General features: G+C 45.8%; 3 protein-coding genes and 1 long non-coding RNA gene across 4 annotated transcripts in view; 1 reads left to right on the forward strand and 3 right to left on the reverse strand.

Annotated features, from left to right (window-relative positions):
- Positions 1–714: 714 nt before the first annotated feature.
- LOC127017644 (lysosomal acid lipase/cholesteryl ester hydrolase-like) lies at positions 715–11908 on the reverse strand. The gene is made up of 9 exons (XM_050898840.1): positions 11765–11908; positions 9640–9754; positions 8392–8590; positions 7663–7772; positions 6187–6323; positions 5490–5630; positions 3910–3981; positions 2513–2581; positions 715–999 (listed from the first exon to the last, which is right to left on the reverse strand). The coding sequence occupies exons 1-9, from the start codon at positions 11894–11896 to the stop codon at positions 766–768; spliced, it is 1209 nt and encodes a 402-aa protein (XP_050754797.1). The 5' UTR covers positions 11897–11908; the 3' UTR covers positions 715–765.
- A 6936-nt stretch (positions 11909–18844) lies between these two features.
- LOC127017628 (lipase member M-like) lies at positions 18845–29283 on the reverse strand. Its single transcript, XM_050898816.1, has 10 exons — positions 29267–29283; positions 27679–27790; positions 26397–26514; positions 25490–25688; positions 24653–24762; positions 23797–23933; positions 23091–23237; positions 21942–22013; positions 20308–20379; positions 18845–19078 (listed from the first exon to the last, which is right to left on the reverse strand). Exons 1-10 carry the CDS (start codon positions 29281–29283, stop codon positions 18845–18847), a joined length of 1218 nt encoding a protein of 405 aa, XP_050754773.1.
- An 18549-nt stretch (positions 29284–47832) lies between these two features.
- On the reverse strand, positions 47833–53983 carry TMEM72 (transmembrane protein 72). Its single transcript, XM_050899432.1, has 5 exons — positions 53914–53983; positions 49856–49922; positions 49357–49428; positions 48484–48623; positions 47833–48293 (listed from the first exon to the last, which is right to left on the reverse strand). The coding sequence occupies exons 1-5, from the start codon at positions 53981–53983 to the stop codon at positions 47833–47835; spliced, it is 810 nt and encodes a 269-aa protein (XP_050755389.1).
- Positions 53984–66268: 12285 nt separating this feature from the next.
- Positions 66269–70073, forward strand: part of LOC127017931 (uncharacterized) — a 9983-nt gene continuing 6178 nt past the window's right edge. The window contains exons 1-2 of the long non-coding RNA XR_007766656.1: positions 66269–66342; positions 66487–66554. This is a non-coding gene — a long non-coding RNA (uncharacterized LOC127017931). The remainder of the gene's footprint in view (positions 66343–66486; positions 66555–70073) is intronic.

Genomic DNA, 70073 nt, shown 5'->3' on the forward strand with positions numbered 1-70073 from the left:
TGGGGTGGGAGCTGTATTGCTTGGAGTGCAGCTGGCCTGACGGGTCTACATCTCCTCATTCCTCAGCTGCCATCCATGGTTTTTTAAGTTGGGGGCTTTAGAGTGCGTGAACAAACCTTTGGGTGATGTGTAGGCATGGAGGGCAGGAGAATACTTCTATGAGTTTTTCTGAGGTTGGATTCCTTGATGTTTGGAAGTCATCTATTGCCTGCTCAGTTTCTTGTGTCTGACGTTCTGTTGGTTGTGTTGACACTGTAGCTAAATGTGAGGAGGGGAAAAAGAAAAAAAAGCCAAGTTCTCTGTCAAGTGGATAAATGATTTAATTTAAACAAAGGTCGGTTGTACTTCAACAGAGAAATGAGCAAATCCCACTTTTGGGTCTTCACGGGAAGACACAAATTGGGTACAGGAATGCCTCTGTGGGGTACATAAGATATACACGAGAACACCAGAGTTTAGGCTTAGGAAAATCAGTCTTGTAGAAATAAAAGCTGTCCAAATTAAGTGATCCCTGCTGTGTGTGCTCAAATATATTCATGTTTTCAGCTTTCATTCCTATACACCTCAAACTTCTCAGGAAGACAGCAGTCACAGTAACACCATGGAAAACCTCAAACTATGAGGAAAGCAAGAAAAAAACAAGTGCAGATAAATACCTATACCGGTATCTATTATGTGTGTCTGTGTGTTTACCTCTTCCCACTTATTTGCCAAATAGAAATTTTGGAGGTTTCTACTGAGTGAATCAACGCTCTGCATGTGGTTTCAAAAGTATTTTGTTATTAGTTCAATGATTTTCTGATACATTTTCTCAGTTGCATCAAGGCCCCAGATGAAATCAAGATGTCCCCAAGCAGGAAAACGCTCATGGTAAATGAGATTAGTAATCCGAGGAAGTAGCTTTGCGATGTCTTTTGGATCTGCAAATTTGTCCTTTCCACCGCTCCAAACAGCAATTGGTGTGCTTATCTTCTCTATCTTGTACACAGGAGGAGTAGACTGTAAGAAAGGGAGGAGACCTGAGTGAATGCTGTTGTATCAGAAGTTGTGTTTAGAGAAAGGATCCTGTGCAAGCATCTCTCTCTGCCTTGTGTGCTCACTACAGTGAAACAGTAAGGATGAAGGTCACCCTCTCAGTGTTTATTGCTGCAACCCCGTTCCCTGTCTACCGTGAAGAGGAATGATCCATCCTATTCCTGTGTCTTTCAGTAATGCGTGGCTAAGAGTTGTCCTGCAGATCGACACGTGCTTGTGCCCTTCAGAGGTGGGGATAAGGAAGGAGCCGTGCCTGTGTTTATCAGGCAAGGCCTGCAGAGTTGTTGTTCATGTGTGTCCCATTTTTGGCTTATGTAGGGTCCTCTTCATGCTTTTGTGGGGCGTGGAGTGAAAGACTTCTAGTTGTATTGTTCCAGACTTCACTTGACACTCTCCCTAGGTCACGGGGTTGCTACTGATGGAGTAATATGAGCATACTTGTCTTGCCTATCATCACAGAGGAAATCAAAGAAACACGGAAGAGTGGAATGGAGATCTTCTGAGACCCAAGCCAAATGACTTAATGCAGGATGGTTATTTGTCTACGGGGTGGCGAGGGACCATGCGCAAGACGCTTTTAAATTGACCCCTATTATCTGAGGGTGGTTCTGTTATTTTTCTCGTTGCCTGCTTTTTTGGGCAGTGTCCTAACCGTCCAAAGTATTGGGAATAGAACATTGCCCATTCCAAAGTTTAAACTTCAGTATTTAAAGACCGTATGTGTGGATGGAAATCTTTGGAGTCTTTCTCCACCTGTAAAATAATGTGCCACCCATAAAATAACCTGCCCTGACTCAGAAAAGCTCATGACAAGTCAACTGATCTGATCAAATCTCAAAAAATTGCCAGGCAAGTGATCAGTGTTGCAGGAGGAGCGCAGCATTTCTGCGTGTGGACTAGGCAGTAACCAAAGCTCTTAGTGACCAAGTTTTGTCTGTTGCCTTTTTTCCGCACAGGATACATTAGTTCGCCACAGCAGTAGTCTCCACTGTGCTGTACTGAATCATCTCTTCTGTTTTATTTTTGTGGTAAGTAGCTTCCCAAAACCAAGGTATGCATTTCCACTTTCCCCGCCCTGCCTCCCTCCCCCCACCCCCCGCCCCGGTCTCGTGTTTAACTGAAAGGCAGACCTTGAGGATTTTTGGGAAGTGAAGAGCTCCATACTCATCCAGTCCTAGGACTTGGCTGTGGCTCTTAGCCTTTTGGGAATGGCAGGTTAATTGACATGTCATTGGACACATCCCTGCATCAGTAGGGGAGGCAAAACGAACTTCTCTTAGCTGTCTGCAAGGATCTGTCTATGCCTTGTCTGCGAATAGACACACTTTTACCCTTCTGAGTATTAGATTCAGGTGAACCATTACCTCAGACCACTCTCCCCCTCTTTAGCACTCACAGGTGCTAAAACCTGAGTTTTTCTGTTGTTAGTTTTGCCAGGACCCAAGGATGAGTTCTCAGGAAAACCATATTGCCTTACCTGGTTGTATTTCTTCATGTTTTCCTTCGAGCCGTAGTCATAAGCTTGAAATTGGTCTGCACGTGTTATCTATTGATATTGTAGCAAGGACAGATAAAATGAAAGTGTTAAGAGACACAGCAGAGTGCAGGAGGTGTTTTCTTGCCTGTGATTGAAGCCAAGGCCCAGGCAGTGGACGGGCTTCCAGGGATACTGAGGGTGGATCGTAGGGTGAGTGGCTTCATCGCCTTTCCCCTTGCTGACATTCTCTCCCGATCCTCAGCCACCGGTCTGGGCATGTTTTGTTATTAAAATTTTGCTTGACTATCTTAGTTAGCTAAAGTTGGGGTCCCTGTTTGTGACGCGGAGGTGCATCAGGGCTATTACTAGTCCAGTGGAACATATGATACCTCCTCACACACCTCGACTTTTGTGTGTCAGTTTTGTCTGGTCTGCTCACAGTAGTGGCGACATTTCCAGAGGCTCTGTACTTCTTACGAGAGTTTGGCTATTGGGAGCAGGGTGTGATTAGCTTAACACTAAACTGCTGTCTTCTTGAATGTGCCTTGTCTAAAAGGGAAAAAAAAAAGATAATAAAAGGTGAATCTGTCTCACTGAAAACATGTGTGCATTTTTTTAATGCAAACCTTTGAGTAACTGAGGATATGCTAGAAATCTGCTAGCTTGTCTCTGTTTTCTGGCTCTGGGTGCTGGTGGTCTGGATCCTGGGAATTTTCGTCAGGGGTGTGTGCAGGAGCATTGCATATATTTCAGTGTTGGCAGAAGCGGCCACAATTCTGTGCACACAGAGTGATCTGTTCTGAGCCGACGCTCTCTTGCCCTGGTCTGATTTGGAGCACAGGCAGATGAAGCGTAGGTCTGAGAGTGGCGTAAGATGGCAGCAGAAGAGGCAGTTCCCCACTTGGCGCTTGTGCCAGCAGAAGCGTTTGTGTGGTTAAGTGGCTTTGGGAGGTGATCCAGGCTGCAGCTAACCCTCTGGGAGAAGAGCTTTAACCTGGATCACTTCTTTGTCTGGCTCATCCCCTGGCTGCTCAAGTTTCCACTCTCCTCCGACTGCCTGCCAAGGGCCTAGACCATGCTTGCGTTCACTTCTGCAGGGTTCAAGGCAAATGCCTTCATAAATAAAGATGAAGGCTGGAAGCCATTAGAGCCCATCATGCAGGGAGGCCTGATGTGCCCTGGGGAAATCTCAGTGCCTGATACCAAAGGGGCAATTCAGGTAATGGTCTGGTGAGCCATGGGAACAGTGCTCCCTCTGTGGCAGGTGCTCACGGCAGCAAGTGAGAAGATGTGATGGGCAGTTTCCCAGATCCACCCCCTCTGGACTTCCCTGTAGGCTGTCGGTTGCATAAAAAGCAGTACTAAGAGTCTGTTTATATGTCAGTATGCAGTTATACCTGATGCCAGTGAATAATGTTCTGTACTGATGTTCCAGCAGGGGAATGTCCTACGTATACATCCGTTTGACTCTGGAGAGAAAGCAGCAGTGTTACAAAGGCAGTGATTCAGTGCTGTGACAGAATAAAGCTGTGAAGGACCTGAGCAACATAGTGCTGCTGTGTTAAAACTCCATTTTAATAGGAGATTCTTCAAATATCAAAAAGAAAACTGAGAAACAGACTTAGGAATAGCTGGTTAATAGTATGCATCTGCATGCTTTCTCCATGAAAGCGAGACTGTTCCATGAAGATACTACTACTGTGGGATCCTGTGGTTCAGCAACAGTAGGGAAAACAGTCCTTTCAAAGTAGATTACTTACCTCACACCAAACCCCCATAAATTTTGTTTGATGAGATGTTTTCTCTCATTTGAGACACCCAAGCCTTTTGAAGATTTGTTTTTCTCTTCACTTTACTCCTAATGCTAAAGAAGCCAGCTTACAAAACAGATTGCTTTTTCTTCTATTTGCATTTTTATAGTTCTGTTAAGGAGATGTTCCAATTCCATCTCCCTGGATTCCTCCTCAGACTTGTTATCTTGCCCTGAGAACCACATTAGTGACTTAACCCAAGTCAGAAAAGATCCTTAATGGTTTAGCTCTGCAATTCAAAAGGGCTGCAATGCCTTTAATTGCTTTTGCATTGAACCTTTTATTCTCACTGCTTTCCCGTATGTGCTTTTACAAGTGGTTATAGATGGAGAAAAATGGGCCCCAGTCTTTACAGATATTGCAGTAATAAAGATTACACAGGCCAGCTTCCGCATACTTTGGCCACTGTAAAGGGGATTTAAGACGCACTACAGCGCCCATATGTTGGCAAGCATAGGACAGCTCTCTGGTCTCTCCTGTCCCCTCTGACTGATGCACTAGTCTTTGTGAATCCCACCGTAGGTGCGTCGCACTCCTCAGGCACAGTGGAAGGACTTTCTGTAGCTCTACATGTTGTGGATTGAGCTGTTGGGCCCAGTTCTAAGGACAACAAAAATGGGAAAATGCCCCTCACAGTAGTTCTTTGGGACCAAGTTCTGGTGCAAGTAGTCTCAAAAGTGGGAAGAGAAAAGGAGCTTTTTCCTGTCTTTTAATGTTAATGTTAATGTCTTTAAGTGTTCAGAGGACCCTGGTGTCCGCATGCTAAGGAAGGAAACTGAGAACTGTATTACCAAGAAGAAATCTGACTTCATCATCCATTGACTCTTTTTAAAGAGCATCTGTGTATGACCAAAATCTGGTCAGCTTAGCCCCAAAAGAGGGCACATCTATTGACATGTGCAATATAGCCCCAGACTGAATCCAGTCCTTTCTTTCTGGGACTGGAATATGCCTAGTTGTTGGTCCCATCCAGCCTTAGATCTAGTCCTGTTTGGCACTATTCACCCCGCACAAAGTCCTGGCATTCCCTTGGTCTGCTGAGAGCTATTTTGTGGTTTATGTACGTTTACACGCATGACAGTTACTAGATAAGGATAGAGTGCACAAATGTAACTTCCAAAGTCACTTTAGTTTTACTTTGAGTAGGTGTTCTTGCATATACTTACCGTGTTCAGATTTTTTATGTTGCCTCCAGCTATGTAACAGAGTACATGGCCACAAAACTTATCCAGGCTTGTACATAACTGTGTCACAGGTCCTTTCAGAAATCCAAGCTGGTGCATGGCTCCTTTGCAGCCCAGTACTAACTGAGGGAAGGGAAAAGCGCAACAGTTTTTTTTTCTTGTTACAGGAGCATTTTATGCAGGAAACTGTTGCTGATAGCCTAGCCTCCTAACTCAGTATTCAAAGATTGCTGAAACAGCTTGCCCTCCCAGTACCCCTTAAAACACCTTCTTCCCTATAGTGCATCACATATCCTTCCTTCTTCATATTACTGGCATCAATCCTGGAGGAGGTCATCCTTCCATTTCTAGTGTAGTGACCTCAATGCTCACTCATTTCTGAAGTCCCAGAGATTGTCATGGCTGTTATTGCAGCTCTGGTTTAGTTCCTCCTGCATGAGGCCAGCAAAATATTAGTTAACAGCAAGAGTCCTATACCAAGGACGAGACAGAGTTTCACAAGTCTCCTACTTCACTGGGACCTGCTGCTACAAGCCCTGTATCTCCGGTGTTTTCCCCACAGAGTTTTGGAATAGATTTTTCAAGAGCGCTCGATTCATCCCAAGCTCAGTATCAGCATGTCACCCGTTTGGGAACACTTCCTCTCAGGTTGAGTGAACCCTGTGAAGGCAAGTCATACCCTGAGCAGTGGTTCAGGAAAATTGGCTATCTTAATCAGAGGGCTTGTAGCATGTGAGCATGTGGTTACTGGTCCCAGAGCACAGAACATTTTCACCCGTTTAGCCAGCTCAGGGTATGTAGAAAATGCTATGAAGCCTGCAAACACAGAAGAGACAGCCTGAGTTAGTGAAGACATATTTCACAGACAAAATAAATAAATAAGCAGTAGGTAGCAAAGAAGAAGTGAAACTAGATTTGCGCCCATTGTCTGTTGTCCATGTTTGTGCTGCATGTTTTATCTAAGGCAAGTGTTGAAGCTAAGTAAGTCCTGAAATGAATTTTATTTGGGAGGCAAAGTTCATTCTGAGGTTTAGAGCATGTCTGGACATTGCCTTTATCAGAACAGTTTTTGTAGGCACCATGTCGATAAGGTTTTTGTGATAAAATCAATTCCCTCTAAAGTTCAAAAAACTCTGATAAAAAATGAGTTTTTCAGATTATAGTCTCTAAAGGTCTACGTATGTTTATCCTTTCATGAAACTGTAGAATAATTAGCTGAATACTGTGAACTTTGAGTGTTTTCAACTGATTGTTTGCATTAAAGGCAGCTGAAGAAAGCCTAGATGGTTAGTTTGTTTTGCCGTGAGGGTCTTTAAATACTCTTATGAGAGGAAAAGAAAGAAGAGGTCTGGACCTGTGACAATATAAGATTTTCGCACATTTCCATCTCTTTTTTCTGGGTCATTTACACTAATGAACTGGCAGTTGCTCATTTCTAATCAATGTCCATTCATGGATCTTACACATAAACCATAAACATCAGAACTTTCAGCTGATGCTAAAAGAAAGTGAGTTACATTCAGAGGCCGTGAAGTGAGTTAATGCTAAAGGCTGGCACTAAGATAAAATAAGTTTTTAATGTTTTTTCTTTCCTAATTTTCAGTCTCTGGCAATATGTTTTTAAACAGTAACGTGGCCAGTTATAGCCACTCATGAACTATGCTTTAAATTGTAAAATTGCCATTAAGTCACAGGACTTAGTAATGTTGAGGTTCTTTTTCCTTGTCTTCTGTTATTTGAAATGACTTATTATATGTGCTGTTTTATGTTTTTAGTTTTTCCTCCCTGTTCACAAGGAAAATAATTGTATGTCTTAATACAAAAGATTAACTTATTGAAAATTCCTGTTGCTGAGAATTTAAGAAAAATACCCAGTGCCAGTACCTGAAGTACCCAGTAGATAACCACTTTTATGTCTCTAATTATTTTAAAAGTTGAGCTATATTTGGATCTGCTATGAGGTTTCTTTGCTTATTAAGAGTAACCAAAGCTGGTTTTGAAAAGTTTTGCATATTTTCCAAATCTCAACTCAGAAGGCACTTCTACATTTGCTAGCTGTCCACAAACGAGAAAAACAACTGAATCAATGGGGAGACCCACCTGCTGATCAGGTAGGAACACAAATGGTTGTGAACCGTGAGTGTCCTGACATTACCTGTTGTCGTGCCTTCAGAGTGACCAACATAATATACATCCTTCTGTCCAGTTTTATTCATGATGAAGTACAGCTCTGCTGGAATATCATATTTACCCATTTCATCAAAGCTACAGGGAAGAAACACAAAAAGCTAGCGGATAATTCAGCTATCACAGTGTGAGTTACTGAATGTCAATTCTGTTCATTGCATGAAGCAGGACCCATTGCAAGACGAGGTTGCACACATGGTCTGCATTCTTGCTCGAGTTGGGGAAGGGGTTAGAGGGACGCAGCTGTACTGCCAGGCTGCCTGATGCCTTGCGCTCTCTGCAGAGGAGGTGCCAGTTTCTCCTGTCAGCTGTAGTGGGGAACTGAATTTAAATCAGTGCTTGCACTAGCGTGGGTTACAAAACACATTTCTCTCTGGGTTGAATTCACCTGTGAGAGATCGGAGATTTCTAGACAAGGCTGCTCAGCCTGTTCCAGCTGAGGTTCTTGCTCTCCCTCTCACAGTACTGCCTCCCTTTTCCTCAGCATCCCATTTCATTTCCTAGTGTCTGAAATCTCTTCCCCAGTCAACGTTCCCAACTCTGAGTAGTAGTGAGCATCCTTCTTCGCCTGGTTCTTTACTTTCCTTGGTTGGTGTAGACCCTGTTCTGATGCTGGTTTAGGTAAAAACCATCAGGCTGAAGCTTATCTAGTCCCCTTGGAGTTTCTGTCTTGAGTAATTCTCCCTCTACAGAGTACCTGAACTGCCAGAATGCTTTCTGGCTGGGATTAAGGGTCTTGTGTTTTAAAGACCAAGTGTTCCCTCGGCTGTTTCCCATCCAGACATCATAGCCAGCATCTGCGAGCAGGAAGCCCAAGCTGTTGTTGGGCGGGTTGGAAATCCAGTGGGTAGCGTCTCCTAGAAAAGCATGCTGTAGGAAGACTACAGGCTTTTGCCCTGGAAAAGATGAGAGTATTCTTATATTGGAGCAGTAGTTAATGTGTAGTTAAGATTGGGGTGCAGAGTTTAGTTTGTGAGAGTTTTTAAATCTTTACTTCTTCAAGAAGCTCCCAGGAGAACTATGCATATATATTGGCCTGAGAAACCTGAAGGATTTGTTGCATGCAAGCAGGAACCGTTTAATGACATTTCATAACTGGCAAATAAAGAATTTAATGAGGAGGCCTGTCCCCACCTCCTCTTGCACCGCCAAGCCAGCTTACAGGTCCCTATATTGAAACCATCTACCCACAGCTGAAAACTGCTGAAGGCATAACAGCGTATGGAAGACAAAGAATAATTCATCCAAAGGAGCATATCTACCCTTAGGTCTATTCAGTAACCAACTGAGCAGGGCTGAGAGTCCCCTGGTCTAACTTTGGTTAACCTTACTTTGAGAGCGTGGCTGGTCCAGATGATCTCCAAAGGAGGAGATCCAAATAGGAGGAGGCATCAAAAAAAAATTATTCTATAATTCTAACAAGGAGTAATAAACAAAGTAGCAGTATCCAGGGTACCTCGAATTCCATGCAGAAATTTTTATTCCATTCAGAAATTGTGATGAAACAGATGATATGCATTTGCTTTTCATTGATGACCTGATTTCTTATCACCTTCCTTAAGAATATCTCTGTTCTTCAGAAGGCTGGGAATTAATATTCATATGCCCAACCTGAGAGGCTTTGTTGTCAGGCTTCTATTTTAAATGTATACTACTTAGGGTGTTAATGCAAAACCTCCCCAAATCCAGTCTACCAAACCCTCCCCCAGCCCATTTGAGGGAAAAAAAATGGGATATGACAAAATTATTAGGAAAGTCTGAAATAAGGACAGAGACACTGAATGTGTGAACTTCAGATGGATTCAGAATTCAGGCCACATTCCTGGCTAGGTGCTGTTGCTGAGATGGGAAGGTGTGGAACATGCCATTGCACGTGCAAAGGGGAAAGTTGGGGGACCCATGTAAGAGTTGGCTCTCAGACTTTCTTTATGTAACTGTGTCACACCTGTATTTTGGCTGTTCCTCCCAGCAGGAATTCTGAAAACACCAAGAATGTATCCGTCCTCTGTGGTAACTTGATATTCCTCGCTGGGGTATCCATGATATCTGATAATTTCACTCTGTGGGAAGCCAAAGGAGAGCTTGTTAACATGTATTTACAGTGTAGAGATGGGTGGAGAAGGTGTCTAGAGGCTGCTTCTGTCCAGGAATGTGAAGCTGACCAAGAACGTGGCAGGAAGATGAAAGTGATAACATATTGCTGGCTTTTTCTCTACTGCTTTGTGTTGTACTGGTAGGAAGGGACCCAAAAGAGATTCCTGCAGGACAGCACAACCCATGCCTCTCTTTTTCAGGGATGATCAGACATATGCTATAACATAACCATGGAGGCGGGCGGATGCAAACAGCGGTGAGAGCAGTTGAGCTGTGTTTGTGTGATGTGGTTTGTGTATGCTCTTTAATGCTTCATCTCTCAAATTGAAATACCAAGAGCTGCGTTTGCTCAGGCAGAAGCACCTAGTTATACTTGCAGCTTTCCTGACATACCCCATATTGCTTAGGTTTTGGCTAGGTAGTAATTGGTGTAGCACTGGCACCCAAGCACTACACAGCCTTATATGAGTGGCAGGAAGACAGAGTTCACCTGTGCAGTAAATGAGACTGTTCCTGGGCCCTGGAGCTTGGTTATATGTGCTGTCATGTGTTAGGACTGTCCTGGGAGTAGCTTTTCCCCGAGCATCCCAGTGCTCTCCACCACTTTTCCTGGATGCATCTTTGTTTTAGACTTTGGGGATGATGCTATTAAACAGCTCGGATATAGCCATCCTGCTTCAGAGGGTAACCAAGCTGAGCAGTGTGGATGTGGGCTGTTCTGTGATGGTAGTGCAAGGCCCCGGGCCACAGGGACCATGGCTGAGAATAAATATTACAGGTCTTGCAAAAAGATGCATCAAAGTCTTCTTCAGACCTGCTTAGGTGGTAGTTGTCTGGTATTTGACCCCATATTATGGGACAAAGCAGAACTGTATTGAGTGACTAAGCTTTTGGGAGATAGTTTGTCATGTTTTGCAAGGCTGACACAGATCGTACCTTTCTACAGATTAACTATGTAGCAGTATCTGTATAAGACAATGCCAAAAGCTGTGGGTTTTGGGCCATCGTGAATCCTTTCTTGCAAAGTGTGATTAGGCAAGCCATGCAGGCAAGGCAAACAAGGGTGGAGCTCCTGTCACTAAGGAACTCATGAGACCACCTACACCTAATTTTGCATGTACTGTGAGGAAATCGGTGGTGATTCAGAGCAAGGTGTCTTGGATTACTTTTTGTTGTGAGAATCTGCTGTTTGAAGAAGGGGTTCAACCTCCCTTGCCACTGTACTGAGCAAACAGGTTGTTACAGAAGGGGAAGACTTTACTTCCCTTGAGACTAGAAACCAGCCTTTGCCTCCACTGCAAAGGAATTCTCTCTCTGGCAGCTTGGACTGTTTGGATAGGAGCATCAAGGTTTCTTCCAGGCCGGTGCTCCCTGTCGTAGTGCTGGAGGGATCTTTGTCCTCTTGCCAGGTTCGCACTCTTCCCTTCTTTGTGCGGTAGCCCAAAATACCAACATATGTTGAGAAAGGTGGCTGCAAACAAGTGTCATGAGGCATGGCCCAGCCTCGTGTTCATCATATATCTGTTGGGGCTCACCCTAAATGCAGGCAGCGAAAGTCTGTTGTTCAGTTTGGCATGGACTGGAGCGTGTAGTCTGTGCTCTGGCCACAGTCCAGGGCTGAGTCCTGTTGCCGGGGTCAAAATTCAGTAGCCTGGATCTCCAGTGCCCCTCAGGAGGTTCTGGGGAGTTGCCTGGCCTTGGAGCCAAAAGTAGCAGCCGGCACTCTCCATTGCAGTGCTACGTGTCTGTCCTCATGCGGTGTGCAAGAGTCACATCTGTCCCTGGCACATTCAGAGCCGGCCCTCGTTGCAGCGGTGACGCTAACGCAGTGGTTTTGGAAAAGGCAGGTTGGGAAAATGGGAAATGTGGAAGGGGCCCTTCTTAGCCTCCTGACAGGGACTGTTAGTGATGGGCAGTGGTAGTGGTACGTGGAGAGACGCTTTAGAAAGAAAGGGAGAGAAAGTGACCCAACTTACAACGTTCATAAAGCATTCGGGGTTGCGAGTCTTCCTGTACTGGCTTGTGTCTGAATTCAGGGTGGAGGGTGTTGTGAATCCTGCTGAAAAGGCGATTCCTTGGGAGCAGAGCAGCACGAGGAGGCACCACATCTTGGGGCTGCGTGAAAGAGCACATGCAGGGGGGTTTGTGTTAGGAAGAGAGTGCTGTGGAATTCCACAGGAAGACCCAAGTGGGGAGTGTCCTGAAGGTTGCCCAAGGTCTGTTCCCCAAGGTGGTGCCAGCGTAAGTACCTGTGTGAGGAGGGACTGCCTACAGCTTATGCTGTGTAAGTGTGAGTTGCAAAACAGGTGAGGAAAACGCTTGGGCATACCGTGCGAAAATATGCTGGAGCGCCCTGCAGATGACAAGGGAGCAGTGGTTGGTAGACAGAGCCAGCTCTTGGCATGAATCTGGCAGAAGCTTGACAAAGAAACATGAGTACCTGAGATGACCATCACCCAGCTTGTCTGCCTTTATCTGCCTCCACTTCTCTGCCAGCAGGAGAGGTGAAAGGAGAGGAAAGCACTGTTTGTTTCCTGTCTCCTCAGGAATGAGGTGAGAGAGGTTTGGGATGGGCTCTCTTTCCACCTACCCTCTCCTCCTTCGGGATCAAATGCCATTCTTGGTGTTGGTCAGTGGTGTGCTGGAGTGAGGAATCAGTCAATGAGGCTCATGAAGGGTTGTGCAGGGGCCAGGAGAGATTCAGGGACTCTGGGAGGAGATGTAATGGGCTTAGGGGAACATGCTTGCATCAGATCAGTGCCAGCTTGTGCTTTCACCATGGGGTGATGTGCCCCAGACCAGCTTCAAGTTCTGTTTGGAATTAGTTCCTCTGAGAATATGAAGTGAACAAGGTGACCATGTGTGGCTCCCCAGGAGACCCATGAGTCAGTTCCCAGTCAACCTTGCCTTTCAGACTGAAACTGAGTCATCTAGGTCTCCATTTACCATCCCCTCAGGCTGCTTCACCAGCGCCTTGCTACCCACTTCTTCCAAGAACATGCTCTGCTATCCCCAGGTAATTGCATTTTTTCCTACTGCTACTTCTGAGCCCAAAGTTTCTGTCTCTCAAAATCGATGGCTGCCACCAGCTAAGAAACCATGGAATGATTTGGTTTTAGAGCAGTGAACAAAGGATCCTGAGACTGTCTTCATGTTGGCAAGGGCCTGTCTCCTTTATCTCTTAGAAATGACTGTCCATATTGCAAATCTTGTCTTGGTCATAGGGAGGTGAGACCTTGCCCTTTCCTGGGTTGACTGATGGTACCAGATTAGCTTTTCTGAATAGAAATTGCAGAGTGCAGTCTATCTAGCACCAGTTTATGCTGACTCCACCTATGGTAGATACGCTTCCAGATTTTAGTCTTTCTTTTCCAGAACCCACTCAACGAGTGCAGGAACACTGCTGTCTGTGAGCTTCCCAGACCTTTTTTTCAACATTCAAATTGTGACTCAAATGCTCCCTAGAAATGGGAAGAGCAGGTTCTCTGTCTCAGAAAGTTACTGGGTGTGGGACTATGAGTTAAAACTGTTTGGAGAGCAAGAGAAGTGCTGCCATGTTCAGTGCTCCTTGCCTACAAGAGAGCTGCAACTACGTAGGATAGGATTTTCCTTTCCAATCTGAAGAACTGTACAAAAAGGATTCATCCATGAAGCTCAGGACTGTGCTTACTCATTCTGGAAAAGCCCTTATACATCTAATTGTTGTTGTATGCTGTGCCTGCATGTGCGAGGAGAGAATGAGCGCTGTGAAGAGAAAAGTAGCAGCCATTCTGCATGTGGATAAAGACGATAAAGAGCAGGCAGGCTACCTAAATTTTGAACAATAGAATCCATGGGACAAAAGGGACACATAATGCAATGTAAGGCTTCAGCTCATCAAGGCGTCTTGTAAGATTGCCTCAGCAGTAATGACTGGGGACATTACTGCTCTTGTAGGCTTGATTTCCTCAGAAGAAGAGGATATGCTTGTATGACCTCAGTGTGTTTATGTTAGTTCACCTTTCTGTCCATCCTGTAATTAACTTTTGATGTCATTGGTAAATATCTGCCAAGTTCAGCACTGAGATGCAAGCCTGTAAGGTAATGGGGTTCGCAGGAGCTCCTGAGGACTGTTTGCTGGGGGAAGACTGTTCAGTGGGATTAGTGCCTTGCTGGGGGGAAGGCAGGCCGAAGGCAGCTGTTATGTGTTCTGCAACCAGCTGAGCAGTCAGAAAGAGTGAACTAGACAAACTGGGCAGTGTCCATGTAGCTTCAAAGTAGCCACAGCATGCATGGCTGGGCATCAGGGTTTGTGAGAGAATTTCATAGGAGACCTGCCTGTAATGTAGTTTGCATTAGGAAGTTAAGCAGACTCAGGCAACAAGTCTTTCTGAAACCAGGCATTGCTAGGTCCACTAGACATGGAGAATCCAATTTTTAATGAAGAACAAAGGTTCTCATGCAGCCACATGTTTCTGGAGTCTGCTTCTAGCATAAGACATCTGCTATGATGAGACATGCTGCTCTATGAAGTTTATTTGGACTTGGAAATGGAGCTACGGATCAAGAGAAAATAAGAGAGTATTCCCTGGTAAGTAATGGGGAAGATGAGCAGGATTTGTGGGACTGAGGGAGGGGTAACCAAGAGATTTTTGCACTCTCTAAATCTCCTTATAGGAGAAGGAGTTTTGACTTTTTCTGATCTTCATTTTAACCTTCAAATTTGACTGAACAAATTTAAAGAAGTCAAATCTCATGAGTCATCAGACAGTTGGAATGAAGCAGCATTTGGAAACACCCAAAACTTTAAACTTGGCATCAAAACACACTGCATTCAATTCCCTTTGTATATCAAATACTTCTTAATTTTTGTTGTCAAAACAGGAAGCCTCACAACTACATACTCAGTCAGCACAACACTCTTTTTTGCTTTCTGCTGTTTTACTCTGATCTAATGGGAGTAAAATACGCCTCCTTCTCCCTGCACGGGGAACCTCATTTGGGAAGAAAAAGTTCTGCTAATGTCTCAGCTTGTTTTCAAATCGCTACCAAGACTAGTTGAGGCAATGCAGAGGCTAAATTATTCCTCTTGTTAGGGCAAACTTTTCTCAATGCACTCTATGATCACCTGGCTTAGCTGGCATGGCTCATGGACTTCCAGGTATTCACCTTTTAAATCAGATACAGCAGGCTAAGTAATATCAATCTTGGCAGGCCACTGCTCCCTTAAGCTTCAGGAATAAAGACAGTTAGGAGACGTGAACAGCTGTGGTTTTTTCTAGTGAGATGAAGTCATAAGGAAATATTTGGCATGGTAAACTCTCATAAAAGAACATACTTAGAAGGAAAAAGGGTCAGAGAGAGAAATGCCCTTGAAAGTTCTTTAGGTACTTCTAAGATTTAGTGAAACTGAGTTACAAGCCCTTCAAAAATTCATCCATCTATCCTTGTGCTTTAAGCAGTCTAAAATTTATTTCATATAAGCTGCAAGACATACACACACCAACCAGAGAAGCAACGGTGACTAAATGCATATAAGAATCTGCTGCCTTACTCACTAATGAAACACGCATATGCATTACACTGCAAGAGCAAGAGGTCCAGTTTACACACACTGTTGCAATACTGGGACTTTCATTCCCTTGTTCTCAGACTGAAGAGAACAAGTAGAGGCAAATGAAATAGTTGCTCTTTCTCTTCCTTTTGTGCAGGTCAAACTTCTTTGTCTTCTAACTTGAGCAAACAAGCACTTCCGTGCATAGCAATAGGCTTACAGATCAGAGAGGCAAAAAGCTGTCTGTTCTTACAAGGAACTGCAGAAAACCAAGACTGCACATCTTTATGGAGGCAGGCAACAGAGAAAAAGACCATGAACACATATGTACAAGCAACTTACCTCTGCTTTGACTGCCTTGCTTGTGCTGCAGTTCCTGGTCTGTCTCCACTAGCAGACTGATTCACTGGCAGAAACCTGTGCGGATAAAAGGAAGTCAAAACACAATGAGCACTTCAGGGTAGCAGCCGTGAGTGTCATGAGTTGGCAGCATGTATTGCAGAGCGTGTTTAAGTGCTGATCTGGCAGTGCTTCAGAAGTAGGGAAATCTTTGTGATGAAAAAGATCTTCTGGTTAAATTCACCAACCCAAAATGCACCATGGAGCAGGAGAGTTTAAGAAGTACCTACAAATCAGTGGTTAGGAGGTTTAGCTGGGACCTGGGTGTTCCAGTTCCCTGAGGCTGTGGCAGACCTTGACCTGTACTGTTGCCCAACTGAGAGGCTGCTCCGAAGGTAATCTTTTAGGATGAAGAAGAGGAAGTGTCCAGCTTCTCTCAACATACTCTCTTAAGAACACTGTCTCTGCTATTGCTTTTCATTTGGTTTATGTTAACTTTAAGTTTAATGTTACAGACTGTCCTAAGTTTGTTTTTCAGTGAGCGGCACAACTCATGAAACCCATCTTATTCTACATTAGTCACTCAGAGTTGACATGGATTCTATACGGACCCTCTGGTGCCAAAGAAGGCTTGAACATGTCATATAACCTTTCTCCCAGTGAGGGAACAAACAAGGGCTCTTGTTTCTCCCAAGCCATTTTCATCAACTCTGAAAACATACTATCTTTGGAGATCTTTGCCTAACTGCTGAATTAGTTGTAGTCAGCCTGGTGGCTCAGTCCTCACTGAAATTGGCTTGATGACCATGGGCAGAAGGACATGTTCTGTGTCCTTAGGCAGCTGGGCTACAAACAAAGTAGAATCCTCCTACATGAGGACCAGCCTTTTCAGTCAATTAACTCATAAGTGTCTTCAGAAGAGCTTGTGTTTCATGATGGACTGATGAGCATTTAGAAGAATACCAGATGAAAAGGACGTGTTCTTGGGAACATCGTTGCAAATAATGTGATGCCTTTGGGTGGTGGGGGAAAGAAAGGAGTGAAATAAGAATGGGATGTCAGTGAAGCTACAGTAACGGTTCTGCTTTACATACAAAGTAGAGAACATTTTTTGGGATGGTGAAAAAGGTAATTTGGTAATATCTCAGTGAAAAGCATTATAACTCAGCTGCTCTGATGTCTCTAAGTGACAGTAACTTTCATCAAACTATAAACTAATCACTCAGAAGGGCTTCTTCAACGTGATGTCTAGTCACTCCTCATGTCCTAAGGCGGGATCAACAGTCCCCATGATGTTTCCAACGCTGCTTGCCCAACCTGTTTTTACTGATTTTCCAGAAAATTCAACACCCTGCCTCATCTGTGGTCTCCCAGGTTGCAAGATAGCTGCACAGCTGCAATCTCTTTCCTAGGTGAATTTAGGGGATACTCTGCCTTCTTTCAGGTATATTGCTATTGCATTTCCTGTTGTAAGTATTGAAAACTTATAAAGCAGGTCTCAAGTCCTCATGTGTGTCCCCCACAAGCAGTGAGTTAGTTGAAGGGCTGACTCTCTGTAGGGTATTTGTCCCCAGGAATTTGTATTGGGTGTAAGGAATGTCCTTGTCTGGAGGGGCGGTGTTTTGTTTGGATCAAGCTCTACTTACATTCGTGGAACACAAGGAAACAGGACAGGCTTCAGCAGTGGGCTCAGGAGATGAATTAGGCCTGCTGTTTGTCTTGGAAGGGAAAGGGACAGAAGTGGCACCAGCCATGGTTAATTTGTTCAGCCAATGAACCATTTCGCAGAATGAGACGTTGACCCTTTGGCCATACAGTGTCACCAGTGAACTGTCTTAGTGTAACAGCTGTACCTGCCCTGGTTAGCATCCCAGACTTGGCCCGTGTTAACATTTGATTCAAATGGAGAATGAGGGTGTCACACTGAAAGGAAACCCCTAAATGCAGTGTGTTTCTTTTCACAGCGAAGCTAATGGCATTTCATTGTGGAGGGACAGTGACCCATAATGCTGTAACCTAATAACCATTGAGGCTACCCTTCAAGTGAGTGTCTTTGTGCAATAACTACCTATTTGAGACAAGACTGCTAGAGCCAGAGTTCCTCCAGGAAATTAAATAGGTTGACAGTTTCTTCAGCACTGTTTTCAAAGTAGCCCTTCCCAGTAATGGGCAAAGTGCTCTAAATACCCATGGGATGGAGATAATGGGTTCTTTCTAGCAATGTTTGGGTACTTTTCATTTTAGTGTTTAAATGCCAAAGAGGCTTCTCAGAGCCATGATAAAGGTTAGAACAGCTCAGCTGCGCGTTAGCCAGTAGCTTCCATGTTAAATAGCAGATGTGAGGTTTCTGCTGGGTTGAGAGTGTAGCTTTGAACCAAAGTGTCCCATTGAAGTGCTGTCATTGCCAAGATACAATCAGCTCCTTTCTCCCACCCTGGAGAGTTCATGTACACAGATCCTGAAAGTGTTGTCAGCAGAGATTGAGTCCGCCAAGATTTCTCTATCTCAGGGGAGGCCCTGAACCCATTTCCCATCTTCCAGGCACATGCTTGAACCACAAGACTGGCTACTGTTTTCTGCTGGGTCTACCCTGCCTGTGTCCCTTGCTCTTCCTCATGAAAAAAGTGAGCAGCCCTGTTTCAAATGAAGACAAACCATCTTCTTTTCAGGAGTGAGTTTTTTGTGAGACCAGTTTTTACTTTCTGGTCATCGTCTCATCTAATAATAAAATTAATCAATACCATAACTGCTAGACATAGTCTTGGCTTACACTATGCCTTTCAATAACTGCCAGCCCAGTAAACAGAGAAATAATATGAAGAATGGAAAACGTCTTGAGATCAATGACTGTATCCAGAGAAAGTCAGTGCTTTCTTTACTGTTAGGGTCTAAAGAAGAGAGCAGGCTGCAAGAAAACCCTGTCTTCTGTTAGCAAAGTACAGTTATTGCAGAATCTAGGCTGTATCAATTAAAAAGTGATTACTGACCCACCAGGTTGCCATAAAATACGAAGTGCACAATCAGGATGCAAAAGGCATTGCAGGGACATGTGGTGTGAAAATAGCGTCAGGAGGAACCCTTTCTCTGACTGCAGCAGAAACCATCTGATGCAAAAGAAGGTTTTGTTCGTACCCAGTGAAAGCAAGCGTCTTTGAATGAGTCAGGTATGGCTGCTCGTTGTAGGTTAAGGATACTTCTGTATCAGATCAACAATTTCATTGTACATGTGCAAAGGTGCATCCAATCCCCAGATGAAATCCAGGTGTGCCCATTCAGGAATCCTCTTATGATAGATGAGCCTCTTAATTTGAGACAGTAAAATGGCCACATCCTTGGGATCTGCGAGCAAGTCTTGTCCCCCAGTCCATACCACAGTTGGTACAGTCATCCCTTCTACATTGTAGAGAGGAGGAGTAGCCTGGAAAACATGAAGCAGTACAGGAATGAATGTCCAGGAAAGCACAACAAACTTTAAACATGCATTTGAGGCTTTCTTCTGTCACTGTTCAAAGTAGAGGTGCCTGAACCAAACAGGAAGGAAGTGCCCTTGCTTGCCTTTTCTGTCTGTGCTTGCAGGGATGACCCAGCTGATAGCACAGCCAAAGAAAAAATGCCTCCTGCGTTGACAAAGAGTTACTGTTGGGTCTTTGCCCTGTCAGATAGGAATTCATAGGGCAGGAACCTGGAACAAGACAGAAAATGTCAGGATGCCTCTGGATAAATCCCCATCTTGGTCCTTTTGGAGTACTGGTCAGGTGCAGAAGACATACATGGTTTAGTTAGAAAACACAACATGTGACAAGGATGAAAAGGAGCATGGAGTGGCTTCCGTAGGAGGAGAGAGGAAGTAGCTTAGGACTCCTGAGCTTGGAAAAGAGAGGCCAGAGCAGGGACAGGACACAGGCTTATACAATCACAAATGGTATGAAGAAAGAGCACAGGAAGTAATTATCCCATTACTTCTCGTAACACAAAATCTAGAAGGCATCCAGTGACCTTCCAGGGGCAAGCAAATTCAAGCAAACCAAAGGTTTGTATGTAAAGTTGCGTTTCATGCAAGCCATCATTAAAACATGTAACTCGTAATGATAGGCTGATGTGGAGACCCAAAGGGTAGGAGAGTCAAGAATGGGGTTAGAGTCTTGAAGGGAGGAGAGGTTCCTCATGGACTGCTTGAGGACAAAGTCCTTTTGTCTCTGGCTGCCAGAACCCAGGGGTAGCTATTAGGTCTCCAGTTGCCCTCTTCCTCATACTGTTTCCCTGAGCTCTCATACATTGACAACTGTTTCAATCATGCTGGTAGGCAAGATGCCTCTTTGGTCTTATCCACTAGATGTACTCTTCTTTTTCAAAATTCATTTTCTATCTTTCCTGCCCTTACTTCCTCTTATTCCTATTGATCATTTAATTGAAAAGTTTTGGTCTTCCTCGCTCTCTCTCTGCTCCCCCCCCCCCCCCCCCGCCTCTTGTAAAAAACTATTATTGCCATTAGTGCTTGCATGCTTTCTCTGTTGACTTCCAAACTGGAAAGTAGTAATATATTCATCTACTTGTATTCTGAAAATGTGTCTCCTACTACATCCTTGCTCTCTTCTTGTGTGCTTCTGTGTTGTCCAAGGGTGATAATATTGTTTCACCAAAATATACCTGTTGGTATTTTTCCATGTTCTTCTTTGAACTGCCCCAGTCATAAGCCTGGAACTTCCCTGAATGGGCCTCCTAAGAAGATGAACAAAAGAAGGGTAGTTACAAAGCCATCATTCAGGAAGTATGTGGGTTCTTTCCCTGCTGAGCCTCTGACTCCAATCTAAACCCTCAGTGGAAGTTCTTCTATGAGCTACGAAAGAGCCAACAGTAAATTAATTAAAAGTCTGAATCAGTGAAAAGGAGTCAAGTGTTTTTGTCAGAACCAAAAAAATCACAGCTCCTGCAGAAAGACCCAGGGATGCTCTCACAGGCAATTTGTTCTAGTTTGTAAAATTGCTATTAACAACTGCCTCCAGCAAGTTCCTCTCACTGCTGCTACCATGTCCTCTTCTGACAGTCATGCTGCCATCACTCAGCTCTGTGAGTGGCTCCTTCTTATGTTTTCTCTTCCCTCTCTGGTTTGAATCCAGAAGTCACCATTTCTAGTTCTTCCCTTGTGCTCCTTGGTTTTCTCTACAGCATGGGTTGTTACTACTGTCAGACACACCATCAATGGGATCTTAATATTGAAGGTAAGGTGTCTGTTAACTCCTTTAATAGTAATAACAGCAATGACAACGAAGGCTTAGGAGTATTACTCCTGCATGTTTGTACTTGCCAGTCTGTGGCTAGATGCTGAATTAAACCTGAGTCAATTTGCAGAGCTCCCCCCACTGTGCCTTTGTAACCCTTTTTCTTTACAGGTCTAGGCCATGGTTACAAAAGCAACTTAATCTAATATTTTATGTAAATTCACAGCTAAAAGTATTGTTTGATTTTGACTAAATGCCTGTGCAGGTGTCACTTAAACATATCCATGTGTTTGCTGTGTTGAAAAGTGTATTAACACTCTTGCAAGCTCACTGTCCTCGCAGCTGCTTCCTGCTCTGCTCCAGAGCCTGCAGTGCTGCCAGGAAACCGGCCTTGCATGCAGCAGCTTCTGTGACTGAGCCCAGACTTTAGGAATCCTGAAAGTGTGAGCCCCAAGACAGAAAGGCAGCTTCCATCAGCACTGCTGCTGAGGATGTACTGTGACAGTACCTTGTAAGTAAGGGATATAACGAGTTTACTAAATAAAGAGTTTATTATTTATAGTTCTATTGCTGTCCAGAGACTGAGAGCTTTGAAAGCAAGAGATGGAAATACAAGGGCTTTTACTAGTAAAATTTGATATTTTACAAAGCAGCTTATGTCTTGCTCATTTCTTGACTCCACATTGGAAACATAACTGATTTCTTAAGGTAAGCTCTGTACAGAACTGTGGGCATCATTTATAAAAGGTACTGGATACACAATAAGAAGAATGATATATACATCTGCATACACAGCTTCCAGCATATATGTTTTTGCACAACTACAGCGTTTCATTGTTGGCTTCAAATGTACCTGTGTCACATAGGGTATTTCTATCCTGCTGGCAAAAGAAGGATCAATGAAAAATAGTGTTTTGAATTGAGATTTCAATTGTAAACCACAAGTTCCATGTGTTTCCAAGAAGTTAGCAATGGCTTCACAGCAGGATATCAGGTATACCCACTCTATACCATTCAGCCGGAGGTGAGTACCTATTTTGTAGCCCAGTAGTTTGCTAGTACCTGACTCCAGTGGAGTATGTTCTGCACAGAAGTTCCAGCAGGGGTTTGTGCAATATACACATTGATTCGGTTCTGAAAGAAAATATTCAGTGAGTATCCTCTTCCTCCCTTCTATTCAGATGTACATCAAAATATCTGCCACAGCAGTGTCATGTATCAATAAAACCAACAGAAATTGGAGTGGCATGATCAGAGACACTCCCTCAGAGTTACTCCAGATGTGGCCATGTGTCAGGTTTGGAGTAGCACTGAAAGACCAACGCCCAACCAGAATATTTTCCAGGATGACTGAGAATCTAAAAGAATCTATAGGTGGAAAGGACAGAATAGAAAGTCAGCAATTTAGACCCCAAACTAGGTGGTTTTTTTCAGGAGTCTGTAACAGATCCTGTGTGAGAGAGGATTGCTGTTGAACAGAACAGCAAAAGGAACTGCAACTGCCTGAGGAATGCACGACTATTTGAAATAAAACACATCCTAGTCCATCAGGGGTTTCTTAACAAGTTGCTGTGTGATCCTTCCTCAGAGAACATGCTCTAAGGCATTTTTTGGAAAACGCTGGAGCAAAATTTTCACGCCCAGGTGGTCTGACCTATAGCTGTGCATAGCATGAGGTGCCCAACTATGTCTTAACCCCAAGTGTCTGCCAACTCTCGCTCAGGTACCCCCTAGGTATCCTGTGCCTCTCAACACATCCTTGATGGTCCAAGGCTTGGAGGTGGAGGACAAGGGGGAATATGTGTGTTCCTTCCTCCATTGCAAAGAGCTGGAAACATGAAGCAGGTATGGGTTTTATTTCTTCTGCGGTGTGCCAGCACACTGAAGATCTCTGACGAGACCCCTAGTCACAGTATGAACCAGGAGATGGTGCTCTAGGTGAGGTCTGGCAGAAGGCAGACTGCAGAGTTTTGGGGGGCTTTGAGCAGCTGTTGATTGTAGGGATGGTGCCAAGTGCTCTTCTGGTGAGTGAGGCAGTGGTGCCCTGCCAGTGATGGGGAAACCAGCAGATATTGCTGTCCAGTAGTAGGGACTGTTCCCTGCAATGTGATGCTGACTAATAGAAATTCAGGATTCACACTACAGGACAGGAGGTAAGTTTGGGGAGCAGAAGCTTAAACTCTCAGTAGAGCTGGTAAGAGTTATACATACCATGTCAATGTTTTTCAGGTTACAGCCACCCAGACTGAAGAAGACACTTCTACAAAGCCTGGCAAAAGCTCGGTGGCTGCAGACAGGGACTATTAGCCTTCTTAGACATTCAGCCTGGGGAAGGAATTCTCTTTTGCCAAGCAAACCCTGTGAAATACAAAGGTAACATTCATTTAAGAATGTACACTTGTACATTGTGCTGTTGTTTTTAAAGGGTGTTTGTGTCCTGTTCCTCTTCTCCAGCACTTTCAGTGGTTCTCACTTGCTTTTTCTTCATTTGCCAGATGATGTTCCCACAAACAAGAAAGAAATTAGGTGTTTTTTCATTGCATCAGCCTGCTCAGGCATTACTCAATTTGTGTTACATCACTTTTAATGAAGAGATATGTTAAATGTTAACTCCAATTCGTGCTTTAGCTCTAAGCTTGCACATCGGTTGTGGCTTTGTCTACAGGAATCTTGGAAACCTTTGAGGATCTGCATCTCTGTACCTCCCTGTGTGACCTGTCCTAGTGCTGCACTATTGCCCTAGATAAAAAGTTTCTCGTAATGTCCAGTCTGAACTTCCAAAGGCTTCAGTCATAAGGTAAACCTACCCACATGCAAATGAGTAGACTTCTTAAAGCCCTATATTTTCTGTTTATCCATTTTAAGAGCTGAACAAACAAGTATATTGTTAAACAGTTGAAACCAAGTTATCACATACCCTGAGCAATTTTTCGGGTAAGTAGAGGAGTTTCATTGCTGGGCTTCTAGCATACTTAATAGCAGTGACAGGTGCCAACGCAAAATAGAGTTTGATTTTTTGAGCCAGCTCTGGCATTGTTGAAAATGCAATGAAAGCTGAGAAAACAAAAAAGAGGAGTTCAGAAAATCATCATTTGTACATTAGACTGTTTTCAGTATTTATAAATGCTATTCTGCAATTTCAAACGTACAAGCAACCTTGTTAGTTGTTCAGAGACTATGGTTCAGCCTAGATTTGTGTGAAATCCCTCTTCTCCATGTGTTACCAGCTTGTAGTTTTATTTTCCTCTTCAGAGAGAAATTTCTTTCTATATTTTGCCTTTGCAGCTTTCTTCCAAACCCATTTAAACATAAATGCACACTTCTGATGTACATTTATGCATTTCATATACTATTGGGAGAAGCAGTTGTTTTTTTTCCTGTCAATCCAATTTCGTATTTTCTGTTTTTGTGTGTGTGTCCTGTCCAAACTGGCCAACTTCTCCTTCTGTACTCTCATCTTCCTATTTTGTTTATTTTGGCCAACTGACCATCTGCTGTTGGGCACACCCGTGCATCTTGGAAAGAAACAATTTGTATGGCCCACAATAATTTCCAGTATAATTCTAAGTCGACAGACTTAGAGCAGCAGTGCATTTGGCCCATTACGTATTATTGTCTTTATAATAAATTAAAAATACCTACATGCTGAAAACAGCTTATCCTGTGTTTTTCACACCTGCGAAGAGTTAATGAAAATTCCAGGTAGATTCAGTATCTCAAATCACACTTTACTGCTGTTTTCCTCAAAGATTGGTCTGTTGTGTGTAACTTACCGATGGTAGTACCTTGTGAATAGCCAACATAGTACAACTTTTCCTGTCTTGTTTTCTCCACAATGAAATTTATTGTTGCTGGAAGATCAAACTTTGCCATCTCATCAAAACTGCAGGCAGGAGATTGAAAGAGAGGCATGTATAAATTAAAATTCCATTTGAATTCACATTTTTATTACGGGCTTGTCAGCAAAGAAACAACATGAACCATTTAGTGAATCATTCAGCTATCTTAGGTTCTGTGTTTTTCTGGCACTGGATATGGAAGATAGTACTCAAGGTTTCCTGGGGTGTTTTCTCCCTTGACATCAACAGAAGGACTATAACTTCAAGAAGTATCATCAGGTTGAATTGTAACGGTCTACACAGAAGGAACAGGTGGTGATATAGTAACAGAACTCCGCCCATGGAATCACACATTTTGTACAATTTGGCGTTATAGAAAAGGTCTATTTTTAAATGTTCATTAAAATAAGTGCAAAAATTATTTACATTTTCTCCTTCTGTGTTTTTAGTGTTATTGTAATATACAGACTAGTGTTTCTAAATAGCCTCCAAAACTGCCTCCAGAACTGAAGAGTGGCTTGGACCTGACCTGTGCAGGTCCTCTGAGTTGCTTTGCTGCTATATCTCTCGTTTGAACAACCTTTTCTAGCAGTAATTAGAGGAAAGTAGTCTCCACCACTATTAAAGTTCACGTGTGTTTAGGGGCACCTCAGCAAAAGTGAATGTAAAGAATATTTTTTAAAAGGTAGCATATGTAAATCCCTGATTTAGCCAGCTTAAATAAATATGTAAGAGTGGGCAATGGAGATGCCCTTCAATGGTTCAGTCTACCTGAAAGCCCAGAATTCATCTTGATCAATGGAATAATTTTGATGTTTTCTGGACCAGCGATTCCCTCTGCTATTTCCCATCCAAACATCAAAGCCAGCATCAGCTAGTATGAAGCCCAAGCTGTTGTTGGGCAGGTTTGTGACCCAGTTACTAGCATCTCCCAATAATCCATGTTGGAGAAACACAGCAGGTTTCAAAGCTGAAAAGCAAATCAGAAACAAAACAACAATTTACAAAATTTCTTAATTTTCGTAGTTCAGGGACTTTACAGTCCCGTATTCAACATTGGGATTTGTTCCTGCACCAACTTAAAGGGAGACAACTAATCATAAGAACAAAGCATCCCTTTCTGTAAAGAGAGAACTTCTTCTAAGCTTCTGTAAGGATTTATGGGAAGATCTGCCTGACACCAGCAAAAACTAGCTTGGCACCCTCTGGGCATTGTTTGTATAGCTCTGTTGCATTAGCTTGAGATTATGAACACCGATACATAGAATGAAGGTGTGGGATTGTTTGCAGAGGTTTCCTTTACCCAAAATATGAATCAGTCACTGATATTAACCAGGTGTAAGCAAAGGCAAAGCCAGATTAGAAGCTGGAACAGCTTTCTCAAAACAGGCTGATTAGGCAGATTACAGCATTTACCCAATTTTTCTTTTTTTTTAACTTTTACTCATCAAGTTTTATTATGAGGGTATATGCTTCATATTATAGTGGATTTTTATTATAAATAGGTGTGCATGACATAAATCATGTTGATCTTGCAGGCTGTTCAGGGCAGCCAGAATTCGCTACTAAAATTTCACTCGTGTATACAAGATTTGATGGACATTTTACAAATATAAGGTATCTCTTTCCAGAATGTGTCCTACCTAGGCTGGTTTTGTCTCATACTAAAGAACTGTACCTGGGTTTCCCTGATTCTGTGTACCATAAGGGATTCTGTTAATGGTAATGATATAACCATCTTCTGTTGTCACTTCATACTCCTCACTGGGGTACCCTTTGTAAGCAATGAGCTCATTCTAGAAAAGAAAGTACAAATACATTTGCTTGCAGAAGTCCATTTCATACATTATATGCATAAGATATTCGCAATGCAGAAATGTTAGAAAGCAGATACAACTGGGGATTTAGTCTACGTATATTAAGCATCTGAATAAACAATATCAGATTGGATATTGTAACCCTAAAACTACAACAGATTTCCTTCATTCTTTGTGTTATATCCAGGATTTGACTATTCATTTAAAATCTGTTGCAAAAAAACTGTGTTATACTACTGCCATACAATCATAAGCGCTTGCATTCTGGTGATATAAGAATCATTATAACCTCATAGCAGGAGCTTATGATTCCCATAGCTGAGATGAGGAGCTGCCTGGGTTGCGTGCTCCCAATCTGCTGCAATGCAAAGTGAAACCAGTTTATCTAAACTACCTGCAGAGAAATCCAGAGAGCTTCACAACTGTGCTTTTGTGAATGGCACATATGCAATGAATACCACTGAAAAATTGACTACATTATGGAAAAAACAGGATCAGCCACTTGCAAACTCACAAGGGAAATCACTAGCACAGCCAATTTTAAGCTCTGAAATAAATATTACTTTTGACCTGTAACATTCAACCTGTTTTGTTACAAAAGAGGATTGTTTTTTATAGCCTGTACTCAGAGAAATACTCAATATGTAATTTGTCACGCAGGACAGAAAACCCAAGATTTTAACAAGTGACTAAAGATCTAAACAAGCTTGCTTGGCAAGAGGTGCTCTTCTGAAAAGATGGCCATCTCTGATCTATGCTGGTCATTCAAAAAAGGAGAAAACATAAGCCACTAGTTATTTAGAGTCTTCTCTGATGATGAAATGCTGACATTCCAGATGGTCGTTCTTTCAGATAGGGCGATAGTGCCAGCAATAGCAAACTGGTAACTGATATTTAAAAGGACATTAACTCTGGAGATTTACTAAGGAAAGGTGTTTGCCTTCATTTCTATCAAACACAAGATGTGCTGTTACACATGCAGAAAGAAGAGAATAGAAGAGAAAGAAGTAGTAATAGAGTGATTAGAGAGGATGGGTTAAATAAAGGCAGCTTATCTATCTTGTTATTTCTCACACCCAGAAACCCCTCTGCTGTGAGACATGCATTCCTTCCACCCCCAAGTTACTCGACTGAGCAACTTACAATATTCATAAATGCTTCGGGATCTACAGCTCTCTTCATTGTTCTGAGTTCTTCTGAATAAGTAATTCCCTGAAACAAATATGTCACAGCAACAAACAGCCATATCTTCTCTCTGGATAAAACAGTATATTCATCTGTCAGTAGTCCTGCTCTGCACTTGTAATCCAGACAGGTTCTGTACTTTTCTGATGAGGGAAGTGCTGCCTAATACTGAATGGAGCTAGTCTGGTACTCCCTACTTGTTCATTAAAAGGAACAAAGCTGACTTTAAACACCTATCTGAGGGAGTCTGGCAGCAATCTGGATTCTCTGCTAAGGTTTGGACCAGGATGTTGCTCTCAATCAGGGCAAAAGTATCAGTGAATCCAAGGAAAGGAGCAAAGGTTTCGGAGAAATGGATTTCACTCGTTCTTCTGAGAAGCAAGTCACTTGCATTACCATGCCACGTATTTGTTCTGTAGATTAATTAGGAAACATTTCTGGCTAACTCTGGGGAACACTGGAGTTGTTGGGCAACTCATAACTAAATCAGTCATTGTCACAGTGAAGTTTTCAAAGTGAAGACAACCAAGTTGTTGGATAGTTAACTGAAAAAACAAAGAAGACAATTGAAAATAAACAAATTAAAATATTTATCATTTAATTAAGAACTTAGGAACCTAAATAAAGCACTTACTTATAGTTGCCTAGCATAATTTATACAAAACTGCTCAATGGCAAAATTTATCCACTCCATAGGATGAGGATAGAGAAAGGAAAAGAAAGCTTTGCTAAATGTAATGCTAAATAGAGACTTAGTGCAGGGATGTCCAGTTTTGTTCAGGAAATAAGGAACAAAAAAATCTGAGAGGAAACTAGCCTGCTTAGATGCACACATAGCAGCTCCGCAGTCTGTGAACACCTGCATACTCTTAGCTCAAAGAAAATGCAGAGTGTTTGAATTAGCATTCTCTCTACACATACATACTCATACAAACCCCTAGAGGCCACGTCTAAACCTCTGTTGTCCCAGTGATAGATCTCTAAGCTAGACTGGATCAGCCAAAAAATCCATTGCATTTATTGTTTTCCCAGTCAAGAAGACTTCGTAATTTTTTTCCCAAATAATATGAATAGTTTATTTTTTTCTTATCAATCACAGAACAGCAATTTATATTCTAACTTCCTAACACTACATTCTGATATAATCTGTATCTTGAAAACAGTTGGCTCCTTTTGTAGACATTTTAAAACAAGAACAGACATTTTAAAAACTTTTTTTTACTGAGCTAGCCTCCTTTCATTTGGGTGAAAGCCACTGCTATCTTATTCACACACTTGCCTTTTTCCCATGCCTCTCCAGTTATCCCAAAGTTACCTAAATTCAGGCTAGGTGAGTCATGCTACTCCTCTTTAGCCGAAAGGAACCTTTCAAGAAATAGCCATCCTTTCACCTATGTGAGTTAGTTACAAACAAAACAACACAACAAAATATATTTGTTCTCAAATAATAAAGCAACTCCTCAAGCCCAGGCTTGATACCCTCTTTTGCAGGTCCCACAAAGCCTTCAGCAGTTTTGGGTCAGAGATAAATTAAAGTGTTACCGACCTTGTGCCAGAAATCATGTGTTCGGCTGAGCGACTGAGATGACAGAAGAAGGGAAACTCAATTCCTGGCTGTTTGGAAGCAGTGCTGGGTAAAGACAGCAGCGAAAGGATGGTCATGCACTGTTTTTTCCCCAATCATGCAGCACCTTGACAATAAGCATCTAATTCTTTCCCACTCCTCATTCCTTCTGCTGTCACTTCAGCTTTTCCCTAGGGTAACACCAGGGAAAGGCGACTCCTTTTATTCTCAAATCTCATGCTTTTCATCTCCTCAGCCACCACAGATATAACAAGGCTCTTTTTCCTATCACAGAATGCTGGATTGTTAAGGAGAATACCAGCCTCTGTGGAGTGGCAGAGCAGGATCAGGAATTTTGAAAACAAATTTGTTCACAGATACACCTTATCATACCTAATGAAATTGTCAATAAACCTGCAACAATTTTCTCTGTTACTAACAACCTGCCAATTCCAGCTTCTCATGTTACGCGGAAAGGATGGAAGGAACTCTGACTCTTTGATACCTCTGTAGATGTTATTGCACATATTTTTCTTTTATTCTTTTAATGCTCATGTTGCTGTTCCGTAATTCTACATTGCTGCAGGAGTGGTTTCAGGAGATTTTCCTTTGTTCATATTTCACCTCTAAAATGGCCATAGAATAAAATGGATATTCCCTAAATGAATAGTTACAAAGCTAGAATGCTTTTGCATAATCTGTATGAACTCAGGAAACATTACCATAATGACCACTTGTCTCAGTGGTCTCAAGCATACTGGGAGTGGGTCAATATTGCCCAGCAGCAGAAATTAGGTAGGTCTGAGTAGATTGTTAAGTCTTCAAGATAGTGACCTTTGTGAGGCTCTGCTTTTTGTGGAGTACAAGCATAATGCAGCCATGTTCGCTAACTGGTGTCCTAGCGATTACTATGATACAAATTTTGCAGAAGTATGACTGAGGCTTCCCCCCCTGCATATTCTGATATAAAGCTGGTGGACATTGTGTTCTGCCTGTTCCAGCTTGGTATTTTTAACCCTTGAAACTAATTATTCTTTCTTGTTCAGTTGCCCATACTTGTTCCTCCAAATATTCACTCTGTCTCACAGATACCATTCATCCACACAGAACAGGTCAGCTTATACACTGAGATGAACATCTACCAAGGTTTTGAACAAAGCTTTGATATTTCTATTTATATTATAGCTTCCATACTTTCTCCTTGCAATACTGGCTCTGGTTAGGACCAGAATTATTTAATATATCCTCAGAAGTTATTTTCTTTAATACTTACAGACCAGAAAGTAATATGAAAGAAAATCTCAAGAGAAGACCTGTTCCTACAAGATTTGCTAGCAGGCCTTCAAAGACAAATATAAAGGTCTGAGTTCAGGTTCTGGCAGGGAATTAGGAAAGGAAACGATTTTCAAAGAGCTAGTTTAGAACACAGAGTGTTCCCAAATATTGACTCTACACATGGGGTGGGTTTTTTTTGGAATCTTCTCTTTATTTCCTTTCACATACTTTAAGATCTTTCATCTTCCCTCTAAGATAACCAGGTTTTCTTCTTTTCTCCTTTTTAAAGTCTCAGTGTCTTTCGAAGCTTGACATGAATTCCACGAGTGAACTGTTTAAATGTGTACTTGCCTTCGAGTACGTCATGCTATTCTAACTCCTTAAGATGTGCTATTAACCCACTGTGAACAAAGCCAGCTTGCTTCTTTAGTGCAAAGCAATGATTCATTGACAAAAAGAACTCAATAAAACAATATTGAGTAAAAGGACAATATAAAAATGGCATAATACCATAAATAGCAAACTAGTGGATAAAGACATCATTGCAGGTTGTTGGCAGCACATGTTTGAAGCGAGTGTTTGAGATGGGGAAAGAAGATGAACACGGGTGAGTGTTAGGCTGAATTTTTTTAAACACAGACATGCACACTCTGTTGTAAGTTGACAGGTTTCGGGGGAAGTTACGCTATAAACAGGTGTAGAACTCAGCGGAAATCCTTAAAGGTTGAAATGTTGCTGTCAGAGGTGGGGCTGCAGCTTCCCAAACATGGTCATACACAAATGAACTTTAAACTGGTCAGTCTAGGTGCCCTTATAAAAATAAGTGCCTTTGTATAAATTGTTAACCACATGCTCGGTTTATGAAACCTGACCTCCTTCCAGTGCTCTTTCTGGATAAAAAACCCCAGCAATGCACAGGATACAATCCCTAGCATTTTGGTGTTTCCTGCAAACTCTTTGCTCCTCCCGTTCCCTCCTGCTTCAGGAATTAGACCTGGCTCTGAAAGTGACTTAAGAATGGAAGATATTTGCAAGCAGCTGAATATAGCAGTTCTTCATGGATCAAATATGTGCTTTTGGCTTCTTCATCCAGCTAGTGTACGTAGTTATCAGAAACGTTTGGCTATTCTGAGTATGTTAAGGAGGGCCTTTAAAGGAAGATATGCTTTACTGAGAGACAGACTTGTTTTTGTGCAAGTTGCCAGCCAGTAGTCTCCAAGGGAACACACAGCAGCAAAACCAGAAAGAACCCCTCCATGCACTCATATGGCTTTAAAAATATTTCATGCCATAACGGTGTAAGCAGTTGTTTCTTGAGAGTGAGCAAAACACTGAGAACTAAGAACAGGGTCTACCAGTGCATTCTCCACAGTGTTCCTGGAACAATACCTGGTTTCTGGCAGCGTGGGTGCAATGCCTGCCCTCAGCCACCCCACGTCGTGCTATTGCCTTGGCTGGAGCACTGTTGGCTCCCAGCACAGGCATGTCTAGAGGGTGAAGGCAGAGCCCCCCTGTCCAGCAATGGCCCCTACACCTCCAAACAGTGAAGGGAGTCCTTCCAATGGAGTCCACACACAAAGAAACACAAGTGCAAAAGCATAAAGCACTAGCGAGAAAAGGTGCTGCTTGGGTGAGAGATTCTTCTTAGCTCTGTCAGGCCTGCAAAAATATTCCTGGTGCTCATCATCAAAGAAAATGGCATGGGCTTGCCTAGAGGATTTCCAGCAACTAGGCTGAGCAGCACAGTACTCCTAAGTGATGAGTGAGGTAGCTCTGAGTTGGCACTTACATAATTATGAATCTTTCATGTGACAAAGGTAAAGTAAGAAGTGTCAAAAGGAAGGGCTCAGAGGGACAGAGAGGGCTGCATGCCTGTCTTTTTTGCTCACACTGCTGACACCTTGTCTGGGAATGTCCCAGGCAGTGCTGCCCTCCTGCCCAAGCCTCAGTCACCCATAGAAGGGGCAGCTTGCAAACAAAAAGCTCAGCACCAGCCCCTCTGTTGACCTACCCAAAGGAAACACAACTTCTGAAAACAGAAATAACTCCCACAGTACTTTTTAGCTGATGCTGAAGTTTGTGAACTGTATGCAAGCCAGGATTTCTTCACCTCTGAGGGTGGATAAAAATGAAGTCTCTGTTGCAATTCATGAGCTTTGCATAACTGTTTGAATTGTTTTGTCCCACAATCCACAGGTAATTCTTTTTATCCTTCTGCTAATTTTGTAGTAATGTATACACCAATATCTCTTCACCCCCACATGTATCAACTGTAATTAGAAAAAAAAGAAACTCACACATCTACATACACATGTGTGGAAAGCTGCATTAAGTATGGTTTATTTCTCTTGCACTTGTTGCTAAATGAAAGTCTTGGAGTGTGTACTCAAACCCTCTGGCAGAAGAATTGGAACGAGTACGAGCACTAAGCAGGAGTTACACTCAGTGTGCACCAGCCAGCGCTAGTCAATGTGCCCCAGTCAGTCCTGGTGAGCGTGTGCCATTAAGCACTGGTAAGCATGGACTAATGAATGAGGCTGGGGTTGGGTCAGGCAATTTGTTCTGGTTGGTTTTGTGTTGGCATCAGCAGGAGCTACTCAGCTATTTTTAAGGATGGGTCAGAGGGTCTGTGGGCAGAGTGGCTAGGGTTTTCCTTAGAGCTAAGAATTAAAGTAACGGGTTTGCTCTGAGACAGAAGGAGGCTGCTCAGGGGTTAGAGATGGCATCGCAAAACCTCCGTCCTCTGTTCAGACTGGGATTTTTGCATACCTATACGTGGGTTCGGCTGGTGTTGAGTGGGCGGCAGCCCAGAGTGGGCAGTGAGCTGAGGTCAGGGCTGGGCCCCGAGGTGGCTGGCAGCTGGGACCACCGACTCTCTTTCTTCACCTTTCTTCTTGCCTGCTTTCTCCTGAAAAATTATCTTCCAATATTAATTCCATTACTAATTATCTCAGTCTTGGCTTATTGAATTTTTTCATGCATAAAAAAACCCTCCTCACTCACTTTTGCTAGGTCAACAGCTTGGATAATGATAGCTCTATCTTTCCAAGTTGTAAAGCACTTGTTTTTTCCTTTTACCTTTATACACAGTAGGAATTTCTTTTGAAACAGCGAAGTTATAGCTAACTCATAGATCTGGTCCTTTTTCTTTAAAAAGCGAAGATACAGTTACCAATACAAATTGCTGGTCTACTCTGGGCATCAACATTAATTTTCCCACATTAAACAGTCCACTATAAAATAATAAAAAATGAAATAAAAAATAATTACAAAATTAAGATTATTACTTTGCATTTAGGGCTTAGAATATAATTTTGATCTTTTGTAAGGAAAATGAAACACGATAAAAGTGTTTTAACGTTAGCTATAGAAATGTACTTTAAATAGCAAAGCTGCATATCAAATATAGCCCGTGTTTTCAATAAAAGCTTTCCCTTATAAAGACAAAATTTGTCTGCTGACCCCAAAGTGATACTTTTCAAAACCAAATGAAGAGTCTACACATTCTATTTTACTTATGTCAACAATATTTCATTCTCTTGCTATGTGAAGGAAGTTTACGTCTAAAATGTTAGTGCCAACACATAGTTTCACAACACTGTGCAGAAACAGGACAAATGAAACTTATGGACCACTTTCAAGATCTGCTCCATTTGATGTTGCACTAGATATTCAAAGTTTCCATGAAACAAGGGAATATTCTTTCATTAAGCCAAGTAATATCAGACAAGGGCATAATTCTTACCATCACAAAGGAAGTCCATGTCTTTTTCATGGTGAGGGTGATCTCTTTGCTTTGGAAGCATTTTGTGAAGTGCCTTGAGGCAGGAAGCTCCCTTTGCAGAGTGGTCTCCCGGCTGTTTTGCTCCCCTGGAGCAGGTAGCAGCAGCCATCTGAAAAATGGTGAATTCCCAAGGTCTGTGTAGGAACATGACATGTCCCTCAGCACAGATGTCTCATGGCTCCATGCTCTCTGCTAGTGGGGCTATCAATCTGTAGCAGAGGAGCTCCAACGTTAGAGGAGAAACAAGTCTGAAAAACCCGTAATTTGTATTTTCCTTTTGAAAGCCAACAGGAAAACCGGTCACATCTTCACTGCCCAACGGTTTGTGGCACAGTGATCCCCAGGCTGATTCTGAGCTGAGCTGGCGGCATCCCTACAGAGCAGCATATAGAGGTACCAGCTCAGACCTGGCTCCAGCAGCACCGCTTTTAGGGTCCATACCCCTTGCACTGCTTCCTGCCCCTCTGCTGGCAAAGCCAGGCTGGCATCTGTCTGCTGCATTCCCTGGCACCACTGTGGCACTGCTCAGCCAAATCACTCTGCACTTGTATCCACAGTCTCACTCAGGTCATCCTGACATCTTGAAATAACTGGTGTCCAGGTCGAACAAGTAGGACATTGAACTGCTCATCACTGTTGTGTGATTCTGCCCAAGTCATTTTGACCTCCAGGGCTTTTGTTTCCTTCCTGTTGTCCAGCTGGCACCTCCAGCTATGAGGATTTTGTGCATGAACTGTCCCTAATACTTGTCTGAACAGTGTCTAAGGGATATTTCAGTTCAAGCTGCATTTTTGTTAATCTGAATGAATATTCAGATAAGTAAATGAAAATCGTGGCTGAAATCCTTACTTTTGTGCCCTAAGGGATGTCAGATTTTATTCACATAAGCCATAAAGACAGACATGTCCTTATTACAAGTTGTATTGACAGAGACTTAAGAGAATGGACTACTGGAGATAAAGAATTCACTGATGAGTTTTTGCTTTGAAAAAAAGAAAGTAATATCTGAAAAAAATGATTTAAACAGATTTTTAACAGGCAGGTAGATTCTTGGAGCTAGCAATGCTGTCAAAATGTTAATTCAATCCTATTAGAATTTTGTGTTTAAAAAATCATTCCCTGAGCGCTAGATGTAGCAACACTGTTTTCCTGTCAGTTTGTACCTTACAGTTGATTGCAAGCTAAATATTAATCGTTAAATATTTCCAATGATTAGGGTATCTCTCTTGCTCTTCTTCTTCCTCTTCTAATCATGCTGCAGTCTTTACTGGTCAGGGCACTTGTAGTCTTTCTCTTCTACTTGGTCATCTTTTTTTCATGAAACACTCGAAGCCTTAATTATTTTGCAGAGGACTATGCTGCTATCAGTGAAAACTGGCCACAGGGCTCAAAATTTACCAGGGAACATACAGACAGACACACAGACAGCATAATTTCCTGAGCATTGTCCCCTTAGGAAGGCAGCTAAACCATCCTCCTTTAAGCCTTTGAGTAAAATCACTGTATGGTTCTATACTGTTGCTGGATTACGCTTGTCTTCATGTTTTGAAAAGGGATTGTGCCACTGCAGAACAAAATTATTCTTAGGTTACTATAATTTTCAAATTGTAAAGACAAGTAAAAATATTTTGCATAAATGAATTATCCTGATATTATAGACCCTCTGATGTTACAGACTCATCCTTAGCCTTATGGGCAATGTGCAGCGTAAAACTTGTATGTGGTGCATATACTGGGTACCCGCTTTCTTAATTTCATAAGAAAGCATCTGGTTTCCACAGAAGGCATCAGGTTAGGAAGCACCCTATTGTTAGTGCCATTGCTTTCTGCACGGCTCTGCATGGTTCAATTTCAACAAGGGAGGAACTGAAATTAGACCTGTTCAGAGAGAACCTCATAAGACTCACCTAAATATGGACAGGAGGTCTCAGTCTCCGAGGGTTTTGGCATGTACACGGAAAGATACATTACCATTTTGTGTAGTGTGAATTCTCACCTGGCATGTTCAACACCCTGGAGGTTGTTCCAGATTGTACAGAAGTGAACCATGTCACCATGTCATGTCCTTGTCATACCTTATGTCCTAGCGAGGGACACTGAGGAGGGACATTGGGATGGTCTGTGGAAGAAGCCAGCCTTCCCTTCCCCACTGCAGGATTGCCTAGCTCAGCAGATCTCCCACATGATGCCTTCCCCATGCGCGATGACTTTCCCACGTGCGATGTCTTCCCCACGCTGGTTGCTGCCACCGGCGCCAGGGAGAGGGAGCAGCATCAGGGGCAGGTCAGCTCTGAGGTGGCTTCTGTGACCACTAGTCTGTAATTTTCATTTGGGACTGCAGAGAATTACAGCCTTGGAGTTTATTTATTAGAAATTAAAATCAAAGCCAGAGCTAGATAATTGCTTGTGGCAAACCAACTTCTTTACGTGGCACACCAGCTGTCAACTACTAGTGGGTGAAATCATAAATACAGGGTGTATATGCATACAGGGTGTATATGCACACAAGGTTTGCACATGCAACCCTCTACTCACAATGGCTATTTTTTCCCTTAGGTGACAACTCACCTCAGAGGGAATTTGGGGGAAAATTTTTTTGCAGAATCACAGAATTTCAGCCACTAATCTATCTGCTTTTTTTTTTAATCTTTGGCCACTGCTACCTATGGGACATCAGACAAAGCAAAGGATTGTAGCAAAATAAGGGGCTACTCAACGCACCAGTAAACGGTCCCTGGATCCATCAACAAGAAGTAACCAAACATGGGGTTTAGTGCCATTTGAGGTGTCCTTGGGCATCCTGCCTGCCCCTGGGATTTGTCCTAGGCTTTGTGTATATTTATTTTGGCTGAACCAGTTTCTTACTGGATCATGTCTGGAGGGTGTGAGCTGTTTTATCCCTATCTGTTAAAGATCGCTTTATTTACAAAAATATTAGTAAATAATGAAGACTGGATTTGCAGGTATCCTTCACTTGGTTTATGCAAAGCAGCAGCCAGATTTTCAGATGTAGAAGAAGCTTTCCATCTGTGACGACTAATGGGCACAAGTTGGTTAAGCTTGTGAACATCTGTTGTCTGCAAAATGTTCACTATTGGTAGATGAACATTATAGGAAAAAAAAGGATGAATGAAAAGTGGGAGGTCGTTTACGAGAGGAATTCTAAACAGTTTTGCCTTTCACAGGTGATGCAGACTAGCCAGTTCTCTGCATTCAAAGCCATGAACAAGCTCTCCAGGATCACCAGGAGCTCCCAGTTTTCAAGATTTTTCTCTATGACTGAGGCATCTCTTTGAAAAGGAGCTGAGTGTCTGATAGCCTCACATGACTCCAGGAGCAGCAATTTTAATGGAAATGCTAACCAAGATTTTGATAAAATCTTAGTAAATCTATTAATTTAAAACACCATTATAATTTGAATTATGGCTTTTCATAACTACTCCAAACATGGCAAGCATTAGTACGAGCATATAGGGTTTGATATTATCCCTGGACTTCAGAATACTTGATAGGTAATTTTGTAGTTTTTTATCTAGTTCTTTGATGTTGTGCAGGTTAGAGGTTTGGTTCCCCCCCCCCCGCGCCATTACTGATATATTTGATTTTGGTATTAACTCTGGTGGTGAGGCTACTTTATGCCCAGACTTTTCTATGCATGGTATGTTTCCTTACATGCAACAAGCTGTTGTGCTTGCACAGATCTGTACAACACATAGAGTGAGTGTGTAACTGAAAAGCATGTGCTGCAGAAGTTAGCTCTGTTAGCGTGCTAATCCCAGAAGGTTTGCTGCCTTTGAAACAGCAAATGCACTATGCGTCAGCTACTCAGCATGCACACATGCATTTCTGTCTGGGAAATCACTGTCAGAAATAGTGTAACTGCACCTAATTGGAGATGATTATCCTGATATTTCCTGTCAAAGCAATGTGGATTTACCGGAGTGACACAAAATGAAATAGCAGGCTTTTACTATGCAATGCATGTTTGTCTTGTTTATTAGTAATAGATAGGGGAGGTCATTTAGGATGAACCTGGTTTGCTAAATACAATCATAGCATGAAAAGGTGTGGTATCTCCCATATGAGCTGAGGAAAAGCTGGTTAGCTGCAATCACGGTGCTATAAGAACATACCATTTCCATGCACACCCTGGTGCACCATGTCTCTGAGTCCCATCCAGTCATCTCCACCTGCACTGTGAGGTGGTGCACATCATTGTCCTGCTGTTCCTCCCACGAAACCACACAGCTATGCTACAAGAAGCAGAGTATTGCACAATGTGTTCAAATCATCTCAGAATCAAAAAGCTGATGGAAAAGTTATACAGGGTAATTAATTATCACATATCCACATGTTTGCTTATGTTTGCTATATGTTTGCTTTTTTCAGTCTGCCTTCTGGTCTTTGAAGGGGAAGGAGCCACTCCTAGTATAGGTGACAATTTCAGTTCCAAATTCAACTATATGTTGCCATACTTCTACTCAGGATAAATGACACAAATCTTCATTTACCCTGTGCTTGTTCATGAGGTGAGGCCAGCTCCTAACCTAGCCACTGTCCTGTCCCTTGTCTACTTTTCTGTACTTCGGTCTTCTTTGCAGTCCTGTCAATGTCCTCTACTCCCACTGTTTTCTTGCATGTCTCTTGTTTGCTTTTCATTTCAGTGCCATGTTTTCTTAACTACCTGTCCTTTTGCAGCTCTTCAGCCTTTCATAAATTCCTCCTGTTTCTCAGCTTTCCCATGCACCCTTTTCTATTCTGCCTTCATCATCCTCACATGTATTTTCTTGCCTCACAGCCATTTCTTTTCTGTCCACCATGTGCCTTTACATCCCATCAAGTGCTCAGGCATATCAATACCCCAAGTGAAATCCCAGTGCTTCTAGTCATGGAATTTCTTCTATTAAATCAGATTACTGCTCTGAAGAAGTAACATTTCAATGTCATAGCATTGGTCTCTTTCTCCAGACTATACAGCAGTTGGCACGGCCTTTTTTAGTTTACAGAGGGGACAAGCAGATGTGGGAAAAATGTACATTTGTGAAATTATCATGATTTTAAAACAGAATCACTAACTTACTTACCTTTGGACTTCAGCCCTAGTCCATCAATGAACAGCCCTCAGCAATTCCACTTTTCTAGTAGTGGCAACTTGAAATTACACCTGCATTGGAGTTACATTTATATTAGCTGAAGCTATTCCTTTCCTTTCCTTTCCATTTCAGTCTAGTCTAGTCTAGTCTAGTCCATTCCATCTACTCTATTCCCTGACCCATGTATCCTCCTGAAACTCAATATATTCTTTCTTATAGAAGAGACGATAATGCAACCTGTTGTCTCAGGTCTTTTTCTGAATATCAGGCATGTATAGCAGATGTGATTTCTGAGATGTTGCCCATAAAACCATTCCTTGACTGCTTTTCGTACACGTCCATTTGTGAGTGATTCATCCAAAGCAGAGTAAATTCATAACTTGTGAACTCAGAGGTCTGTTAAAGTTTCTCATGACTATTTTGAATAAATCAGATTTTAAACATCATTAGATAGATCAAATGAAATATAAACCACAGTATAGTAAAACAGAAATTCTACTTGGCTTCAGTGCAACTTCTTCTTAGCAGCTATCCTGTGTAGGTACTAAGCCATATAGACACCTACTCAGCTTCACAAGAAAACTTTTCAAAGATGTCAGACTTTTCTCTAAAAGGATAGAACAAAGGCAAAATGCTATTAATAAAAATATCTTTCATCTAAGTAACTACAGCATTAAAAAACATTGAGGCTGCCAAAAGAAATGAATGTTTTCAGAAATATGATTTATCTTGTAATTTCTGATTACTGTTACATGAAAGCTCTGCAAAACTTGATTACAAATTATCATTAATGATTTTCGACTTGAGACTAGCTTTGATTGCATCCCATTCAACTTGTAATTTTCACTGTGCTTGCCTGAGACGTACAATCTTTTTTAGCAAGAGAAAAAACCCGTCTGAATGGCTCATCTGAATGCCAGTAACATGGGAGTTACAGTCTTATAAACAAGGTATAAGACATTGCCTAAGCTGATTTTTCTTACACTTTTTTTTTTATTGTTTTACTGACTTAGCTGCTTGGGGGGCGATAACTCAAATAATTATTTTTTTCAATAAAATTATTGAGTAACAAAACAGAGCTTTTGCATGGTAGCTCCATGCGGTCCTGGGTGGCTGTGTGAGCGTTTCACAGGTGTCAGCCCCACGGGAGTGGGAAGCACAGAAACTGCTGGGGCAGGCGGGCAGCTGGAGCTGAACTCTGGGTATCTCTCTGCTGTCATTTACAGCTCCAAGCAAGGAACAGGAAAGGACAGAGTCTGTCCACGATGGCATGCAGGACGCTGTTTCAGGGCAGAACCAGCACAGTGGCTGCAATAACATTTCCATGGCAATACAAATTCTGTATGGTATGTTTTCCTTTGCCTTGTCTGGTAGTTTGTATCGCATGATCTGTCATGATACCTTTTTTAAAAATGCAGCGCTCGCTATTGATGGAGTAATTCATACATGTGGTGCTGTTTCAGGAAAGAGCAATGCTGTAATTAATGGGTTTGGAGTGTTCTTAATTGTAGCTGCAGGACACAAAGCAAAAAATATTTTGCCATTTTGTGCCAGCTTTTCCGTGGTTGAAAGTGCTATATAAGTGGAAAACAAAGTCATACAGTAACAGCAACCTTATGAATAATATCCGGGCACGAAAACTAAAGATAATTTGTATTTATAACTATCTGTTAAATACATTAGCAGAGGCACTCTGTTGTGCTTTCATTTGGAATTTTGATTTAGAAGGAATCAGCTTGAATGAGGGAATGTTTGTGCCTATGAGTACTAGTTGGAAGTGAAGAAATCATAAACCAAGTTAGCATGAGGTTGATAAAATAATTATAGCATAAATGCAATAGTTTAGTACTGGATAAGAGCCAGGAGAAGTAATGACAACAGCAGAGCCTTCTCCATTTCCAAACCAGTCAGCAGGAATTTGTTTGCAATTTCCTTCTTATGGCACTTCCACATGAGAGATGTTGACAGTAAGATTGTCATATTTTTACACTGTGACCACATGCACTCCCAATGTGAAACACGTAACATATCTATTGCTGGAGAAGACACTCTGATTTCCATTTATGCAGCTGATGATTTCTTCTGAGCTTGCAGATGCTTGCATGAGAAACAGATGCTGAGAGGGAATAATAATTAATTTAAGAGGAATAACATGGAGTTCACTTTCATGCCTGGGCCTGGGTTTTTGAGGGGAAGGTGCGGCTAAAAGGTGTAATTCCCTTCCCAAGCCCTTCCCCTCAAGAACCTCCCAGATCAAGCTTTGCTGCCATGCTGCTACAAATGTATATGCCCAGGGAAGAGCTTCAGGTTGCCTGGCCTATCAGACTTCGCCCACCAGGTCTGGGAGCATCGAGAGGATCCAAGTGTTGTAATACACCTGCACCTTCATTGGCAGCCTCAGTCTTCCTGAGCACATGATACGGGGACATAGCTCTGCAGTGTGACATAAAATGGGATGTGGTCCCTTCATCTGACTGGGCTGGGAGGCAGGCTTGCTGCCATGCCGGGGATTGTCTCCTCATTAGGCACAAGAGTGAAAGAGGTAATAAAGAACCCAGACAAAGCCTTCCCACCTTGAAAAGGAGAAATGTAGTGCTACTATATTAAATTCAAAAGTACTGTCACTGTACCAAATTCCCCCAGAGAATTCTTCTTGAGTGTGGCTGAGAGAGTAGCCAATGTAGAAGAGCTTCTTCAGCTCAGTTTTGTGCACAGTAAAACTCTTTTTGTGTACTTCTGTTTTCTCATGCTATTGAAGGAAGTAATACAGACTAGCACAAAACATTACTGAAAGAACAAACTTGCTTTTTTATGGTGCAAAATTTGTAGCACATCAGCAGGCATCAAGAGTTCGAAGGTGAGGTTTGCCCAAAAACAACAGAAAAACTTAACAAGTTAGTTAGGGCTGCCGTATAGTCTCCTTTCGCTGGGCATGTCCCCTGTGGCTGCCGCCTTCTTTCCTTCTAGGCATGATTTGGTAGGTGTTACCTCCCTCTGCAGTGTTGAAAGCCTCACCCAAAACTGCAGCTGCGAGTGGGGCTCTCCAGGGAGAGCAAGCACAGGCGCAGTGGGCGATGCACTAGCCAGGGAGCAGGGCAGCAGCAGGGAGCTGAGGGCTGATAAGCAAGGTTGGGCATCTGGGTGAGTACCAAACCCAGCCCCTCTTACAGGGGAGTTTTGGAGAGGGAGGCAGTGGACGGAGAGTTGGGGCAGGGAGGAACTGTGCAATCAATCGTGTCACAGTATGTATAATTTTGTTTAGCAAGGATTGATCAAGATGCTCTTTCTTTCTAAACAGCTCTTCTGAATGAGGCCAGCTCTGGGGTGGAAAATGTTGGGGTGAAGGAGAGGCTGAGCAGAAGGAGAGATGAGAGTGCGATGGGGATTAGTGTTAAGATGCTGTTCACAACTTCCTCCTGTGCCGTATGACGTTCCCTTTAGGTACAGGCTGGGATGAGGAGGAGCTGCCAGGAAACATTACTCTTCTGGGTTTTTTTTCTTTTTATCTTTTTTTTTTTTTCCCCTGTCTGAAATATGGATTCCCTCTTTAGTCTGTGATCCAAAGACCTGGGTTGGAAAATCAGGTTCCTAGTGTTTTGCATAGAGCCTCAAAACAAGATTCAGTAAAGTCACAGGCTGAGTGAATAGCTGCCTAGAATTAGTTTGCTAAAGGTACCATAATCATTCACTAGGATATAACCTAAGTGCAGTCATTTCACCAGTGGTATGCAAGCTGATATATGGCAGCTGGAAGCCAGATTCCTGCTTTTGCCCACACCATGCCAAGCAGATGAGGGAGCTGACAGCTCCAAGGATTCCCAGGCAGGTTTGGGACCTGGTTTCTGGTTCCTGTAACTTCCTGCACAGCACAAAATGCAGGAGTCCAGCCAAAACAGAACCTGCATTTCTGGCCCAGCACATGGGAGAATCTCCTGGATGGGATGGGAGAAGTTGCAGGGCTGAGGAGGGGTAGGGTTTCAGGTATGTGAGCAAGCAGCATTTGGAATCAAGTGGAGACAGGTCCTCTCCCTCCATGTGGATATGACTCAACGTTGAATTAGGAGCAGCCCCTGCCACTGATGCCAATACTGGTGTTTGCTGCTGCAAGCGTTGGACGTGCAGATACGAGCAGGGCATTTCTGATTTCAAGTACTGACACTGCAGAAACTGAACACTTTTCTCTCCAAATGCACCTTATTTTCCTAACACTGCTGTTGTATGGGTACAACATTCATATCCATGTTTCAAATAGGGAGCAGTGCTCAGAGAAACTGGGGCCCAGAGTCCCCGGGGGAAGCTAGGGAGTTTGGAGAGCGAGCGCCTAAGCACCTGGTGTGAGGTGGGAGCACTGTGGTGGGGCAGGTAGCATACCTGCCTTCGGGGCTGTGCAACAACTACTCATACGAGTGTGCACTGGAGGCAGAGAGGAATTGTAACCGAAGCATGCACTGAAATCTATTTTTGCCTTCATATAAAACTTAAAAAGGAGTAATTGTTTGCAACATATTAGTTCACTAAGTTGTGATGGAGGCTGTCAAGTAGCATTGTAGAGTGTTTCCACTGCACATGTACATGCAAAGCAGGCAAATTTTTCCTCATGCAGGGAAATCTTTGGAGGAAATTCTGAAGGAAACAATCTCTGCCAGGATTACCCCACAGAGTTTTACCTTACGCATGTATTTATTTTGGATGATTCATCTTGTTTCCTTTCAGTATGTGAATCCATAGGAGTTTATAGTTTTATGCACTCTAACTCAGTGGATTAATCTCAATGGATTAGCTGTATCACGAATTAAGTGTAATGCAGGCAAAAATTATATAGCAGTGTTCATGTAGTGCTGTGTGGACTTACAGTTCAGGCAGCTCAAATTCAGATATCACTGCACTGCACAGTTAATAGTGTCAAGTTCTTCCTCTTTTTCTTTCCCTGCAATTACCCTGCATATATGAGAGTTTTTCATATACAGACACCCCAACAGCTCTCTACAGCATCTCTGGTGCTTTCAGCAGCCCCTGGGATGCCCCTCACAGGTAGATGTAGGGAGAGGGGCCGACAGAGAAGTGCACACTTGAGTGAATAATCTCTGAGCCCTCTGCAAAGTCATCTGACACCCCCTGAGGCTGAACATTTCCTCTGCACTGGGATTTTAAAGAAAGCCTGAGGCTGCCTTTCTTTAAGCAGTTGAGCCACTTTAACAGCCTGCTGCCTCTGAAAGGGGTGCTTTTATCCCCCATCCCCTTCATTTTGTGGCTGGCCCTTCCTTCCATGAATTTATTTGGCTCATTACCCAAGAAGATAGCCACCCGCTTTCTTTTTCCTAATTATTTTTCCGCTGGGCTAACAAGCTCTGTATGCTGATGGAGGTGGAAGACAGCACCAGAGGTGGGATGGGTGGCAGGGAGCAGAGCGGGGGCTGTACAAATGGATTCCTTGGCAGGGGCAACCCGGGGAGCACCTCAGCCCCTGTGGTGGGATTGCACCCATCTGGTGCTGTTTGGGGCACAGCTCAGTTGCCTCTGGAGGAGCATCTACTTCCCTGGCACTGGTGCAGGCTCTTGGCAGACTCCAGGGTGAGCCAGCCATGGACCTTAACTGAACAGGCAGTTTAATACCACAAAAAAGACGAGCAACTTTTTTCCAGCCTTCATCTCGTGAGCCAGCTAGCTGTGGGGCTGGAGAAGAGCCAAGCCAACACATGGGAGCAGGCAAGAAAAGCAACCAGGTCCAGCGCTGTCTCCAGGAAGGCTGAACAACCACCTCACCTGTAGCTTCCCCCAGTCTTGCTTCCTAAGGGAAACCTACAACAAACTTTCAAAAGATGAGGCTAAAAACTGAAATACCTAATTCTGCAGACTCCAATGATTGCAAACTCATTTTATGCATTTCACAGAGCGATGAAATTTGCTCCCCACACACTTCAGTGTGCCACAGGTGCTCTCACTGCATTGCTTCTCCCCTTGTCAGCTGGCCCTGCTGCCCCACCGGTATGAAGGATAGGGCTGATTGAGTAAGGGCTGAAGGATGAAATTTGTCACAGAGCAGCTGTCCCCACCCAGGCTGCCCTGGAGCTTTGCTCAGGGCTAGAGAGGAGGCTGCAGAAATGTGGCCTGTCTCTCATCAGCAGATTGCTTGATATATTGGGAGCAGTGCCTTTTTGACAAACCTTATCTCTGTGTAATTTGTGTGTGTAATTAATTACTTATGCAATGTTCAAAGAAGAGCCTTGGATGACGCAGAAAGCTGAGTTTGCTAATGAGAGTGGGTCTAATTGCAGAGCAGATGTGTGATCGAGCTGGGGAGCCAGCTCTGAGCACAGCCTTTTGGGGCAGAGTTGGCAAGGGTGGGTACCCTGTTAGCATGGCTGGGTCAGGACCTTTGTTGGTGCAGGTATGCTGTTTGGTCGCCAACTTTAGAGGAAAATAGCTTTATTTTTATTTCTTAATGTGATGAATATACTAGCTTGAGGGTGGAGCTGTGGTTGGATCCTGGGCTTGCTGCTATCAGTTGTGCAGCGTTAGGCTGTAAACACGCACAATTTTCTGAAGACGTTTTTGCACGTGCAAAACCTCCTTAAAGGCAGATGTGTACGTGACTCTTCCCCAGCACGCAATTACGGGGTGGAGGGCTAATTTGTGCAGCCAGAAGGAGGAGGTCTCTAATCCATGTATCGTGTTTAAAACAGGTTGATACCAGCTATCATTTTAAATGTTGGTGGTGCAACAAAAAGCTTTTTTTTAATGCCTGATTGTAGGAACGACAAGTGCGTGCAACCATTCATAAGCTGCTTTTGTGGACAGAGTTTCATTATCAAACACAGGCAGTCAAATATTGTGAGTCCATATCTTCCACCTTCTTCCTCCTTCATCTCCCAAATTAGGAGTCACGTAAAAGTTTATTAAAAAGTAGCACTGGGTTCTTATCTCAATTGCCTTCTGATTTTTGAGCTCTTACACTTTACATTTTCACACTGCATTCAAACTACACTGCTTTCCTAAATGAACATCGTGATTGTGACTCAGAAAGCTGAGATTTTAAAAAGAAGAAATAAAGTATTCCGAAGAAAAACAGCCAGCCCCACTGGCTTCTACCTTATAAATAGTCTAGCAGGTCTCAGGGATCTTCTCTCCTTACCACCACCCCACCCCAATGCTGCATGTCTGGGCTTAGAGCAGTTACAACTCTTCATCCCAGCAGTGGTGACAGTGTGGCTTCATGTCCCATGTCCAAGAAAACCCAGCCACCTGAGTTCTTTCCCATGTGCAGCCAAAAGAGTTGCCTGACGCTGATGAGAGGGTCTTGGTGATGGTATCTGCAGGCACAGATAGCATTTGCCATCTGGAAGCAGAAAGTCTTAGTCCTCAGGTGGGAGACAGCCAAGGGGATGAGTTGAACAGGAGAGAAATGCCTGATTATAGGTGAACGGTCCTCAAAGGGCAGAAAATATGGTAGGATTAAGCCAGAGGTGAAGGGTTCAGGGAAGGACTGGCATAGAGGGGACTGGTGGGACAGCGTTGTAACTTTATTATCGCCTTTGTCCTCTGGGGCCCGCAATTAACACACATCAGGAGTTACACACAGTCTGCTGTGTCAGCGCGGTGCTGAATCTCATGACCTGAGCTGCCACATCGTCCCAAAGCTCTTCTAACACAAGAGGGCTGTCCGGGCAGGGGACACCAGGAAGCCCCATGGTCTTCCCTGCTCCTGAGTAGATGTCCCCAAGGCCAGAGGTGATTTCCCTGCTGGGCTCAGAGTGTGTCTCAGGGGAGGGCACTTAGCAGGTGCTAGCCCCAGGGGTGTGCTTGGTCTCAGCCCACCTCTGAAACGACGTTTGGGATGCCCTGGGCCTGCTGCAGCTGGTGCAGGTGCTGTGAGGGAACCTGCAGGCTGCGGTGCCCTGTGCTGAATGTGTCCCAGCCCTGAGCTCTTCAACGCGCAGCGAGGGCAGGAGGGAGACAACTGCCCCCAGCAGAGCTGCTCTGGCGGCATCACGGTCTCCCCTCCTCCTGCCTGCTGCTGCCTCATGGGAGGCACACACCATGGCTGTGATGTTAGGCAGAAGCAGCCACTGTAATGTGTAGTGCCGTAACAGAGGGGTGACCCACGTGTGAGGCCATGGGACCAGAAACCTTCCTGTCCTGGCACTACCCTGGCTGAACCACCGCCTGTCCCCTGGGCACGGCACTGCAGGGGCTGGGGACCGCCACCGCTCTGTTACAAGGTGTGGGACCATGTAGGGTGGGCAGCCCCTTGAAGAGGGGGTGACACAGTTGTCACCCTGGAGGCAGGGAGAGCAAGGAGGGCCACCTCTCGGGGCCCTTTGGCTGATGGAGCAGCAGGGAGAGTTGCCAGTGCCAGGGGGTAGCAGGTCTGTCCCGTCCTCGTTCCTGCTGAGGGCTCAGAAGAGGCCAGTGGAGCTGAGGGGAGCAAGGATGACGGGGGCATCGGGTGGGGTGAGGATGGGTGTTGTGTCCGATGTGGTCTCTTCAGCCTCGCTCTCCACATCCTCCAAGCTCTCGCTGACAGAGGGGATGATCTGGACCACCTTCTCCTGGAAGTGCACTTGCTTGCGTGGGGCTGGTGGGGCTGCTGGTTGGGCAGGAGCTACTGGGGCTGGGCTCCAGTCCTTGCTGCCCTTCAGGATGCTCTTCATGTGGCCCAGCAGCGAGCAGTGCCGCTCCCTCTGGGCCCCGTGGAAGGTGTAGGTCTGCTCAGTGTCACCAGCGATGGTTGGGGCTGCCATGGTGGCTGAAGGGTCCACGTACTGACCCGCCTGGGAATGCGTCTCTTTGTGCCCTGGGCTCTTCCTCCTCTTGCTCAGCAGGAAGTAGGCCAGGGCGGTGAGCACCAGCATGGACCCTGGGGAGAAGGCCATGTTGGCTGAGGGCTGGGACAAGGCGAAGAGCTCACCAAGCAGTGCTTGGTCTAGCTAGCTCAGCACCGTCTGCAACCGGTCCAGCACCCCGCACATCCCCACCCTCTCTGGCCCTCGACAGACCATGCTCCTCTTCCATCTGCACTACTCCCCACCCCAGCATGGGCTCCTCACCAGGGATGGTGACGTGCCAGACAAGGACGGGATGCAGGAAGCAAGCCACTGAGAGCAGCGTGTACCCCAGGAATTTCTGGAAGCTCCCCGGGCGTCTAGCTTGCTTCCAGCAGGCCTGTGCCACCGAGTCAGGCTCATATCTGGGGAGAGAAACAGAGGTCCTTGTGGGATGGGGCACCAAGCACATGGCAAGAAGATTTGGACCTAACCGTCACCCATCTAGATGTGCAGATCCTCACTCTGGTTTTCCAGGACACTGGTGTGTTGGTCAGGAAAGGTAAGCAAAGCCTGAGCCTCTCCCATGGGGAGAAGAGGCCAGGGGCTACATCTGCCAGAGGTCAGCATCTCAGGCCATCTCTCCTTGGTGTGTTTGCCCACTTGTCCACTAGTTGAGTGCCTATTAGCTGGAGTAAGGTGTTGCCTCTCAGCTATCAGGGCTTTTGAGTTTATGCTAAAAGACAGCAGAAGTGCTCAGCCTCTGAGAAGTACACAGGGATTTTCTACATTTTAACTTAGTCTTCTGCAGTGTCTCTGGGAGGGAGCTGCAGCTCACCCTGGCGATCTGGCTCCTCCCTCAACCCTGGTCCCTTGTAGGGCTTCATACTCTGTGTTAAGCAGATGCTGCAGACCAGAGTTTGTCGTGCTGATGCTCAGCAAATTATGGCACAAGCTTGGGTTAAAACACAGGTTTAATTGGCTGTGGACATGGCCCCACTTACCTCCCCCCTGCCTGAGTGCACTTGCCATGGCATTAGGGGCAGGACGTTTGGTCTGGCACTTGCAGCTCAGCTAGGTCTGGTGGTGTCTGTAGGGAGCAAGTTGCCTTAGGGAGGTCCCACCAAGGCTGGAGAAGACTGGACAGGGTCTACTCACGTGAAGCACATCTCCAGGAACAAACTGATAAAGAAGAAGCCTTCACAGACAGTAACTGCAACCCCTGAAAAACTGAAAGGTGGAGCTGTCAGGGTGGCAGGGCTGGGCTTGAGTATGCTCTCCAGGTGGCAGAAGGGGCATAGAGGGCCAGGATTTACTATCCAGTTCACCACAGAGTCTGTGTGCTGGGGTCTGAAGACCCTCTGCTCGGCTGCTTTGTGGAGGAGAGCTCAAAGCCCTTCTGTCCCCAGTGGGTCAACTTGCAGCCAGTGTCGCCTCTGGCCTGCCTGAGTCTGCAGTAGCATGGGTGATGCAGTAGCATCACTTTCTCTAACAGAAATATCTTACTCTTCTGAAACCTAAATACGCAGATCTGAATTCCCCAAAGCCTTGGACACTGCTCCCTGCTGCCATTGCAGTCTAGTCTGGTGCTACCTATGGTGGAGGGGTCAAATGTGTCACCCCCGCCAGCTCTGACTTCAAGGGCAAAAATACTCACAGCAGATAGAAAGCCAGGCTTTTGAACTGTCCTCGCTGCAGAGTTTCTACGCCCACACCGATCAGCACTAGAAAGAGAAGGAAATATGCTGACTGCAGGGTTGGTTCCCGACTCTCTGGTGCCCTACCAGCTCCCAGGATCGATGACCTGGTTTTCCCAGGGGCTGGCGAGGCTGCTCCTCCTGCGCTGTGCGGCACGTTAGGACTGCCAGCACCAGTGATTCATGCTGACACACCAACCCCGGGGGGTCAGAGCTGAATGCTGGCCTTGACATACAGCCCAGAAACGCATCCCAGCTGCTTCCCTGTCATGGCAGCCTTGCCACTGCATGGGCTGGTGAGAGGTGACCTGGGGACACCAGCCAGCCTTAGACAGCTGGGGGAGGTGAGCAGCAGTGTCCTGTGTCCCCTCCACCCCCTGCCACACTGCTCCATCACGGCTGCCACAGGGACTTCCCTCCCACTGCCCCATCCACCTCTGCCCACTCCCGGTCTGGGGACCTCTCTGCCCAGGTCCCCGCAGTGCCTGCCAGCCTCACTCTGCTGCCCTCCCTGCTTGCCCAGGCCTGCTGCACCCAACACGTGGCTGCAGGGCAGCAGCAGGACAGGGGAACCGTGCCAGTTGCCTTCACAAAGGGCTGTAGCCATGGCATCAAGATCCTTTGCTAGCCAAACAGAAAAACATATAACAGGAGCAGGCAGATTAAACACGGAATGAACGTCCCCTCAGTGCCCCGGCCAGCACAGCACACTGGGGAGTCAGTTTAAGGGGGATTAAGAGTATTAGCGAGGCTAAAATCTTCCCTGGACTGGCCATTGGGAGCCAATAGCTTCAGGGGATGGAAAATTTCCTTCAACATCCTTCAATTCCCCACAAGACTATTTCCAAAATGGAGCAGAAACGAAATGCCTTGCACCAGCTGCAGCAAGTTGGTCGGTATGCGACCGGCCGGTCACGGTGCACAAGTGCCAGCAGCGTGGAGCTGAGCGGAGCCCAGGTCTCATGGCCAGGGCATTGCTCTAGGCAGTCACTGTACTCCTGTCCGCACTTGATGTCTCCACATCTCACCAACCAATCCCTCCCCATCCACTGGTGCTCAGGAAGTTCACCGCTGGTCCTGCTCAATACACGCTGGCCAAGGCTTCAGGTGCTGGTTGGCTTCATTTATCTGAGCTGTGGTTTGCCCCAGCTGGAGAAGGGTACCAAGCTCCCAAACCGGGATGCAGACCAGTGTCCATCAAGCCCACAAGGTGGGTCAATGCCGAGGGTCTGTGCCTGAGCACACAGCTCTCCCATCCTGGCCGAGCAAAGCCCCGCTGGGGTGCTGCGGTCTTGCTTTGGTTCCCCCTGTGTCACCTGCAGCTGCGGGCCCCTGTCAACCAGGGGAACACATGGGGCCCACACGCCACCCTCCTCCATGGAGGCTGCCCCTCCAGCCCTGAGCAGGGGCACGGGGAAATCAGTCTCATCAGAGGGCTGTGAAGCTGTGTGAGCTGTGTAACCCTACATGCAAAGCGTTGTCCTTTGCTATCTCATGACTGAGAACCCTTCTTTATAATCTTCCCTACAAATGTGGAGTTCATTCATTCATTCCCTGCAGATGAATGCAGAATTCAACAGCTTGGCTGTTAACGCTCGAGTCTCTGCTCTGGATGGGGAGGTCTCCTCATTTTGCACAGCTTCCGCTTTATCCACAAAGCTGTTTGGATGAAGAATCTGCAAGAAGCAAAGGGCTGTTTCCGAGGTGTTTGTTTGGACTAGTTGCTGCCTTGATTTGGATCTTATCCAAACCATGTGGCTAAAGGCACATGATTAGGAATTAAATGGTTGAAAGCATGAGAATTAAGAAATAAGTAAGGACTCTCTCCCAGATGCAGAAATCACAAGGCCTAAAATCTCTGCACTACAGAGATGCCCCAAACACTGCAGCGAATCATGGGGCTGTTTGATCACTCTTCACTAACTCACCATGAGGCTCTGGTGACGGCAGGGCTGTCTGATTTCTCACATACAAGAAACTCTGTAGCCCCACCATTGCAGAGAGCCATTACATTCCAAGACCCTGGGGGAAGGGGAGGTTTATATTATGTGGGTAACCTTCTGTATTTGCAAGCAGCTTATGGAGCTGGCCAGGCCTTCTCAGAATCAATTAGTGAGGCTGATGCACTCTCCTCTCCCTTTCTTTTTTTTTTTTTTTTTTCAAACAAAACCTGTGGGATTCTCTTCTGCATGGTTTCCATTTCATGCAAAAACCTCACACACCTCATCAGGCACTAAACACTGCATCAAGCTGTTTTCTTACTCCATTAGGCACATAGAGGAATAAAACACAGGCATCTCCCATTCTTCACTGGCCTTTTGGGAAAGTCAGGTGATATTGGGAATGCATCAGAACTATGGAAAAGCACAGAGATCCGTAGTACAGCTGTCTACGCTCTGTGATGCTCAGCAGAGAGACAACTGCACTGCTCATTTCAAGAAGAACTACAGAAAGAGGTGCAGATGATGCAAAATGATGACAAGAAAACAAGCAGAAGAGAGAGAGATTATATTGCACTAAGACACTTCCAAATTGTAAGCTGCTTTCAATTTTGCTGTTCTAGCTTTAGTTTTCCCTTGGCAACAAGCTCTTGTTTTCTCCCAAGAAGGTCTCTGTGAGTTTCCTTGGAGCTTTAAGAGAGAATATGACCAGCATGGGGCTCATGTGGGCCCGAGGGGGATGGGGATGGAGAAAGAAAGAGATTTGCATTTGCTGGTTAAAGCTGTGTCCCAGCTCCTATCTGTTGCAGTCTCATCATGATGTGCACTTATCTACTGGGAGTTTGTGTAAACTCAGAGACTCAAATCTCTGCCCATTATCAGTTGCTTAAAGCACATTCCAGAGCACAGCCTCCAGCTTCCCAGCTGGGCTTTGGGTGTCCTTGGGGACCTGTGCTCTCTTCAGCTGACCTGTGTGCTTTCTACTTTGCCCCTGACTTGAGCAAAGTGTCTCTCATGGCTGTCTGCAGTTGATAAAGGAAATGCGAAGGTAGGAGGGCCTGTTGCAACCTACTCTGCAGTGTCTGAATCTGAAGTTCCCGGGGGTCTGACATAGGAACCACAGGCACCACCTCAAATCACCTCTTGCCAGAAACCTCTGGTTCACAGCTCCAGCCTTTAGGCAAATCAGACAACTTTGATCTCTGCTTTACTGATGGGGAAACTGAGGCAGAGAGCACTGTCTGTCCTGTCCCATAACAGAGAGTCAGCAGCAGTGGCAGAGTGAACCCCTGAGCCCTCTGTGTTAGCTGTTTCCCCACGTCCCATCCAGAGATGCCCCATGTGAGAGGATTATTCACCACAGTTCAGTCCTTCTGGGTGAGACACTGTGCCTGAGACATCCGGCTCAAAACACCTGCATTTCACCTGAAACCAAGCACCCGGATGTGTCACCAAACCCAGAGGACACTGATCCCAAGCAGCCCCTGGCAGTGGGTGAGAGGATGCAACTAGCCAGGTGGGTGAATTTATGTTTGTACTGCAGCTATAACCTGAACTGCTTCCTGAGCCTGCTCCCTGACGGGTTGCTAGAGAGGCAGAGCAGCGCTTTGGCAGTAATTGTGCCGTGATGGCTGGGACCTCTCCATCCTGCCTGGCACAGGACATCTCACTGTGCACACCACAAGGAGCACCTCCTTCATTTTCACATCCCACTGAGCAGCCTGGCAGTTTTCCGCAGTTTTAGTCTCATTCACATCTTTCCTGTGCCTACATCTGGTTTACAAGAATATAATTTAGTTTTCTTTTCCATTTATGCTTTAGCTTGTCCTCTGCCATACTGAGTGCTGGCTCTTCCTTTCTGATGTCTCACTGTGCCTCCCACAGCATTTGGAAAGAGCCCGGCCAGGCACCCACCACTCTCCCTCCCTGGTTCCCAAAGCAAAAGTGAGCAAGTTTCCTTGTCCCCCTCATAGGATGGGGCAGCGGCTGCACCTAGCCAAAGGCAGGGAGACAGCTCAGGGGTCCCGACACCCACTCAGTGCCCTTTAGTGCCAAAGAAAAAGAGAGCTCGCTCTTACCTGCTGCGGTGGAGATGCCCAGCAATCGGCAGGTGTACTCCAGGGCACTCCAAAATGCCTTGTGCCGCATGATGACGAGATGAAGACTGCGGTGCCGACCAGGCAGAAGCTCCTCTTCAGAGCTCCCGCCTCACGCGTAGCCCAGCAGCTCCCAGCTGCAGGCAGAGCCTCCCGCGCCCAGGACCAAGTGACCTTCCTGAAGGAAAGGGCAGTGCGTGCAGGACTGGCCACCTCCACGGGGGCCTCCCAAGGGAGGGTGGTCGGAGAGCGAGCTGCCACCACAGGGAACCGGTCAGCACTGCTTCCCGCTGCTCCCGCGGGGGCTGCAGAGACTTGGCCTTTTCCTGCTTGCTTGCTGCTTGCTCACGTTGCCGGCCTGGTGGTGATTAATGATTGGTAAGGGGAGGTGCGGCTTTGGGAGCATTTGTACCCAGGGTGCACGGCCTTTCCTGCTCCCGAGGAGGAGGCTCTGGAAGCCCAAGCTGATTAAATGCATATGAAGTCATTAGTGCTGTGCAGCTCCCAGCAGGTTAACCATTTGTGAGGTTGGCGATGTTTGCTCTTGGTGAGAGAGCAGCACGTTTCTGGCAAGTCGCGGGGCTCCCAGAGCACCCCAGCTCTCCTGCCTCCTGCAGCTGAGCCCCCCGCCACGGCTGCTGCTCACCGTGCAGGTTTTGCCAGGCTCTGACTAGTGTGGCTCAGGCAGTGTCCAGGCTGATGTACAACCACAGGAACAAGGAGATCAGATCTATTTCCAAGGGTCCTACAGACCCAGGCCGACCATAGCAGGGGAGATGTGTATTTCTCTTCTTGGGAACCTCAGTGAAATGGATTTCTGTGTTGTAGTCACCAGAGCCATTTGAACGGCACCAGGGTCGCACAAGTGTCCTGACACATGGAGTGGGGTGCATAGGTACTCCGACCTCTTTGTATGGGATTTGGTAGACAGCTTGGGGGTCCTTGGCTTGTCTCTGCAGGACACACTGCCTCTGGAGAGGGGCAGCCCTAGGCGTGTCTGAAGGCCAAGACGGGACAGTGCTGGCCTCTCTGGACCCCAGCCCCACATTCCTCTGTGCTTGAACATGGTGCATCTCACTGGGGGTCACCGATTCAATCCCCACCTGCTGCTGCCCAGGGAAGAGGCAGTGTCCGCAGCAGTGTCGGCGGCAGCATCTGGTCATTGCAGTCCTGGCAGGAGGGGCATGTGAGCAACAGCACAGTCCCAGCAGGCAGCGCAGACATCTGGTGCCTGCGGGGCCGCAGGTTCACAGGTCAGTGAGCTCACCTTGTGCTGCGGCCGGCATCGGGTGAGTCACTGCAGCCCCTGCCCCTCGCTGCGCTTGCTGTGAAGCCAGGAGCGGTGCGGGCAAGGGGCTGGGTGAGTCACACTCAGCTCACGCACAGGCAGCCCTGCGGGGAGCCAGCAATCGGCTGAGCCTGTCTCCTGTGATCCCTTCTCACCTGCCTGAGACAACAAAGCTGAACCTGGCCAGTATGTGGGCATGACACACTATGATGCGTCCCAGGGGTAGAGACGACTTGGTCCAAGGGCACAGCCACAGCTTTTCTTCCACAGGATCTTGGTCTGTATTTCAGACTGGGATTTTTCCAGAACAGCCAAATGCCTAAGCTCATGAAATGGGTCCCTAATTCCTGTAAATAACTACAGATAGTGTTTTACTGAACACTTACAAGGTGGTGGGTAGCAGGGATTTTGCAGCAGGCAATGCTGACAAGGTTTGGGGGCAGAGCACATTTTCCATGTGAAAAATGGAAAAGCCCACTGGAGAAGGGCTTCCAGAGCATCCCAAGGGGCAGTGCTGAATAGTGCAGACCCAAAATGTGTCTTTGCCTTACAGCACTGGCACTGCCTTTGAGTGTTCCCGTTTCCTCTTGTCCTCCCGCACCACCGTGGGTGTTTGAAGGAAGTACAGGTTTTCCACAGCTGATGACTCAGCGGTGTGTCAAAAATTCCTTTTCAAGAGAGACACAAAGAGGGAAACAGAGGCATGCCAGCGGGGAAGGTCACACGAAGGCTGGGGAAAAGCCCAGCTGGGGCACCCTGCCGCTGTGCCTGCTGCAGCTGGGTACCACCTGGGTGACCCCCGTGCCCTTTCACAGTGCATCGCTGCAGAGTCCAGGAGCACCCTCCGCTTCCAGAAATCACCAAACTGGCTTAAGAGCCCTGAGGTTGTGCAAACAGTCTGGATGCTTTTTTTCCTTGCTGTCTTGTTTTTTTTAACATTGATTTATTGAATTTCAGGTATTTCTTTACAAACATGAAAGCTAGAAAACTACTTAAAAGCAAATAGATGAAAGGAAGACATAAGAGTCTTTCAGAATCACTTAGAGCAACGAGCTTAGGCTTGAAGAAAAGCAGCAAACACCACAGTGCAATCCTGAGCACTGTCAGCACCCACCCTTCAGCAGCACCCAGCACCTCTGAATGCAGCAAGCCGCTGCATCCTCCCGTGGCAGGGGTCCCCATTGCCCACATGGGCGGTGCAGCGTGCTGGGCTGTTACTCTGGAGCTCTTATTAAACTGCACTGAGCTCTCACCCAGAAACTAAATGACTTTGTCTAAGTGCCCTTGTCAGCAATGTTTCCTTTCTGGAGAGCAACAAGCCCCAGGGTTTAAAGTAAATGTAAATTTATGGGTGGTGGTGGTGGTGATGGAGGAACAGAATCTATTTGGGAAAGGCAGATTAATACATTAACAATTTAAACCTCCTGTCTCCCTCCCACGTTCCCTTAGCTATTGCCCAACCTCCATCCTCTGAGTGGGCCTACATCAGCCTTCCTGAGGGTCCTTTTCCCCTGCCTGGGGAGACCCTTAGCCTGGGGTAACTTAAGGTCTTCTCCACTCACTCTTTATCGGTGCACTAGTGCTTCTCTCACTCCAGTGCCCAGGAGGGGAGCAAGGAGTGAGCAGGACAGGTATCCTCAGACTTGCATTGTACCAACACTCCTTTAGCAGCTCCTTTCTTCCATTTAGGAATTTTTTGGCTACTGCTTCTGTAAAGCAACCTCACATGAACCTGATTTTTTCTTGGTAGAGGGATCCCTTCTCGTTCTACCTCTGTTCAAGTGGGGAGATGATACCCTCAGTGAAACTGTGAGCCATTTGAGTGTGTTTTGGTGAGGTTTTTACGAATGAATTTATGCAGTCAGAAGAGGACTGAGAACTTATGACCTTAGAGGGGTTTAATAGCCTGTAACCAACACTGGAAAACCTATGCACCAGCACAGCCTGTTCTGGGACATGTAATAGCAGTGGTCTCCACTGCACATTAAGCCACTTCTCTTGCACAGAGGCTTGCCATTTGCACTTTGGCTGCCAGCCAGAATTCACATTTACAGGCTGCTTCCAGTGATATATGGGTTGATTTGAGAGGATTTTATTTCAGTGTTAGGGTTTCATGGTGATGCTAGTCCTCATCTTCATCTCTCCCTCCTTACACTTTACTCAAGTAATTTTGCTGTGGCACGGCCACCGTGGTCATTATTCTGTGACCAAGGCCACAGTGCAGCATCTGTGCCAAGTGGCCACCCTTGGAAGGCTGTGGGGGAGCAGCACACACCTTGTGCCTTGCCTCTGCGAAATGGTGATGCTGCAAGAGTGCTGTGGTGTGTGGAGATTCCCGTTATGATGCGTAGGGCACCACAAGCCGTGCTCTGCCAGAAACCTATGGGAACATGCTTTACTTACTCAGCTATTCTCACTCTCTGCCCATCATGTAAAAACAGTTCCCAAACTGCCTTGCACAATGCTCTAGAAATTTGTTTCTGCTATTTCCCCCCTCCTTTCTCTAAGCCCTCAGCTATAACCACCACGTCAAGCAGCCTTGCTTGGCAGCCTTGGTCCCCTCTCTGCGCAGTAGCAGCGGAGGTGGGATCTCCTTCCACCAACGTGTCCATCTGAGGCAGACTGACACCAACGCTCTCCCTTGGCGGCTGAACGACAGGCAGCCAGCAGGCAGGTGCCCAGAGCCTTTGCAGTGGTGCCATGTGCTGCCTCCCTGCGCCCTCCTTCCAGCAGGTCACCTGTCATGGAGTGAAAACGGATTTTCACAACAGCTGGCTAATGGTAGATGAACCCAGTTGATTGGAAGCACCAATGAATTGCAGCTGTGGGTTCACTGGGTGAAACATCTCCTTGCAGTCAGCAGGGGTTTCACTGTGCCTTGTATCACGAGCGGCCCACAGCTTTCCAAACCAGTCTGAATGAACTGAGAGCATCCTGAGGTGAGCTTGGCAGACCTCCTTCCTCTCCTGGGGCAGGGAAAAACCATGGCACTAGGGTGCCTGAAGCCACATAAACAGCAGAGCGGGAGAGAAAATCTTAAGTGTGCCCCCTCTTCCTTTGCTGTAACCACTAAATCATGCCCTCTGGAGTCCTCAAACCTGGGGCAGCGCTGCAAGCCGTGCTGGGGATGCCCGGCAGGGGACAGCAGGATCCCACCGCTGCACCGCCAGCCCGGCTGCTCCCCGCAAAAGGCAGGCTGTAGGCAGCCCTCTGCAAGGCGGTGATGAAAGGGCACCGTGAAGTTTTACTGCCTGAACAAGAACAGCATGATAGACACCACATGGATCTGAAGGGGGCTGGGGAGAGCCCAGAGCTGCAGCGAACACGAATCAATAACTGGCCTGTTTCGCTTTATGCTCTGCGATCAAAGGGTGTCCAACATGCTGCTGAATATTCGCCTGCTCCTCTGGGAATCTCCCACCCCGCCGGGGACGGGGTCAAGGCTCAGCAGTATTACCACCCTAATTGTCCTCCATCAGGACAGCCAGCCCCAGAGGCCTTTGGCAGCACAGCCCCAGTGCCTCAGGCTGAACCAGCAGAGAGTGTGAGCTGGGGGGCTGGCGAAGAGCCTCTGTGCTCACAGCCTCTCCTGGGGACCTTCTCACTGCTGGCACGGATGGAGAGGCACTGCATTTCTCCTGGGGCCAGGTCTGGCATTTGCACAGGCTGTGCCTTGTGCCTGGCAGTGGCTGGGGAGTGAGCTCTCAGCCAGGCATCTGGCATTGATAAAGCTCATCACATTGTGGTGCGGGATGGCGTGGGGGTGCTGCCAGAGGAAGGGGACAGAGGTTGGTGCCTCTGTGGCAAAGGCAATCTTATACAAAAAGTGGATGTGAGAACACATCTGATGTACTTGTGGGGATCTCACAGACCTCTACAGCACCTATCTATCACCCTCCGGTGGATGAGGGCCAAGGGTCTAAGTAGACGGTGTCTCTGACTTGCTGGTGACTCCTGCTTTTCCTGTGAAACCTGCAAGCCTCCTCCCCCCGACCCCAGGCTAACTCTCCTCGCTCAGAAGGGGACCCCCAGCACATCAGCATAAACTTCCCTTCTCTTGTTTGGTCACCTGTTTGACACCAACCTTAGAGGCTTTCCAGAAAGTGGACTAACACTGGCCCCCTGCGGCAGCGTGTGTGAGAGGGTCCTGGCTGGCCAGCCCCCAGGGCTCTGCTCTGCTGAGGACTGCTGGGATCAATCCTCATCCCAGTGCCACCCTGCTCACCAAGACTGGGTGGGCTGGGCACTGTGTGCTGAGCTTGATGTATTTTACATACTACTTGGCAGAGAGATGTGTGATCAGGATGTATGCGTGCGTGTGTGTGTGTATGGTTGTATGCACTGAAAACCCATGCGTGTGTCTTAAACCAAGCTGTAGTAACAAGAACTATCAAAAGCAGATTTATTTACTATGCATCTGATCTCCAGTTCAATAGCAGGGCTCCCAGAGGTTGGTGCCCAGCTCCCAGAACCATGTGATTATGCAAGACTCTCCATGAAAACGCATTTCTATCTCACAAAATTGCAGAGAAAATCTGCAAAAAGAGGCTCAAAACCCAGAGAAAAGAAAATTCCCAAGCAAAAAAATCTTTGTTTGCTATTATTAGTAGTATTATTTCTAATTGCATGATTTAAACCCATGATCTTTGGGGGATGACAGTACAGTTAAACCAGGAATGCCACAGTGGAACGAGGGAGAGGAGACATCAGGAGAGCTGAGACTATGTTCAAGGCACTAAGTTCAAGGCTAAGCCCCAAGGAAATGAATGCCTCCGATCTCGCCGCTTCTCAGCTGCCTGTGAAGTTTCTTTGCTGACAGCAGAGTGTGAGTGGTTAGGAGAGCTGAGACAGGACTGGGGCTGGGAGCTGCAAAGAAAGCACTGTGGAGGCAGCAAAGCCCTGACAGGGACAGAGGTGCTCCCCCAAATTAACGAGGGAGAGGAGATGCCAGCCGGTGGGATGCACGAGCCTCCTGTCCAGGGAGCTGCGAGGGAGCTGGCTGCTCCTGCCATCAGGGATGTGCCCGGTGCACCAAGCGGGGGGCTGCTCTGTGTCGCAGGCATGAGCCCTCTCCAGTGGAGTGTCTCCACTGTGCTGAGGGGCAACACAGCAAAGGAGCTAGTCGCCAGGGTCTGCTCAGTCTTTGCCTCCACTGAGAAGGCGTGGGGTGAAGGGGAAGCCTCAGCGTGATGGGATTGCTGTGGCATGCCCAGGGCAGAGGGAGCAGTGCTCAGTTCTGGGCTTGGTGGTGGGGACTCAGGGGACTTGTCCCTCTTCTTTGGGAATCTCTGGTCTTTGGGAGCCTGATCTTGGCTCTTAGGTGGATGACAGGAGATCTCAACTTGGCACGTAAAGAGGGAAGGAAGACACGAAGGGAGCTGCGTGTGTGATCTTGAGGCATGGATACGCCCTGCACAAGTCCCTGCATGTCCTCTATATGCCTGCTGCCCCTCAGTTCCCATCCTTTCTTGCAGGAGTGTGGGCTTGGTCAGACTCCCCCGCTGTGAGCTGCTCCCATACGATGGCTGCAGGGACTCCAGACATGTTCAAAGATGAGCTGACATGTCACATAGACCATGTTGCCCACACATGCAGGAACCCCCCACCATGAAGCAGTCAATCTGCTGCAGAACTTGCGAGAGACTTGTCATGCTGAAGCTGGCATCAGTGCCTCTCAAAGGACTGCCACACTAAAAGTAGATCCATCTCCTTTTTCCACAGAGTCTGCACGTCTGGGCTGAAGTCTAAAACTCTCCCAGAGTATATTGAGTTTGATGTGACAAAGTCCTCCTAGGAGGTGGGTATGTTGGTTGGTATTGTCTAAGAGGCAGCCAGAAGTGATCGGTAAGGCAAACATGGGCAGGCAGAGCAGATGGAAAAGGCTATGTTAGGATCACTTACTGCAATATAGACATAGCTTGCGATCTGGATGTGAAGGCCATTGATTTCAGCCCCATGGGAGGATGTGATCCATGTGAGCAAACATCCACTATTCCCACTGGCACTGAGAAATTTCTCACCCCACAAGAAGTCCCATGTGACTGGAGTGATCAAATAGGGAGGTGAATAAGGGGCTTGAAAGACCCATCCCACCTTTAATAACAGCATTTTGTTTTACTACAATAGGCTGTAGTAAAAGAAGTCCAGCCCCGTGCCACAGGTCACAAGAAAGCACAGAGCCCAGGGGGTACCAAAGATAACTATACAGCAGCGATGCAGAGACAAAAAAATTACCCATGAGATACTCCAGAGCAGCCTCAGCCTATTTGTATGTAGCTGAAGAAGGGATGAAATCAATCACACATATGCTCTCTGAATCAGCAGTTCAGCTGCTGTTGGGACCCCTGAATAAAGATTGTAGCCTGCTCCCAAAGCCAGCCGATTCCTTCGTCAGTAGCTGCCAGTGGATATGAGCTCTGGGCTGTCACACTAGGTGTTTGAACTGCTGGCCAAGCTGTCTAAGGCTTCATCTCCCCTCTTCCAACTTCTCCATCTCTTCAGCCCGCCCTCTACAAAAACATTGCTAATATGAGCTGTCACCCTGGGAGACAGCAACTCGTAGCAGCAGTGCAGGAGCCACGTGCAGGGGTGAGAGGGCATTCACAAGGGGTTGCTTTCCCTGGAGAAGCGTGACATGTTATAGTGTACGGTATAGGCAGGCTGACTCTCATCGAGACCCAACAACATGGCCAACAGGAGCGCTATGTCAACATAAAGTATACGCTCTCAGTTTTTCTATTGCACTGAGTCATTTTCCTTTTGAATGCGGAAACTGAGGCAGAGTGAAGCCTTGATCCAGACAGTATCACACAGCAGGTCAGCAGCACAGCTCACTCAAGGATGATGAATCTTTCCTGCCTGTCAATGAGTCTGCACATCCCTTGTGAAATCCGATGGTAGCTCTCAGTCAAGAAAGTTACTCAGCTAAACTCTAACCTAAAAACACGATTCATTCCCAGGACTCAGAATAAATGCTAAAAGTTGTGCTGTGATGATGAAGAGTGAGATCCACCTCTGTGCAGAGTGGGTCTGTAACTAGACTGACATACCACCTTAACACCACAGAATAAGGCTGATGTTTTACTTACTACTGTACAGAGAGAAATTGCCACCACAGGAGGAAATGCAGTAGTGTAAAAGGAGCTCACAAAGAGATCAAATATTCATGTGCAGGCTCTCGGTCTGGAGTATATTTCGTAAGGATGGATGGAGGCAGAGTATTTTATCAGCTAGCGAGAGGAGGAAGTGCTAGTAACTCTCAGTGTAAACAAGCTCTGTGCATGAAGTTTAGCCCACAGACATTTATCCATCCATGAAAACTATTTGACTTTTTGCCCTCTTTTCTGGCAAAGGGGACTGGTAACTTCTCCCTGCGTGGGAGCAACCAAGGTGTGCACAGCAGTGATTGATGCACCTGGTGATTGAGACATACATCAAAGAGCCTGCTTGCTGCATTTCAAGGCCCAGTGAGCAATTTATAGAAGGGTTTATGCAGGTACATAACCAGAGAGATTTACGTGAAGCAACACAAAACATATGTTTTTGGCTGCAGAGATGTAGAAATGCTTGAGGACTTGCAAGCTGTGTAGCTGAGGTTATTTGTGAAAATGTTCTGGTTCATTAGGATTTATTCTGGGGCTTCATTTTACTTGGCATTGCTTCCAAAAGATCGCAAAGCAAACAAGCACAGCAGGATCCATCACCTCTTTTACTATGTTGTCTAAAAGGGTTTCAAGTGTATAGGTTTAAAACCAGGAGGTTTGTCACATCACCCCTAGCTGGGGCTGGGAATAGGAAGAGGCTGAGAGCAAGGAGAAGCAGCAGCAAAGGAGACAGAACTCCTGGAGACGGGGGTCAGATGAGGTTAGATGAGTTGCTGGAGGGACCCCAAACACCAACTCTCTGTCCCCCAGCCTAGGCACCGGGCACTGAGTCGGAAAAGAGGAGGCTTCCCCTGCAAACTCTATGACCCTGCCATGGCTAGTGTGATTTGGAGGGAGAGGAGGAGGCTGTCCTGGCCTCAGCTGGAAAGCTGGGGTGTAAACTTGAGTTTGTCCGTCACATCAGATCTCCAGGTGTGAGTCTGTGGTAATGGGCAGAAGTTTCTGCCATGTATTGTATTTGTCTGGTTTGGGCATGCCCTGTGATTCTGGGTACCACTGGCTGTGTTGTATCTCACTTTGCACTGACGTCCAGTCCCTGAACCTGGCGTGGGCTCTTCTGTGCCTGCTGAAAAGTAGGAGCAGGCTCAGTCCTGTGTTAGTGTGACAGGGAGCCAGAGCTTGGGTGTGCTCTCACTGCTGTCCCACCCTGTGAGCTCACCCTCTTAGGTGGCCACGTGCCCTGGACCACCTTCTTCCTGCCCCTTTTCACCCGTGGGGAGGCACAGAGGACTGTATCAGAGCCAGCAGCTTGATGAAGACCTCTTCAGTCAGAAGAGACTCACTGTGGGGCAGGTAGCAAAGTCACCCTCTAACCTAGCAGAGGGTGTGCATGAGCGAGAGCTCGCCGTTCGCACACTACACACAGCCCCTGGGACATCCACTCACCTGACAGAGGGTCAGATCCCCCGCCGCCATGGGACTTTGCACAGGAGATGGAGAGGCAGCTGTCTGGCAGTCTTCTCCTGAACTGCCCCCCTGACCTATTTTTCCAGTCTGAGCTTCTTCTCTTTCAGGAAGGAACAAGAAGGGAGTCGCTCAAACAAATTATTCCCATCATGCCCAGAGCTGCCCCCATATGGCGTGCACCCTGGTCAACACTGATGTACACATATACCAGCAACAGTAAACCTGGAGAAATCTTTCCCCTGCTAGTTACATACCACTCATCCATAAAAATTCCTCCCTACATGTCCTCCTGTCCCCTGACCCTCTTTCCTTCAGGTCTCCATCTCCTGGTGCTGGAGGCAGATCTTAGCACTGCCAGTAACTGGCATTTCCCACCCTAGGTAGAGAAAAAGATCAGCTGTTTTAAGAAAAGTTGTGACTGCTCCTAAATCTTAGGCTCCCTTTCTCTGTGCAGGAGTGCAGGGTTTGGGATTTGCTTGGCAATCAGCCTTCCCATCCATGGGAAAGGCCCCCTGCTCTCATGTGTGCTCACCACATAGGCCATTTTATTTGCATAGCTGGGTCCACACGTTCATATTTAGTATGTTTGAGAGGCCACCACAGACTTAATAAGCTAAAGAAGAGGATGGAAGAAGATGCATGAAGGTTAGGGAGGGGGGATATGAGTGAAAACTGAGGAGGCTGGAGGTAACTCCAGGGCTTGCTTGGCTGTGTGGTCATGAATGCTGGTGTCTCCCGGTGCGGGAAAAAGGGCCAGAAGTTGAGGTCACCTTTGGATGTGAACTCGGGTCAGATTCAGGCCCTTCTTTAAACATTCTCTCAGGGGAAGCTGCACTTGAATACGACTTGGCTTTGCCTTGCCCAGCAATTGCAAAAACAACTCAGTTTCATCCACCCAGTCTTATGACTATGAGATGTCTCTATATATGTCTATATAGAGACAGTCTTATACTGATTTCATCATTTTTGGTTATCATGTAAATCTGACCAGAGTGAGGCCTGAGGTTTCTAGATGCAATGCTTTAATTCAGGCCTCTCCTCCTGTGAGCCCCCAGGAGATTTGCTGCTGTTCCCTCAGTGCAAACCCCCCTAGAAGGAGAAACCAAGCGATGACAGTTGGGAGCTGATTATGCATTCCTCTTCCCCCCACACCCCTCATGTCTGGTATGCATTTGTCTTCTTTTGTTTACTAGAAATATGCTGTGGGGCAGCATTTGCTTTTCAGTTGGGAATACTTATTAAAAATGAAACATTAGACAGGACTGTTGCTCAATTGTTGTGGGCATGGTGCAGCTGCTGGGTTGCTCTCTCCTCTTGCCAGCACCATGATGCCTGTAGAGGGCAGCAGGGGAAAGACCCGGTCTGCTTGTGCGCAACAGGGTTGAGTTTGAGGAATGGCTTCAGACCAGGTTTTGGTGCCAAATAGGAAGTAACTTCTCTCAGATTTGCCTTTGTCTTCTTCACAGGAAATGTTTGTGTAAAGTTGGTCAAAACAAACATTGAAAATAGCATTTATTATTCAGAAATTCTCTGTTAAGATCAGGTGGGAGGTGGACAGACTTCAGCAGAGGATCTTCTGTGAACGCGGTCCTGCTGGGCTACAGCTCATGGTGTATTTTCAAGTCAAAATTGCAGCAAAACCAAGAATAAAATCTCCAAAGATGCATGAAATTTTCTTACCTCTTTCTCCAACTCTACCTCATGATTTTCTGATTATATTCAGCCTTTTCAAAAAAAAAAAAAAAAAAAAAAATCAGATGACTTTCAGCCTGTGGATTGTTAACAAGCTCCTTGCTTGGACTGTCTCCTTTCTGCTGCTGACTATTTGGGGGATGTCACGAACCAGCTAGAGCGCCTTGTTTCTGGATGGCAACTATTTAGAAAGGAGAAACATTCTTATTAATTTAAAGCACAAAGTTATAACCCACTTTGAGGTACAAACCCTTTGACAAATTGTTCCCGTTAAAAAGAAAGCAATGTTTCAGGCAGATTGTTATGCAAACAGACCATGTGCCTGAGCACAACATATTTGTACCTGATCGTGAACTTCGCTTTATCCTGTGCACTGCCGCAGCTTGCCCAAAGGCAGCTTGCCATCGTGCCCTCCAGAAATGTTCTCAGCATGCTGTTACGGGATTATCCCAATGCTTAAAGCTGTGATCTGGGGTTAGCGATAGATACTGTCACTCATCTACTGGCTGGCATCCATGTGTTTGTTTCTTCCCCATCCTTTTCCCTGCTTCCCAGGCTGCACCTGGGGGAATTGTGGTTGGGGTTTTAGGAGAAAAGATTGGCTTCACCTGGGAGACGAGGTCACCTCTCAGGTGAAGGGTGGGCTTGGCTGGTTGTGGTGGCCTATGCGAGCACAGCAGGATACTTAAATATCAAAGGCAGCAGCTGGGTATATTTTACTGGGAGATGTTTGTTCCTGTGGAGAAGGCAGCTCTAAGCTGGGCACAGTCACTATGGTTTGGGAAGTGGGCTTTGAGGTATCAGGGAATGAGCCCTGCCCCTCTGTTGCTGCTGTCACTTGATCTGCGTTTGGAAGTATGGGTATGTGCCCAGAGCAACTGTGCTGCCTCCTAGGTTGCCTCTTTTTTGCTCTTGGAGGTTCCAACCAAACTGACCATCTTATGGGTCTCTTTTTTTTTTCTGGTTTTTTTTTTTTTTTTTTTTTTACTTCACCCACCAAAATAGCACCTTGAAAGTAGGATCTGCCTGGCGGTAGGAGCTGGAGACACCTAGGTGAAAGGCTAGCGCTGAAGGTGAGTGTCTCTTCCAGAGAAGTGCACTGCCCTGTGGGGCAGAGCTGCACTGCTGAGCGCCTGGCAGAGTGGGCAGGAGCTTGTGCTGTGTCTGGCTCTGCTGGAAACTGGGGGGGCTTGGTAGCTGGGCAGGCTGCAATGAGCAAGTGACCCTAGTGGGGTCTGGGGCCAGGTGAGACACTCAGCTGTAGCAAACTGAATGTTGCTGCTACAGCATGTGCACTCTGGGCATGCAGCCCTGCTTGGTCGTGTTTGCCATGTACTAGTGCGGTGCTTTGAGTTAGACATGAGTGTTTCGGTGCTTGCCAGTGGGTCTGCTCAGGCATAAGCCTTGACTAAAAGCAAAATAGAGGCCTTGGGTTTATGGGCTTCAGCTGAGTTACTGCTGGGCGTGTCTGGTGCAAAGATAGGGGAGAAAATAAGGAATTATCAGCTAGGCAATGTATGATGAGTCATGGGTTTTGGTGCTGTCACTAGCCTAGCTTCACAGCTGCTGGTTGGCTGGGCAGGGGTGGCTAGTCCCATTTTGCTACGGTCTAAGGCTTCATGTTTGGTTCTGCTTCTAAAGTGGAATGAAAAAAGTTCATAAAATGTTTTGTTCCTACACACATGGAGGGAGTGGAGTGGATCTGTTCCTGCCAGCATCTCCGGTGGCACACAGCCTGCTGCAGCTCTAGTGACGTTTCTCCTGAAACGTCTGCTGGAGCTGGCCTGTGTCCACAAATAGCTTTGGTCCCAGCTGAAAGGTTTTTTCTTACCCTAAATGTATTTGGTAGAAATGCTGCATTCAGTGCAACTGATTCCTTCCTTTAGCCATTACAGGAGAGTAAATGAAACTTTCATGAGTCTGAAGTATGTAACCCTGCTTCAAGCCTCAGGGTTTGTTTCCCTGGCCATCCTGCAGCAACAAGGACTCTGCTGGTGGTATTGGGCTCCTTGAAGGAGATGGTGCTGCTCACCCAGCCTGGTGGTGTAAATGGTGCTAAATTCCTGCCCAGCAGTCCTGTCCTCAGTAGACTTTGTGTAGCTGCTGACTGAGGCAGTTTGTGAGTATAGCTACTCAGAGCAGCAAGGGCAGTGTGCTGCTTACCTGCCATGGCTGGGATTGCTCCCTGCACAAACAAACAGGGCTTGCAGACCACCCGTTAGCCAGCAGCCTGTTTCCATTAGCTGAATGCCAGCAACCCCCTCCCCTTGAGGAGGTAAATTGCCCTCATGCCCTCTGATGAGAAGAGCTTTAATTATGAAGAGAAGGAAAAAGTACTTCCCCCCCCCCCCCAACTTGTAGATAGTGCAAGACTCCCTGGCCTGTTTTGTGCTTTGCTGGCAAAAAAGCAGGGGAAATGAGTGGGGTTTTGAGGTTCAAGCAGGCTCTGCATCTGACTGCCAGCTCACCTGGTGTTGGTGTGAGCAGCAGTGTTTCCAGGGAGCTAACTGCTGAGTGTCCAGGCTCCTAATGCTGCAGTGATCTGGTGAGAAAGGATGCTGAAACCCTCCCTCTCTGCAGGCATGCCTGCTGTGAGCCCCCAGCACCCCACAGTCGCTCCACTCTCCTGGGAATGGGGTTTTCCCTTCCACACTGGGGTCTCCTGAGCCCTGAAAGGAGCTGGGGCTTAGCTTGCCTTTTTGATGCTAAGGCTGCCTTTCAGGGGTGTCGGCAGATACAAATTTCACTATCACTGGTTTGGTGGCTTAACATCTTTATGGGATAGCCGTGGCAGCATTTTCAGTTAACAGATAAGGAATTTCCTATGATGGGGACTGCAGGATTATGAATCTCCTGTAGCCTATGGTAAAATTTGTTTCAACTCTGGCACAAAATTCAAAGGAAACTTTAACCTTTTTCAGAAAGGCAGAAAAGGGAGGTCTTAGAAGGAGGTGAAATTCTCTTTTCAGGAATCTGAACTCTCTTAATCTGATATTTCCACTTTTAACTGAAGTTATTCTTGTTTTAGATTCAAGTCTGCTTGCAAAACTCTCATAAGAAAATGTTGCCATGTTAAAGCTGATAGAACGTTGCATTATCCAGCTCTAGTCAGAAGCCACCCTATTTTACTCTCCAGACCATGTAAAGTGAACTGAGGGAAGATGATACCCTTTTTTAAGCAACATAATCTGTGCTGGTGAGAGGGATTCTGGGGGATTAGCTTTCCCCTTGCCATGAGGAGAGACAGAAGTGGAGGCAAGATTTTGCATTGGTGCTCTGTGACCTTCATAAATCAGGCGCCACAAATCACTGCTGTTTCAGATCCAGGACTTAAAAATTTCACATCCCTTAATGGGCGGGAGGCAGAAGTGCCCTATCTTTTGAGGAGATCCTCCTGTTTCTTACTTGCCTGTTAATTTAGCAGCTCCCAAAATAGCAACCTATAGTAGCTAGATTCATAATTCATAATTAAAACTCCTACCAGTGTTCAGGCTCCACTGTTGGTTTGACCTCTATGCCTCTTCATGAGCATCCATTTCAAGGGATGCTTGCCCTCTTCTCAGGGAGGGCCCTGTGACTTATCCCATCAAGTTAACAGAAGGTTATATAATAGTCATAAAAATATTATGGATCCCTCCCACATTCCTCACCCATGGCAAAATACTGCAACAGGGAACAATCAGAGCTTTCTAGCTGGGCATCCAATAAATCTGGAGAGGTATTAGGCAGAACTGAAGCTCTACAGCTGTTGGGGTGGACAGTGAGTGCAGATGAATGGCTCAGAAAAGGGGGTACCTTTTTCCTCTGTTACTGTTTGGAAGCAAACTTGTACATCAGGAATGTCTTTCAGAGGTGTAAATGTTTCGTTTGTTAAGAGGTATTGCTTGCTGTTTGTCAGCTGTATTATGTAGCAATGTAAATTCAGTGAAGTTGAAGTAAGTTTGCAGAAATGCTGTTCTGCTCAGTTGCTTTCTCAATAGTGGCTGTACCAGTTAAGAGGTTTATTCTGTATGTGACCCACCCAATACCAATCTCTCTCCTAAAGCCCTGTGCTGCTCCTTGCTGAAGTCTCACTGCTGCCAGATGAGCAGCTTTCAGCTTTGTCCCTTGGATCCAAGGAGCAGTGCATAATTCAGCCTTTCTGTACAGAGGAACTGCAATGTCTCTTACAGGCTGTCCTCCACAGCTCCAGCCCATGGAGTCCTCCATCTGGCTGCTCTGTCTCAGGCTCTGCTTGCAGCTGATGACTGAGTCCTGCTGATATTGCCAGCCCAGCAAGCAACCAGGGCATGTCTTCTCCTTGTGCTGCCTGCCCTGTGGAAGGGCTGGGGGAATGTGGCTCTTTCTATAAGTTTGCTATCTGATCTGCCCTGAGTCTGAGCTGCTGCATGTTCATATCCTCAAGCTGGGCTATTTGGGGTGAGAGTTATGCCATGTGCAATGGGATGATACTGGTTGCTGCTGCTTAGGCCAACACAAGGTCACAAAGATTTCATGCCATTTGGGGTTCCTGTGGAAAAGACTCTTCTGACTTGCATGTGCAATCTTTCTTCCTTCACACTCTGAAATTTTCTCCTCCCTAAATTTTCTGG

Source organism: Gymnogyps californianus, chromosome 6, assembly GCF_018139145.2.
Source record: "Gymnogyps californianus isolate 813 chromosome 6, ASM1813914v2, whole genome shotgun sequence".
Lineage (NCBI taxonomy): Eukaryota > Metazoa > Chordata > Aves > Accipitriformes > Cathartidae > Gymnogyps > Gymnogyps californianus.

Bases quoted from the DNA above. Each gene is read 5' to 3' on its own strand.
- LOC127017644 (XM_050898840.1), bottom strand. From the start codon at position 11,896: ATGTGGTGCCTCCTCGTGCTGCTCTGCTCCCAAGGAATCGCCTTTTCA. The intron at 7,773-8,391 runs GTACTCTGTAGA...TCTTCCCTGTAG, and splicing joins AAAGCATTCTGGCAGTTCAG to CTTTGATGAAATGGGTAAAT. The intron at 5,631-6,186 runs GTATGACTTGCC...CCCTTCCCTCAG, and splicing joins TTCCTGAACCACTGCTCAGG to TTAGTACTGGGCTGCAAAGG.
- LOC127017628 (XM_050898816.1), bottom strand. The intron at 26,515-27,678 runs GTAAGTTGCTCA...TTTCTTTTCTAG, and splicing joins CCGAAGCATTTATGAATATT to AATGAGCTCATTGCTTACAA. The intron at 23,238-23,796 runs GTATGTGATAAC...TGTATTTCACAG, and splicing joins TACCCGAAAAATTGCTCAGG to GGTTTGCTTGGCAAAAGAGA.
- TMEM72 (XM_050899432.1), bottom strand. From the start codon at position 53,983: ATGCGGCACAAGGCATTTTGGAGTGCCCTGGAGTACACCTGCCGATTG. The intron at 49,429-49,855 runs GTGAGTATTTTT...TCCACCTTTCAG, and splicing joins AGCCTGGCTTTCTATCTGCT to TTTTTCAGGGGTTGCAGTTA. The intron at 48,294-48,483 runs GTGAGGAGCCCA...CCTTCTCCCCAG, and splicing joins CTGGCACGTCACCATCCCTG to GGTCCATGCTGGTGCTCACC.